The 72,089-nt window shown below is 38.8% G+C and overlaps 1 pseudogene; it reads left to right on the forward strand.

Moving 5' to 3' along the window:
* Positions 1–8,615: 8,615 nt before the first annotated feature.
* LOC101438152 (DCN1-like protein 3 pseudogene) lies at positions 8,616–41,043 on the forward strand (annotated as a pseudogene).
* The last annotated feature ends 31,046 nt before the right edge of the window (positions 41,044–72,089 follow it).

Consider the following 72,089-nt stretch of genomic DNA (forward strand, 5'->3'; position numbering starts at 1 on the left):
GTGGTTATAGTCAATTATAAAGAGTTTGTAAAACATCTTCCAAACTAAAAACGTTTAAATAGTTATAGTTCTAAAAGTCATTGTTAACTAAAACTTAGATTGGTATTGGTAGCAAAAATAACTTCGTGATAATAAAACCTGTCTGAAGGCCACCGCAAAGTACATATTTAAGTAAATGGTAATAAAAAGTTGTCTTGATTCTATTAGAAATCTTCTGTTTTCATTTTAACAATGACATAAATTTTTTTCCTCTGTTACTAAAGTACTTACTGTTATCTTCATGGTAAAATTGTGTAAGTAAACAGTCATTTGATATATGATGTGTTGTATTAAATTGTTTAAAATATATATATAAAAACAGGGAATAAACTTTAACATTATCAAACTCTTGTGCATTCAAACCAGGCCTTGTATACATTGCATTTTGCCTCTCCATGTGAGTTATTGGCTAGGCTGGTCATTGACCCGTCAATTAAAATATTTACTATATCAACCTCTGGTTCTGCTCCTGAAGTCGATGGAAACTATGTTGCAGTTTCAAGCTCCTGCAGTAGCCAATGATGACTTGGTACAGCCAAGTGTACAATGGATATCACCCGCAGACTGGCACTGTTCCATAGTGCCAGAGAGCACTATGCACCAATCTAGTAGAATACTGAAAAAATCTAAGATCAAAGATGCTGCAACTTGCTCACTGCATTGAAGAACATGCTAAGTGGAGCCATGATATCAGGATACTGTAAGTAAAACTTAAACACAACTGGCATTATGACCTGCTCTCATGGAGAGATAACATGTAAAGTATTACAAACCTGAAACTTAAAACTAATAATTGCAACTCTGAATCCTTATGCATTAAGTAATACATTAGTTAATATTAAGTGCTGTACTTTTATCCTGTACTAAATATATGCCTAATAATTATAATGTTATCTTTTCTATTTTGGATCAAATGCGAGAGTATATTGGACATGTTAAATTCCTAGTAAATTCATTTTCTAAACAGTTAATAAATATGTCTATAGAATAAGGTGGCAGTCTCAGCCAGGCTAAGTCATCTTACTATATTCTGCTGTACTCAACTGTGTAGCAAAGGTGAGGCTTTTGCTTGCTGATGGTGAGTCACCTATTAAGTCAAAATTGCTAGAAATTGTACAATTAAAACCAAGGTGTAAAAAAACCTTTATTCTGTAGTTCTGATCACTCCCACAGCTTGAAAACTAAGAGAATTTCCAATTTAGTGTTCTAATCCTGAATGAAGCCAGTTGCCCAAGGAGTGCCAGTTCACCAGGAGCATCTGATGGAATGAATGAGTGCCAATCATTGAACAGCTTGGAATGTGTCTTCAGACAAAGCTAAGTGTCTGTTGCAATTTCTCTCTAAAGATAAATAACTTAAAAAAGAATATATATGCTGTTCCCACCAGCTTTTAAGAAGGAGTGCCATCTTTATAGGCACCTAACCTTGTCTACCTCTGTAATCCAATGTCCTCTTTTAAAAACGGGTATTCCAAATTTTTAATTAAGTTTGTTTCTTTCAGAGTGAACATCTTATTAACCATATGAAAACTTCATCCAACTTCGTACAGAATGCCAGATCCATCTTCCTCCAGTTAAAATAAAATAAGAAGTTTACACCTTATTAGGCAATGACTACAGCCCATGGCCAGCAGGAAGCAGTTACAGAAAAGAGATCATCTCCCTTCAGCATCCCTTTTAAATTAAAGGTGTAAACTCTTTAAGGGTAAAACAAAATTAATAGATGGATCTGGAACCTGACTAGAAATCCACATGAGCACCAGTGGCCACAGGATGACTGCAGAAGGCCCCTGCCCCAAGATTCTGCTCTCCAGAATAAAAACTTCTAAACTTCTAAAAACAGTCCTGGATGCTACACTAAAGATTGATAAATAATCAATCAAAACAACAAACAGCCATCCACCTCATAGCTCCAACAATAATTATGCCAGAGCTTAGCAAGTTAAACTTTGGCAAAGGGGGGAAATGATGTGGGCTATGCATGGCAGGCTCTTTGTCTCTTCAGAGATTTAACCTAAGCTCTCTGACTTGTGGGAGTGACGGTAAGAGGCTGCAGTCCTGCCCTTGGTAACAATGGCAATGACTCCAGTCCCAGGAAACAGTTTAACAATGCAAGATCTATAAACTTTAAGTATTTAGGGGAAATGCAAACCAAATATGCTAAAAAGCTTATCTAGAATGTTTTAAGTCCATGCTAAAAGCTTACCTAAGATGTGAAAGATATATGCTAATTGAAGCCTATTGAGAACTGAAACAAAAGGACCATTTGGCCTTTCCTCTCTGTATAAAAAGGGATTCAAACTCTTGTTCAGGGCTCAGGATTGAAACAGAAAGCTCCCGAGTCCGGCCGGCCATCAATAAACCATTTTTCCTTCTCAAAATCATTCCTGAGTCCTGGCCTTTCTATAGGCAAATAATTGAACCTCTCTCAAATTCTACAACAACTGGATATTTCATTAGAGCAGACAATTGTCTTTTTATCTATAAAAGGATTAGTACTGGGATTAGGCATAAAGCCAGAAGAGTCTCCTCCACCTTTTGGTTCAGAATTGAGTTCTTTCAAATGGCCCTCTATTTTCTTTTCATTTATGGGTTTTGAAAATAGAATAATTTCTTCTTCCTCATCTTCATCTGATTGTAAAGGATCTAAGGTGGCAACAATTTGCTGGCACAAAGTCCTCGCAGATAAAGGAATGGATTTCCCTTTCTGATATGCTCTTCGTAAAGCCTTTGTTACACATTTCCACTATTTTAAATTTAAGACATTATGTCCCCAAGGCTGAAACCAACCACAATGCTTTTGTATTAAAGCAAACAGTTCTTTTAACTCACAACTTTTTACAGGCACCCCGCTAGCTTTCAATAAGGTTTTTAACACTTGAAAATGTTCTTCCACACATCCAGTTCAATTACCATTACTCTGATGACTTCATGGAAAATGTTACTTACTTAAAAGAAGACTTGAGTCACTCTGCTTTGGACATCACACAACCCTCGAGGAGGTCTTTTCTGTGGTTCCTGATACTGATTTAGAAGACTTGCTAACTTCTTCGGGCCCCACGTTGGGCACCAGATGTTGGAGATTTGGACCCAAAGGGTATCAGGAATGAAAGAAAGAGAAAAGGGAGAAGGAAACAAAGAGAAAGAACGAGAGAGCTGGGATCAGGGGGTCTGTGAGTTATGACTCCTCAGACAACTTTATTGTTCACAAGGGGCACTATATATACCCCAGTTCACATGGGTAGAAGCAGCAACATGCAGTTAACCATCAACATTACTCATAGTCTAAGGAATTTAAAAAATCTTATCTCAAGGTTTAAGTGTTCTATTTACTACACAAATATCTGCTCATCTTTTCTTTCAGCCTTTCGCAGCTTCATCCTGTTTGCCAGGAACTCTTAATTACCACATTCCTTAGATTACAAGCATAGCCATGTAGCCATGGAGACAGCACGTCTCTCCTTGAGAGGCCACTGTGCCTCAGTTTCCAACACACCGATTCCTTGCATTGTCGTGAGATGTTTGTTACATATTATGAAAGAATATTGTCAAAATCTTACTACTAATCATAGTCTTATTTTACATTTGGTGTGTTTTTACTCCAACCCACCCTATTATTATTTTTTAAATATATTTTTTATGACAGAAGTTGTAAACTTACAAAACAATAATGTACATGTGCAGACTTACCAAACAACACCTTTCCATCAACACACCACACTGTGGTGGAACATTTGCTACAGAAAAGATAATATCATCTGATTGCTATCATGTCCATAGTGTACATTTGGCTCACATTTTCCATACTACCTCATTATGAACACAGTACATCTTTTGCATAGATGGAAGAATATTATATTATTATTACTAACCACAGTCCATAGGTCACTCCAGCTGTAGTAGTGATATACATGTGCTGTAGCTTACAAAGGACACTTTTACATCTGTACCATCAACCACAATTCTCATCCACCTCTTGGTTTACTGTGCTATCCAGTTCCTAGATTATTCTCTAGCATTCTGTCAATTGGCATTTACATACCCAGACTACCATTTTCAGTCACATTTATAAACTAGCTGTTACTATGTGTTACCATGTACTCTGTACATTTCCACACTTTTACAGTAAAATTAAAATTTCTACATACATTAAACATCACTAGTCCACTCAGTCCTCCTCTTATATCCTTTAAGAATCCACCACCTACCACCAGGTCTTGAAAATATTTTCCTGCAATTTCTTCTAGAAGTTTTATGATTGTTGCTTTTATTTTTAGGTTTTTGATCCATTTTGAGTTAATTTTTGGATAAGGTGTGAGATAGGCGTCCTCTTTCCTTCTTTTGGCTATGGACATCCAATTCTTTCAGCCCATTTTTTTAATGGATTGTTCTGCCTGAGCTGTGTGAGTTTGACAGGCTAGTCAAAAATCACTTGACCATACCTGTGAGGGTCTGTTTCTGAACCATAAATTTGGTTTCATTGGTCTATTGTGTCTGTCTTTAGGCCAGTACCATGCTGTTTCACCACTATAGCTAGGTAAAGATTTAAAGTCTGGAGATGAGGGTTCAGCTTTCCTTTTTATGATGTTTCTGGCTATTCAGAAACATCTGGTTATTACCCATCCAAATAAATTTGATGATTGTGTTTTCAATTTTTTCTTTAATGCTGGTGGAACTTTTATCAGGATTACATTGAATCTGTATATCAATTTGAGTAGAATTGACATCTTAATGATATTCAGTCTTCCAATCCATGAGCATGGAACGTTCTTCCAGTTATTTAGGTCTTTTTGGATTTAACACTGAGTTGCATTTTTCTGAATACAAGTGCTTTACATCATTGGTTAAGTTTATTCCTGACTATTTGAGTTTTATCTATCATATTTTATTTTCACCACTCTTTTGACACTTTTAGTTACTTTTATTGATAAAAATCTTCAATTCTAGACTCTCTTCCAGGCCTCTCTCTCCTGTCTTTCCTTTTCAGGCTCTAGCACACCCTTTAGTATTTCCTGAAAATCTGGTCTCTTACTTAGAAATTCTCTGTTTCTGTTTATCTGTGAGTATTCTAGTCTCGCCCTCATTTTTGAAAGATGGTTTTGCTGGATATAAGATTATTGGCTGGAAATTTTTCTCTTATAGTATCTTAAATATATCAGACCACTGTCTTCTTGCCTCCATGGTTTCTTGTGAGAAATCAGCACTTAATCTTATTTGATATCCTCTACATGTTATGCATTGCTTTTCTTTTGCTGTTCTCAGAATTCTCTTTGTCTTTGGCATTTGACATTCTGATGAGTATGTTTTTCTGAGTTGGTCTATTCAGATTTTTTTTGGATGGGATAATGTGCTTCTTGGACATGGATATCTATGTCCTTCCATAGGGCTGGGAAATTTTCTAACCTTATTTCTTCAAATATTCCTTCTGTCCTTTTCCCCTTCTCTTCTCCTTCTGGGACACCCATGACACATATGTTTGCATGCTTTTTGCTGTCATTAAGGTCCCTGAGACCTTGTTCAATTTTTTCCATTCTTTACATCATCTGTTCTTTTGCATGTTCACTTTCAGAGGCCATTTCTTCAAGCTCACTAATCCTTTCTTTTGCCTCCTCAAATCTGCTATTATATGATTCCAGTGTTTTTTAAATTTCATTGATTGCACCTTTCATTCCCATAAAGTCTGCTGTTTTTCTATGTATGCTTTCAAATTCTTCTCTGTGCTCATCCAGTGTCTTAATATCCTTAACCTCTTTAGCCATCTCACTGAATTTATTAAGGAAATTTATTTGAACATCTATGATTAGTTGTCTCAACTCCTTGGTGTCATCTGCAGGCTTATCTTGTTCCTTTAACTGGGCCATAGCTTCCTGTTTCTTGGTGTGGATTATAATTTTTTGTTGGTGTCTTCACATCTGGCTTACTAGAGTATTTATTCTGGGTGCAGGTTTCTCTTTAGTTTAGGGCTTTCTGCCCTTTCTCCCTTGCTGGTTGTGCAGTAGCAACCAAGCATGTAGTTGGTGCTGTAACCTGTGGAGGCTCAAGCTTCCTTCATTGTGCCAGGGACTAATGAAGATTCTTCCAACTTTCTCCTTTGCCAGGGGTAGGGACAAAGTCACACCTATGTGGAATAATCCATATGCAGGCCTAGACTGTAGTTGCCCAGAGAGATTGATGAAGCTTCACAGCCCTTTCTCACCTTGGGGAGGGGATGGAGCTGCAGATGTGGGCAGCAATCTATGCAGTGTGGGTCCAAGATGACCACAGTTGCCCCTGTAGGTTTCCAATTTTCAATCTGTGCCAGCCAAAGTTACCTGTAGTTTCCTTGATAGGCTGGTGCAGAGCTCAGCAGACTCCTCCCTGCCAGAGGTGGGGCTGAAGCCTAGGCTAGGGCTGCAGAATTATCTGGATGAAAGAAATTTGTTCCTATTGCCACTGTGATTTTTTTTCAGCCTGGCTTCCCCTCAGGCTGGGAGCACAATCAAAATTGTGGCCACTGCCCTCTTTCTGACTTGGGTGGATTTACATCCCAGCTGTTCCCAGGGTTATATCTTAGCCAGTCAAGTCTACCAATCAGTAGTGGAAATCGGCAGCCAACCATCTCCTCCTCCCAAGTTTTTGGAAAATGAAGCTTCCAATTCCAGCCACAGAATAGCTCCTGAGGCAGTTCATGCTGCCAGAGTAGGATAATCACCAGCCTTCCAGCTTGACTGGTAATTTCCTGGAGAGGCTGGCACAGGTCCCTGCAGCTTCCTCCCTGCTGGAGGTGGCACTGGGGCCTAGGTTAGAGCTGCAATTTGATCTGGATGAATAGAAGCTGGTCCTCTCCAGCACTGTGATTTTCAGTCTGCTCCACTTCCCTTTGTGCCAGGCACAGAGTTGAGATGGCAGCTACTGGTCTCTTTCTGGCTTGGACATGTTCAAAATTTAGCTGTTCTCAGGATGGTGTTTTATTCTGCTAAATTTACTCATCAGTAGCTGAAATTGGTGCACAACCATCCCTTCTTTCCCATTTTTGGTAAGTAGGCTTTCAATTCCATCTGTAGAACAGCTCCTGAGGTGGCTTGTGCCTCCAGTGGAGGATGGGCAACTGGCCTCCAGAGCATATAGCACTCCATAAGTCTTCTCTGCTAATGGGCAGTCTCCCTCTTCCATTCCTTCAAGGATGTTGCAGGATGCTCTTTGGGCCTCCTGGAGCTCCCAAACAGGTGCTTTAGCTAGCTCCAGAGAGCTCTGGGTTTTTACTAACTGCCCTGTAGGAGGAGCTGACCCTAGGAGCTCCTAACTCTACTGCCATCTTGCTTGTTCTCTGAGTGGTTTCTTTTTGGTGAGTTTGGCCAGCTGAACTTTTTCAATCTCAGAGGGTCCCTGACCAGCACTGAGTTGGCTGTGGAGAGAGGAGCAGGGATGTCTGGTCAAGCAGACTATAATACCCAGCCAAAAAGGGAGAGACAGGAACTAAGGTAGAGAGGGGGCAGAGACAGGTCTCTAAACAGCCCGGCTTGGCATAATATTAGAAACCTAATTTGCCTGAGGGATAGGGGGTAGATAGAGCCAGATAAGCTTTCTGAAGCCTGCTTAAGCTGTGCGGCATGTGTAGCTCATTGGAGGAATTCATGTCTTGCATATCTAAGGTCCCTGGTTTGTTTTCTGGGTATCCTTAGAGAGATCCAGAGAGTGATCCACCAGATTATCAGGTACCCAGCTGGTACCTTATGACAGGGAATGTATGGACAGATTTTTCTTATTTTAGGTTTCCTTGGATCTGTTATTTTTAAATTTTTAAAAATTTTAATTGGTTCCTTCCCTTCCCCCTTTATTTTATTAGCCAAATCGCAGTACATCACCTGCAGAAATCATGCTGAAAGGTGAGACTGATAAGAACCAAAGAGAAACCTGAGAAACTCCTTAGGGGCTTAGGATGGAAGGGTCTTTTAACTGGGTTGTTTTCTGTTTGTTGTTTGTTGTCTTTCCCTTTATTTCTTTCCTTTCTTTTTCTTTAACTTATTTTTTTCTACTGACTATTTTCTTTCTTTCCTTCATTTTTATGTCTTCTGTTTCCTAATGTTTTTCTTTTGTTCCACATCTTTTTGTTTGGCCTTCAACTTTAAAAAAAAAACTTTTTTTCCTCCTTTTTTTTTCTTCTCTTCTTATCATTTCAGCCTTTTAATTTATTTTTCCTCCATTTTATTCCTTGTTTCATTTTTTACATTCCACATTTTAAAATTCTTATTCCTTTGTACTTTAAAATTTTATTATACTTGTATTATTTATTTTCCCAGTTCTTGTATGGTTCCTTTTCTATTTTTTATCATTATTATTACTGTTATTAATTTTTCTCATATCTTTCCTTTTTCTCTGGTCCTAACATTATTTTCAAGGGAACACAGACAACTGCAAGTTATAGAATAAGAGGGACTAAGTGTCAAAAAAAAGAACCTTACCACACACATACAAACAAACAAACAGAATAAAACCCTAGAGTAGACAGAGAAGTCAACCAACCAAATAAGCACATCAAGATAAACAGATGCCTAGACACAAACAAAAAGTTACAAGCCACACTGAGAAACAGGAGACATGGACCAGTCTAACAAACAAACCAAAAATGAGAAGAAGATGCAGAATGTGGAACAACTAATCAGGGATGTCCAAACAAATATAATGAATCAACTTAATGAAATGAATGAAGAAATCAAGGATTTTAAGAAGACACTGGAACAGCATACTAAAGCAATTGTAAACATAGTTAAAAATGGATATGGTGGTGATGAATGGCACAATGCAAGAAATCAAAAATACACTTAAAGCACATAATGACAGATTTTAACAGGCAGAGGAAAGAATTAGTGATGTCAAAGACAATACATCTGAAATCAAACAGTAGAACAGATAGATAAAAAGAAAAAATCCAGCAAAGACTTAGCAGTTTGAATGACAACATGAAACACACAAATATATGCATTAAAGTCATCCCAGAGGGAGAAGAGAAGGGAAAGGCAGAAGGAGTGTTGGAGGAAGAATACTTCCCAACTCTTTTGAGGGACATGGTGACATATATGTCCAGGAAGCACAGATTCTACAATTTTAGTTGGGAACTTTAATACACCATTATCACCATTATACAGAACACCTCAAGAGAGGATCAATAAAGAAAAAGACATTGAACAATATGTTAGGGGATCTAGACCTAATAGACATATCCAGAACATTACACCCAAATACAGCAGGGTATATATATATTCTTGAGTGTGCATGGATCATTCTCCAGGATAGACTAAATGCTAGGTCACAGAATAACTCTCAATGACTTTATGAAAGATTTAAATTATACAAAGTAATTACTCTGACCACAATGGAATGAAGATGGAAATCAGTAAGTGGCAGAGAACCAGATTAGTCACTAAGTTATGGAAATTAAACAAAATGCTCTTAGGCAATCAGGGGTCAGGGAGAAAATTGCAAAAGATATCAGTAACTACATTAAATCAAATGAAAATGAGAACACAATGTATCAAAACCTATGGGATGCAGCAAAATCAGTGTATAGAGGGAAATTTATAGCCATAAATGCCTATATTTAAAAAAGGAGAGCTAAAATCAAAGACCAACTGCATGCATGGGGAATTAGAAAAAGAACAACCACTAATCCCAAAGCAGGTAGAAAGAAGGAAATAACAAAGATTAGAGCAGAGCTAAATGAAATTGAAAATAAAAAATCACTAGAAAAAATTAACCCAAAGCTGGTTCTTTGGGAAGATTAATAAAATTGACAAATGCTTAGCTAGACTAACAAAGAAAAAATAGAGAAGATGGAAATAAATAAAATAAGAAATGAGGAAGGGGATACCACCACTAACCCCATAGAAATAAAGAGTATCATAATAGCATCATAATGAAAAATTGTATGCCAACAAGCTTGATAACTTAGATGAAGTGGAAAAATTACTAGAAACACACAAACAGCCTACACTGATGAAAGAGGAAATTGATGAACTCAACAGAACAATCACAAATAACAATATTGAATTAGTCATCAAAAACATCCCATTTAAAGAAGAGCCCAGGGCCAGGTAACTTCACAGGTGAATTCTACCAATCATTCTGGGAAGAACTAACATCAATTCTGCTTAAACTTTTCCAAAAAACAGAAGTGGAGGGAACATTACCTACCTCATTCTATGAAGCCAACATCACCCTAATAACAAAGCCACACAAGGACACCACAAGAAAGGAAAACTCTCAACCAATGTCTCTAATGAAACTAGATGTTAAAATCCCCAACAAAATACTTGCTAATTATATTCAACACACCATGACCAAGTGGGATTCATCCCTGGTGTGCAAGGAAGTTACAACATAAGAAAATAAATCATTGTAATACAATATATTAACAGATCAAAAGAAAAAAAATCACCTGACTATCTCTATAGATGCAGAAAAAGCATTCAACAAAATAGAACACCCTTTCTTTACAAAAACACTTCAAAAGAAAGGAATAGAAAGAAATTTCCTCAACATAATAAAGTGTATATATGAAAAACCCACAGCTAACATCATATTCAATGGCAAAATCATAAAATCTTTCCCTCTAATATCTGGAACAAGACAAGGATGCCCACTATCACCACTCTTATTTAACATTGTGTTAGAAGTACTTGCTTGAGAATTTAGGTAAGAAAAAGATATAAAAGGCATCCAAATAGGATAGGAAGAAGTAAAAATTTCACTATATGCATGTAACATATTCCTATACATAGAAAGCCCTGAGAAATCTATAACAAAGCTTCTAAAGCTAATAAATGAGCAGTAAAATGGCAGAATATACAACAATGTGTAAAAATCAGTAACATTTCTGCACACTAATAATAAGCAATCTGATGAGGAAATTTTTAAAAAATTCATTTACAATAGCAACTAAAAGAATAAAATATTTATGAATAAACTTAATTAGATATGTAAAGGTCTCTGTGCAGAAAACTACATACAACATTGTTAAAAGAAATCAAAGAATATCTAAATAAATAGAAGAATATTCCCTGTTTATGGATAGGAAAATTAAGCATCATTAAAATGCCTATCCTACCCAAACTGATTTATAGGTTTAATGCAATCCTAATTTTCCAATTGAGCATTTTGTGCTGAATTGGAAAAGATAACTAAGAAATTCCTTTGGAAGAGCAAGGGGCCCTGAATGTCCAAAGACATATTGAAAAAGAAAAATGAAATTGGAGGAATTGACTTAAAAACACTACAAAGCTACAGTGGTCAAATCTGCATGGTATTGGCACAAGGATAGACATACAGACCAATGGAACAGAACTGAGTTCTGATATAGATCCTCACATAAATGGTCAACTGATATTTGACAAGGTCACCAAGCCCACTCAATTGGGAGAGAATGGTCTCTTCAATAAATGGTGCTTGAAGAACTGGATATCCATACCCAGAAGAATGAGAGAGTATCACCATCTCATGGCCTATACAAAAATTTACTCAAGATGGATCAAAGATCTAAATATAAGAACCAAGACCATATATCTCCAGAAGATAATGTAGGGAAGCATCTACAAGATCTGGTAGTAGGAAACAGTTCCATAAACTTTACACCCAAAGCACATGCAACAAAAGAAAAAATAGATAAATGGGACCTCCTCAAAATTAAAAAGTTTAATTTTAAAAGGAGTTTGTCAAGAAAGTGAAAAGGCAGCCTCCTCAATGGGAGAAAATACTTGGTAACCATATATATTAGTCAGCCAAAGAGGTACTGATGCAAAGTACTGGAAGTCTGTTGGCTTTTAAAAAGTATATTTATTTGGGGTAGAAAATTACAGTCACAAGACCTTAAAGAGTCCAATGCAAGTTACCACAAATGGTACTTTCTCACCCAAAGTCATTGGCCACCTGTTGGTGCAAGAAGGCAAGTGATGTCTGTGAGGGTTGAGCCTTCCTTCTTCCTCTTAAGGCTTTGTGGTACCAGCTTCTTCCAATCTCAGCCATAGGCTGGTATAAGGCTTTATCTCTCTCCTCAGGGCTCAATTTTTTCTTGGATCAGCTCATCTCTCCTCAAGGTAAGCTGTAGACTATCAGGCTCTCTCTCTTCATGGGGCCTTTGCCGTGTCTATGGAGTCATCTCTATTCCTCTGTGTTCTTCTCCTGTGTGTTTAATTCTTGGAGCTCCAGCATCAAAACTCAAATTCCTCTGCCATGTTGTTTTCTCTGTGAATTCTACCCACCAAGGCCCACATGGCTGAATCAAAACCCTAATCATAATTTAATCAAGTAAGAGTGAAACCTCTGAATCAAATACAATCTAATATGTCCAGGGCAAAAGACCAGTTTACAAACACATTCTAATATCTATCTTTGGAATTCATAAACAATACAAAACTGCCAAATCATCTATCCAATAGGGGCCTAATAGTCAGCATATATAAAGAAATCCTTCATCTTGAAAATAAAGACAATGCATTTTAAAAATGGGCAAGTGATTTGAATAGAAACTTCACAAAGAAGAAATACAAATGGCTGGAAAGCACATAAAAATGATGTTCAACATTACTAGCTATTAGGGAAATGCAAATCAAAACTACAAGGAGACATCATCTTACACCCATTAGAGTGGTGGCTATTAAAAAAAAGAAAAAACAGAAGACTACAAGTGTTGGAGAGAATGTGGAGGAAAGGGAACACTTCTCCACTGCTGGTGGGAATCTAGAATGGTGCAGTCATTGTGGAGGACAGTTTGGCGGTTCCTCAGGAAGCTAACTATAGAACTGCCATATGATCCAGCAATCCCACTTCTGGCTATATGTCCAGAAGAATTGATAACAGGGACATGAATAGGCTGATTCACATGAATATTCAGAGGCATTATTCACCATTGCCAAAAGCTGGAAGTAACCCAAATGTCCAATAAAAGATGGATTAGCAAATTGTGATATATGCATACAATGGAATATTATTTAGCTGTAAAAAGGGATGCAGTATTAATACGTGGGACAACATGAATGAGTCTTGAAGACCTTATGTTGAGTGAAGAAAGCCAGTTGCTGAAAGAGAACTTCTACGTGACCTCACTAATATGATTTAAGCAAACTGAGCAGACTCATAGAGCTAGTCTGGAAGATACATTTACAGGAGACCAAAAGGGAGTGGAGGGTTGTGAGCCAATGCCCATATGAGCAAAATCTATGAGAAGGTGTAAATGTGTAGTCGTGCAGTGGATAGGTAAGACAGTGGTGCAGTGATGCTATTGGGAATGGTGGTGCTGGTCTGTGAAGGGGGTACAATGGGGTGTTTGGGTTGTACTATCCATGGAACTGGGGGGAAGGTCTAGAGAAGGAGCAAGCAGACTCTGGGGATTTGCAGGTCTCTGATTAAAATTACAATATGGGGAATGTTCTTTTGGCAAATATGGCAGGAGAGGATTACTGCTGTAGGTTGTTGGATATGTACAGGGGTGCCTACAGGACAGAGTGTATCTGGGGCAGGTTTCTACTGAATACATAAGTGTTCATCTTGTCATACTGTGCTATGTAAGTGGGTGGAGACCCACACAATAAACAAGAAAATATTCAACTTCCATCCTGAGGAGTTGTGCTATGTTCTCAAATAGAGGAACTAAAGGCTCTTGGGAACATAGGCAGTGCCTAATAGAAGAAAACAGACCAATATGTCAAGTCCTCAATATTATTGCAAGCAACTATGAATCTTATTCTTCAAAAATTGAAACTAAGTGGTTATCAAGGAATCAAGGTCCTGAGGGGAGGGGGAGGGAAGAGTAGAAGAGCATTTTTAGGGCCTTAGAATTGTTCTGCATGATCTCACAGTAATGGCTGCAGGACATTAAATTTTGTCAAAATTTATAAAAGTGTACAGTCCAAAATGTGAATCATAATGTAAACCATCAACCACTGTTAATAGCAATGCTTCAATATTTGTACATCAATTGTAACAAATGTACCATCTGCATGTAAAATGTTTTTAATAGGGGAGAGGGGGAAATGGGGAGGGCATTGGGTATATGAGAATCCCCTATATTCTCTACTTGACTTTTCCATAATCTAAAGTTCAAAGAAAAATGTCAGGATAAAATGAAAAAAAAAGATAAAATAAAAAAAAAACACTGGGGGAATATACAGAAGAAAACGTTACTGTACATACAAGACAACAGATCTTACAGTGATGAAAGATAAAAGAGTATTTTTATTATTAGAAAGAATTTTAAGGTTTTTTTTGTATTTTATATGCTATTTTTAAGACTATCATTATTATTTCACTTAATATTATTTTTATTTGGTTACTTTCTTGGCTTCAACTTTGGAGAGGTTTTGGATCACAGAGGGTTGCAACTGTGAGAGGGGAGGAAAATTGGTGAGGTATGTTGGTGATGGGGTGATGCATGAGGGGGTTCATCTGGGGCATGCCTCCAAGGCATATGAATGTGTTCAAGCACTCATGGAGCATTGTCATGGTGGGTAGAGATCCACACAATGACTGAAAGAATATCAAATTCCCATCCTGGGGAGTTCTGATACATTCTCTAATGGGGCAGCAAGGATCACCCAAGTATAGGGGTAGTGTCTAGTGAAGGAGGATGGACCATTGCACCAAGCCCTTGATATTGATGGTTGTAATTATCAACCTTTTCTTTTGAAATTGAAACTTAACTTAGTACTATATGTTGCCTAAGAGTTACTGCCTTAGGGCATGCTTGTTGCTCAAATGTGGCCTCTCTCTAAGCCAAACTCAGCATATAAATGCATTTCCCTGGCATGGGACATGACTCCCAGGGATGAACCTCCTTGACACTGAGGGATTATTACCAAGTGCCAGCAAGCAATGCACCTGAAAAAATACCTTGACCCTAAGGTAGAAATAGTAAATACAAATGAGTTCTTATAGCAAAGAGATTCCAAAGTGAGTTGGGGAGTCATTCCATAAGTTGTTTATGCAAGTCTCAGTAGGATCCCATTGACTGCCACAGTAAATACTGCCTCAAATATCAGGGTTCCTGAGGGCTCTAGAGATATCCAGGCAGTATAGGCAGGGAAGACAGCTCAGGAGTTTGGCACTCTGCCTGTGGGCATTACCTTGGAATTTATGCCCCACTGTGTGAAAGAGTTGGACTCATTTGTGGTTTCCCTACACATGGATTTTTTGCCCCTTCTATTTGAACATATAGTTAGCACTATACTTGATAGGTGTATATCCAAAAGACATAAATCTTTGGTCCATCTATGTGGCCGTATGGGCCCTGAATCTCAGCAGATTTGCAACACCTACTCTCCAGTTCATTGGACTCATCCAGGACAACTAACAAGGAGATGATGATGGGCAATGCCCATCTAAAAAACAGAGGGAGTCTGCAACTGCAAGCAAGATACTTCCATTTATCTACCCCATGAGATCTAAGCCTTCTCTCATTTAGAGGAATACAGCATCACCATCTCCAAGTTCTCAAGATTGTGGAATGAATAATGGGCTACAGTAAACATTATTATTCTACTGTAGACTTCTTATTCTAGCAGTGGAAGAACTTTTATCATTGATGAGGCAGTGGCCACTGGGGGCCCAGAGGGGAGGGAGAGGGAAAAAATAGGGACATAGAAATTGTTCTGCATGACAATACAATCACAGATACAGGCCAATTTATATTTGGTCTTAACATAAAATTGCATGGGACGGTGGGTAAACTATAATGTAAACTGTAATCCATGGTTAGTAGCATGCTTCAATATGTGTTCATCAATTGTAACAAACGTGCTACACTAATGAAGGATGTCGTTAATCAAGTGTTGGAGAGCATGTGGAGAGATAGGAATACTTATTCACTCTTGGTGGGAATATAGAATAGTGCAGCCACTGCAGAGGACTGTTGGGCAGTTCCTAAGGAATTTGAATACAGACTTGTCATGTGATCCAGAAATGCTGCTACTAGGTATATACCCAGTAAAAATAAGAGCAATGACACCAACAGACGTCTGCACACTGATGTTCATAGTGGCATTATTCAGGATTGCCAAATTATGGGAATAACCAAGTGTCCATCACATGATGAATGTGTATACACTGGAATATTATGCAATGGTAAGAAGAATGTAAAGCATATAACAACATGGATGAACCTGGATGACATTATTTTGAGTGAAGCAAGCCAAACACAAAAGGATAAAGTATGATTGCCTTATTAGGAACTAAATAAATTATGTAATCTCATAGAGTTAATAACTTGGATATGGGTCACTAGAAAATATATGACGTTAGAGAATGGAAAGCTGATGATTAACTTATGCAGAATTGGTTAAAAGGATGTATATTAATCTACAGAAATGAATAGAAAAGTAAAAAACCCAACATAATGTCATTAACTAGCAGTATTATTATGTGGGTATGAAAGTGGTTTAAAGGGAAAGTCTAGGGGAAATGGACTTTGGCCCAGTGGTTAGGGCATCTGTCTACCATATGGGAGGTCTGCGGTTCAAACCCCGGGCCTCCTTGACCCGTGTGGAGCTGGCCATGCGCAGTGCTGATGCGCGCAAGGAGTGCCGTGCCACGCAAGGCTGTCCCCTGCGTGGGGGAGCCCCACACGCAAGGAGTGCGCCCATGAGGAAAGTCGCCCAGTGTGAAAAGAAAGTGCAGCCTGCCCAGGAATGGCGCCACCCACACTTCCCGTGCCGCTGACGACAACAGAAGCGGACAAAGAAACAAGACGCAGCAAATAGACACCAAGAACAGACAACCAAGGGAGGGGAGGGAATTAAATAAATAAATAAATCTTTTAAAAAATAAATAAATAAAAATAAAGGGAAAGTCTAACCTCATGTATATTACTAAAGGAAAGATAAAAAATGTAACATGGAACTGTATAGCATAGTAAAACCACATGTGAAATATGTTTATGGGTAAAATTGCATATATAAGACTTTCTTTGAACTTGAATAAATATGTTAACACTGCAAGATGTTAATATCAGATCAGAAAACCTTTATGCTAAGGGAAAGACACCAGACACAAAGTACCACAAATTGTATGATTCCATTTATATAAAATGTAACAATAAATCAGTTTATAAAGATGGTTATGCATGGCTGGGAAAGGACTGCTAAGGGGTGTGGAGTTTTGCTTTTTGGAGTAATGGAATTGTTAGAAAACTTTTTGTAGTGATGAATGCACAACATTGTGATTATACTAAAAGTCATTGATTATAAACTTTGGATAAATCATATGGTATATGAATATACTTCAATAAAACTGCTTAATAAATAAGTAATTATGCCAAATAGAATTATATTGCTGGTGAATCAATGCTTTTATCATTATGAAATGATCCTCTTTATGAAGTAATGCTTTGCTTCAAGGGGTAACATAGTTACACCAACTTTATTTTATTGTAACATTTGCTTAATAAATCTTTTTCCTGTTTTTTTTTCTGTATGTTTACTTATGTTTTAAATGGTCTTGAGTTAACAATTTAATGTGAAAAGATTTTGGCAATAGGATTCAGACTTCATATGCAAATAATACAAGGGTGGGAAAGATGTAAAAAAACAATTTCAAACAACTGAACTGACTCTGGCTTCCCTAAAATTGTATGAATGTATTAAAATAACAGTGGGTAAAATAATTAGAATAAGAGAAAATAATAATAATAAATTTATGAAAACATTTTTTAAATCATGCAATTGACCCGATTGGGAACTTATGCTATAGAATTAAAATAGTGATAACCACTACTGCTGCTACTCTCAAGTCCTACATGATGCCATTTGCAATACTGCCCTTATGCCTTAATGATTCCACTAGCAATGTTTTCACTTGCTGCTCAAGAAACTCAAAGGTACAACAATACCTATTTTACCTGCAAGGATTCTCCACTGTCCTTGTTTGACACTGCTTGATTTCAATTCTCAGCGTGGATATGTGATGAATAGATTCTTATTCATTGGTCTATGCTCTAGATCCAAGGAATGCTACTAAAGTACATATCTGACCCATTTTTATCTTTTCTAATAGGAGGCAGCCTCTAATTTCTTTATAAAGACTTATAAAAAATGGAAATTATTTAAACATCAAAAGAGTGTTCAGATGCTGAAAAGAAAGAGAATGGCAAATGTTCCACCACAAATATAGTTGAATGAAGCAATAAGCAAATGTATAATGGTGAAAGAAAGAGAATGTCTCATAAACAAAGAAAAATTTTCAAATTGAATGGAAATACACCGTGCCAGTTAGGATTAATTTTAAAAGATCATGAACAAATATACCCTTGTAAAACATCTGAACACCAAATATTGAGTGGAAATCATCTCTTTCAAGGAAAGAAAACAAGGAATTTATAAGGAATAATTAATCATGATAGTATTTGATTTTTCAAATCCAGCAGGACCACTACCACAAAGACACACTTGAGAAAGTATGGATTGTAAATGAATGACTCAATATCCATCCAAAACATGCCTATGGGGAGGAAAAAATGAAGACTTATAAAATGTACTCTAAAAATGTAAACTACTGAGGGCATTTCTGAACAAACTTTCATATAAAATCCAATTAAATTGCATTAAAAACATTAAGATAAAGTAAATAAAAATTGCAAGAGATAATGAATCTAGTAAAAATTATAGCTGAATCTCAAAGCATGTTATTAATATGATTGTATTAGAAATATGTGGGAAGCAGATGTAGCTCAAGTGATTGGGCTTCCCCTACCATATGGGAGAACCTGGGTTCAATCCCTAGGGCTTCCTGGTAAAAAAAAAAAAAAAAGATTGTGTCCATGTGGTGAGCCAGTGCTCACACAGCAAGCCAACTGTCCATGTGGTGAGCCAGTGCCCACACAAGTGAGTCATGTAGCAAGATGATGCAACAAAAGAGAGATGAAGGAGAGAGTCAAGGTAAAGCACAACAGAAACCAGGAACTGAGGTGGTGCAAGTGACAGGGAACCTCTCTCCACATCAGAGGTCCCCAGGATTGAGTTCCAGTGAATTCTAGAGGAGAAAAACAAGAAGAGAAGACGAAAAGAGAAATAGATATGGAAGATCACAGAGCAATGGACACAGACAGCAAAAAATATAGGATGATGGGGAGGCGGAGGGAAGAAATAATCAGTTGGCCATAAAAAAATATGTAAACATATACATAAACATTTATTAGACAGGAATTTTGTTGCATATAACAAAGGCAATTCCTGCTTTATATGAGTTTAGTTTGAAGATATAGGATGTTAGAATGTAATTAGGGGAAACGGACTTGGCCCAGTGGTTAGGGCATCCGTCTACCACATGGGAGGTCCGTGGTTCAAACCCCAGGCCTCCTTGACCCTTGTGGAGCTGGCCCATGTGCAGTGCTAATGCGCACAAGGAGTGCCACCCCACGCAGGGGTGTCCCCCACATAGGGGAGCCCTATGCGCAAGGAGTGCACCCGTAAGGAGAGCCGCCCAGTGCGAAAGAAAGTGCAGCCTGCCCAGGAATGGCACCGCCCACACTTCCCATGCCGCTGAGGACAACAGAAGCGGACAAAGAAACAAGACACAGCAAATAGACACAGAGAACAGACAACTGGGGGAGAGGGGGGGAATTAAATAAATAAATAAATCTTTAAAAAAAAAGAAAAGAATGTAATTAGTATCAGTGTGAATTTATGGTTTTCAATATCAATAAATAAATTGAAAATGTATAGAAAAAGTGTATATGTGGTTGTATACAAACACACATACACATGCATGCCCATGCACACATACACACATTCCCTAGCTGTGTCCACTGAAAGTGGGATGGGAGTAGCAACAAATCAATAGTAATAAGCATAAGAAAAATAAAAGCAATGAAAATTTTAAGAAGAAAATAGTAATAAGCATAGCTAATACCAGATTTTGGTTTCTAAATACCATTCTTCCTTAAGAGAAACCAGGATTCTTGGAGAATTCACTGATATCAAGACTGGGGCAGGGAAAGTACAAGATGAGCTTGGAAAATTTTTTGTACCAGGAAATAAGGAAGAATTCAAAGAATGATGGGACCATGTCAAAAGGACTCAGCTTAAATGCACCAGTGGCCACATTTGAGACTGTGTAAGTATTGAAATAAAAATTGATAGTAATAGCTTATGATAGAGCAAAACAGGAATCCACAAGTCTACACTAATATAAATGAGTAAATGGTAAGAATAGTCTTTCTTATAAAATAACATCAATTAATACATGTAGGAGGACTAATGAACTAAAAAATTACCATTTGGTTTATCATCACTGTAATAATTACAAAACACCAGTGGATACTAAAACTAGTGGAAGGAAGTGGAATAAGGAATGCAATTTAATTAATGAAATTAATAGTCTTAAAGTATCTTCCTATAAAATACTTGTTATTTATAAAGGGTGCAAAACATAACTACTGTGGAAAACATGGCAGACACAATCTTAATGAAGTGATCAATGTTAAGAGCACCAGTAATGGTCTAAATTAACATCATATAACACCAAAGAAGATGCAGTGAGAAGAACTCAACATCATTTCTGTGTTCCAGCTAAAAGTGGATAACCTGGCCCTACCCATGAGGAAACATTGGGCAAAGTAAAATTAAGGTGTATTACACATAGTGACTATCCTATAATCCTAAAATATGTCAAGATAATGAAAGTCCAAGGAACTGAAGAACTGTTCTATATTAAATGAGACTAGAGAGACCTGACAACTGGATAAAAAACACGTGATCCTAGATGGATCCTATTGCTCTAAAGAACATTATTTGAACAACTGACAAAACTTGAATTGGGTCTCAGGATGAAATATGTATGAATTATTTGTATTGCACTTTCAACTTTCCTAAAAGTTTGAAATTGTTTATAAACTAAATGTAAATAAAAAACATATGGGGGGGAAGCGGACTTGGCCCAATGGATTGGGCGTCCGCCTACCACATGGGAGGTCCAAGGTTCAAACCCAGGGCCTCCTGACCCATGTGGAGCTGGCCCATGTGCAGTGCTAATGTGTGCAAGGAGTGAACCCCTAAAGGAGAGCTGCCCAGCACGCAAAACATGCAGCCTGCTCAGGAGTGGCACTGCACTCATGGAGAGCTGATGCATCAAGATGACTCAACAAAAAGAGAAAGATTTCTGGGGCAGCTGACAAGAATACAAGCAGACACAGAAGAACACACAGCAAATGAACACAGAGAGCAGACAACTGGGGGGAGGGGTGTGGGCACGGAAGGGGAGAGAAAAAAAGAAAAATCTTTAAAAAAAAACATATGGGGAAAATTATGGAAAAATGAGTACAGGTATAAACTATATGGAGAAAAGTACATTTGTGAGGGAGGAAAACCAAGAAAAGAGGTCCAAGAGGAGGGTGCTCCAGAATCTGCCAATAAATTCAGCTTATACATCGAGCTAGCACTTGAATCACAAATTCCAAGCAACCCATCTATGGCTGAACAGAGATGTCAGCTGCTGCACACCATAGGGGAGAGAGAGTTTAGAGTTTGAATCCAGACAAATAAACTAACTGCTGAAATTAAACATCATTAAACATCACTGGAACAAAACAGAACCCAAACTCTCTACCACATATCATTTGCAGCATCTAAAATTACTAAACATGAAGAAACGGAAGAACATGAACCACATTTCAGAGAAATGACAAATGACAGAGACTAAATCTGAGATGCCCCAGATTTTGGAATTAGTAGTTAAGTATTTTAAAGTGGCTATTATAACTATGCTCAAAGACATAAAGAAAAATATGCTCATAATGAATGAACAAATAGAAAATCCCCATAGAGAAATAAATTACAGGAAATGAACCAAATAGAATTCCTAGAATGAAAAAATATAATACCTGAAATAAAAATTCACCAGATGGACTTCCAACCAAGATAAAGTAATATGAGTCAGATTTATTCTCATCAGTGAAACAACCAAAAAAAAAAAAAAAAAAGATAGAATATATGTAACAAGGACAAGAAACTGAACACCAGGCAATGAAAGATGGTGATCCTTGAGAAATGGAAACCATATTCCATATTCTTTGTTATAAAACAAGCCTTAATAAAATTAAAATAATTCAAGTTCATGCAAAACATGTTTTCTGACAACAAAGGAATTAATAACAGAATAATCTCCTGAAAATATACAAATATGAAACTAAATAACATACTTCCCAATGGTTCATGTGTGAAGGACATAATAATGGCCCTTCAAGGATGTCCATTTCCTAATCCTTGGAACTGGTGTAAGTATTAGGTTTCATGGCAAAAGGAAATGAAGGTTTTGGATGTAACTAAAGTTGCTTTTCAACTGACATTAAGATAGAGAGATAATCTTGAATTATCCTGGTGGGCTCAATATAACCACAAGAGTTATTATAAGTGTAAGAGAGTGACCAATGAATGAATGAACAAAATGTGGTACATACACACAATAGAATATTATTCAGCCCTATAAAGGAATGAAATTCTGATACATATGACAACATGGATGGAAACTTGAAGACATAATGTTGAGTGCAAAAGTACAAATATTATATGATCTCACTGATATGAAATAATTAGATAAGATAACTCGTAGAGTAATAATCTAGAATATAGGTTAGCAGGGGAGACAGAGTGAAGGTAGGGAATAGGGAATTAAAGCTTAAAATGCACAGAGTTTCTATTTGGGATGATGGAAAAGTTTGGGTAATGGATGGTGATGACTGTGGCACAACATTGTGCAGCACTAAATCATATATTTGAATGTTGTTTAAAGTGTAATTTTTAGGTTGTATATATGTTACCAGACTAAAAAAAAAATCTAAATCCTTGGAACTACACAATATAACCAATGAGCCCTAAGATAAACCAGGAGAGTATGGCTAATAGTACAATTATAAAAATATGCTTTCAAAAATTCTAACAAATGTACCATCCCAATTCAAGGTGTTAATAGGGTGGTATGACAGGTCAAGGTTCTTTTATGAATCTCAAAAACTAAAAAAGATTATGATTTTGAACTAATCCATGCCTGTGGGTGTGGACCCCTTTTGATTGGACTATGTCATTAAGACATGACACAGGTTGGGTTTCTGCTTTCTTGCTGGGCCTTGTATAAATGGAATCACAGAGGAAGAGACACACAGGTAAAGTGGATCTGCAATTTTCACCTGGCCATGTGAAAGAGAGAACTCCAGGTTCGCCTTCAGCTGCAAGAAGGCAGAGAAGCCCAAAGAGGCTGAGAGAGGTCCAAAGTCTGGAATCAGCTGAGCAGAGTCACAGAAAGAGGCCCCTGAGGGGCTGAGCCCAAGAAGCAGATCCAGGTTGAGGAGATGAGCCCTGCCATATGCCTGATTGCCACATGGCAGGACACCAGGATCACCAGTAGCTCACTTTAGTGAGAAAGCATCTCTGGTGATACCTTGATTTGGATAATTCACAATCCTGATCAGAAATGTAAGTTTTTACCCTAAATAAAATTTCCCTAATAAAAGGCATCCTATTTCTTGTGCTTTGCATTGGCAGCCTTGTGGTAAACCAAAGTGGTTTGTGGGGACCTTGTATTTTATGCATGATTTTTCTGTAAATCCACAACTTCTCTAATAAAAAAGAGGCTGTGAGGTGGCAGGTTGAGGTATGGGATCCCATATGATGTTATGCATGTTTATTTTGTAAGTTCACAACATTTACTATACATTTATTGTTTTTGTATGTTCATATATGAACAATATACTTCAATAAAATAAAAAAAGAGGGTGTGAGACTAGATAATTGGAAGGATGTAACTTCATGTGGCAGTTAAATATCCAAGTAGAATGTCAGGACTTGCATTAGAGAGGATCTGTGATCAGGTGCTAGCATCTTATAGCATGGGAAGACAGATGTGACTGGGGAGTCAACAAATGTCAGTAGGAAGTAGGATAAAGGTTAGTAGAACCTGAGAATATAAACCTCAAAGGAGCCTTGGTTCTGTATAGCCAGATTAGAGATAGTATCTTCCTTGCAGGGGCTCCCACAACCACTTGAACTTCCCTTTGAGAAGCCCCCAGTGATCATTTCTCTGATTAAACCTGCACTCAGCAAGGGAGGAATTGGGTTTGGCCCATCCTGTTGTACCTAGAATAGAAGCCATCTTGGTAAATTCTTGTTGAATGACTTTGAGGAGGAGGGAGGACAGGAGTCTACCTCTTCATCTGGATTTAACCTCAGCTTTGTTCCATTTATGTCTACATTCAATTTTTAATGGCCTAATACTTTTCAAAAACTAATTCAATTTAAACATTTCCAGAGGCCACCACACATGCTATTCCATCTAACTAGAATACCCTTGCCCACTCTACAACCCAAAGACTTCCTATTCCTTAATCAAGAATGAACAGAAATTAATCATCAGGTAGATGAACAAAACACATACTGGGAGTAGATGTGGCTCAAGTGGTTGAGTGCCTGCTTCCCACATGGGAAGTCCCATGTTCAGTTCCCAGTGCCTACTAAAAACAAAAAAGGAAACAAAAAAAGAAAAAACAACTAAGGGGAGCTGTGGGGCTCAGTAGTTGAGCACTGGCTTTTCACATACAAGGTTCTGGGTTCAATCCCCAGCCCTGGTACATTAAAAAAAAACACACACACAACACACATATACCACCACACAGCCATCAGAATGTGAAAATTAAAGAGGCCAAAAACACTCAATGTTGGCAGTGATATAAAGCAAAAATAACTCTTATTCAGTGATATAGGGAGAGTAAATTGGTACAACATCTTCAGATAGTTTGGTAGTATCTACTAAAGCTGAACATGTCCAGCATTTTCATTTCTAGGTATGTTCCAAAACAAATGTATATATTTTTTTCACCAAAAAGAAAAAAAAAACAAAACAAAAAACAAAACATAGCAGCAGAACAAATCTGTTCATAGCAACAGATTTGTAATAGCTGCAAGCTGGAAACAACCTAAATATCCATCAACAGCATAATGCATAAACTTAAAAAAAAACAGTATAAGAGAAGCAGAAGAGGAGATGTGACTACAGAAAAATGATCAGAGAGATGCAGCACTGCTGGCTTTGAAGACAGAGGAAAATGTCCATAAGCAAGCAACACAAGCAGACTGATGAAGCTGAGAAAGGCTAAGAAACAGATTCTCCTCTAGAGCTTCCAGAAAAGGATGCAGCCCTGCCAACACCTAACTTAACTCCATGATCCAATGCCATATTTCTATCCTACATTACTGTAAAATAATAAATTTATGTTGCTTTAAGCTATCAACTTTTTGGGGATTTTTTATTACAAGCATAAATAAAAAATATTGTAATATTGGTCAAGAAATAAATTAAAATTTAAATGAGAAAGTTTTTTGAATTAGATGAAAATGAAAACCCAACATTACAAAATTTGTGGGATTCCACAAAAGCAACATTGAGGGAAAAGTTTATGGCCCTAAATGCCTACATTAGAACATTTAAAAATAAGAAATTATTTGAAATAATTTGAATTTAAAAATTCATAAAGTCAGATACTAGAATACAGGTTACCAGGGGCTGGAGAGGAGTTAGGGAATGGGAAGTTAAAGCTTAAGTGGTACAGAATTTCTGTTGGGGTTGATGAAAAAGTTTTAGTAATAAGTGGTAGTGATGGTAGCACAACATTGTGAATGCAATTAACACCACTGAGTTATACATCTGAATGTGGTTAAAAGGGGAAATTTTAGGTTATATAAATATTACTAAAATAAATTTTTAAAAAATCTTCCAACCAGAAAAAAAAGATATTATTGTGAGAACTGTGAAAAATATATTATGTGCTGGCTTTATAGCAATGTTGAATTCCTTGAACTTGTTAGCTATACTTAAGATGGTTAGAAGTGAGTTTCCTTGTTCTCAGGAAATGTTAGAGGAGCACGATGTATGCAACATACACTCATATTTTTAAATACATAGATGATAGATCTATAGATATAGACAGATTATAGAAAGAATTATATAATAAATATTACAAAATGCTAAAAGTGGATAAAAATGTGTTTTTGGATTATTTGGATGAGGGGTGTATTGGAGTTCTATGTATTGTTTTGTATTATCTTTGTACATTTCCTGTGACTTTGAAATTATTTCAGAAAGAAGCCTTAAAAAAGTCTCAAATCTCCGTGTGGAGCTGGCCCACATGCAGTGCTGATGCACACAAGGAGTACCGTGCCATGCAGGGGTGTCCCCCACATAGGGGAGCCCCATGTGCAAGGAGTGTGCCCCGTAAGGAGAGCCGCCCAGCGTGAAAGAAAGCGCAGCCTGCCCAAGAATGGCACCACACACACGGAGAGCTGACACAACAAAATGACACAACAAAAAGAAATACAGATTCCCAGTGCCACATGTGATAAGGATAGAAGCGGTCACAGAAGAACACACAGCAAATGGACACAGAGAGCAAGACAACTGGGGGGGAAGGGGAGAGAAATAAATAAAAATAACTCTAAAAAAATAAATAAATAATAAAAAGTCTCAAACCAATGGTCTTAGCCTCTATCATAAAAAAGAGAACAATAACCCCAAAGTAATTAGAAGATAATTAAAATAAAGAACAGAATGGATAACAATGAAATAAGAAAAATAAAAAAGTCAATGAGGAAAACCAAAGGGACCAAGAACTGACTCTTAGAGAAAAGCAATAAACTGGCAAACTTCTAGCTAAACTGTTCAGGAAAACAAGAGTGAAATTATCACTATAAATAATGAGAGAGGTAGTGATGCTACATATTCTATGGATATTAAAAGGAAAATAAGTGGATAATATGAAAAACTTTAGGCCAATAAATTTGACAACTTAGATGAAATGCCAAGTTCCTCACTCAATAAGAAATAGAGGCAGCGGACTTGGCCCAGTGGTTAGGGCATCCATCTACCACATGGGAGGTCCGCGGTTCAAACCCCGGGCCTCCTTGACCCATGTGCAGCTGGCCCATGCGCAGTGCTGATGCGCACAAGGAGTGCCCTGCCACGCAGGGGTGTCCCCCGCATAGGGGTGTCCCCCGCATAGGGGAGCCCCACGCGCAAGGAGTGCGCCCCGTAAGGAGAGCTGCCCAGCACGAAACAAAGTGCAACCTGCCCAGGAATGGTGCTGCACACACGGAGAGCTGACACAACAAGATGACGCGGCCAAAAGAAACTACAGATTCCTGTGCTGCTGACGACAACAGAAGCAGACAAAGAAGATGCAGCAAATAGACACAGAGAACAGACAACCGGGGTGGGTGGGGGAGAAAATTAAATAAATAAGTAAATCTCTAAAAAAAAAAAAGGAATAGATAACCAGAACAGTCTTATTCCTATTAAATAAATTTTAGCCTTTCCAGGTTAAGAGACTCCAGGCCCAGAGACTTCATTGGTGAATTACCCCAAATAGTTAAGGAATAAATATTATCAATTCTACGCAAACTCTTCCAGAACATCAAGGAGAAGGTATACTTTGCAAATCATTCTATGAGTCCACAATTAATGTGATACCAAAATCAAAGACATAAAAGGAAAGAATACTAAAGATCAATAACTCTCATGAATGAGATAAAAAAATTCTTTAAAAATGTTAGTACACTGAGCCGAGCAGTGTGTAAAACGGCTGGTATATCAGGACATCTTGAGAGTATATGTGAGGTTGGCTGAAACTTTGCAAATACATTAATGTAATCCATGATATTAATAAAAACTCCAGGGAAATGATTTAATCATCTCACCATTCCTGATAATAATTATCAGCAGACTATAAGTAGAGGGTAGTTATCTCAATCTGGTAAATGGCACCTACAGTTAATATCATATTGGTGATGGAAGATTAGTGAGTTCCAAAACTCTGACCCTTCACTAAAATGGGGGCAAAAAAAGCCCTGTCAGAATCAACATTTTCATAGCCCTGAATTCTAATAAAAAATGTAAAACAACAGGGTTGAAAAATAAACTGCTTATTTTTGGAAGGGAATGTTGTGGCATTTTAACTTAGCCATCTACCATTCCCCACTACCAGTTCAGCAGGGGCTATAGAAATGGTGACCTACATTCCTGGTGCAGTTTGCTGGTGTCAGAGAGGGCATATGGACCTGTTCTAAGAGAATTGTCACTGTGTGTTTTGACCTGTCAGGTGGCTCCCTGAGGGATCAGTTTAGGGCTTATCTTTGTTTCACCTGCCTTGGAACATCCTCAGGGCTGGAATGACCTCTTGGATGGCATTTACTAAAAGCAATTCAAAGGCAAATACACTAACTGCACTTATATGAGGCAAGAGATAACAGACAGGGCAAGAAGCAGATTTTTTTTAAAGTTTGGAAAGGACTCTACTCCAATCAAGATGGTGGAGTGAGATGTTTCAGGGCTCGGATCCATACAGAAAGCTTTGAACAACCAGCAAGAACTGACAGAAACATCTTTCTTGGGACTGCAGAAAACAGTAAATGAATTGCAGTAAGAGGGTGAGTGCTGAATCATGAAAAGGTCTTCTTAAAAGTGATAGAGGTGGTGATGTCTGTAAGTTGGCAATGTAAGACATCCCTTGAAAAAACCTCTGCAGAGATTTAGTAAATAAAAGGACAAATGCAACTTGCCTAGGTTTATGGAGGATGGCAGAGACTAGAGAAAGACCCCACAAACACTGAATTGAAGAAAAAGAAAAATATCAGGCAGGAAATTTCCACTGCAGATCCACAGGTCTGTGCCCATTCCCCTTCCCTCCATTCAGTCTTGTGCAGCTTGAAAGTCAGTCAGAGGCAATAGTCTGGGTCCCTCCCTCTGTGGACAAAGACTATAAACCCAATCACAGTAGTGAGTTAGAACTCTGCTCATGTCCATGCACAGGGACCAAAGTTAGCAGAGACCCAGGGCAAAACACAAGCCACTGAGGAGTGCTGCATACAAAAGGGTTCCATGGGGACAGAGAGGTCAGGGAGGGAGGCCACAGTAGATCTGCTGGCAAGAAATGTGATCTCACTCAATCCAGTTTCTGTTGTCTGGACAACCTAAATCAAAATGGACTCTGCTGGAGTGACCCACCTTTCTAGATTGACCCCATATGGCTCCTTGGGACTGGATACCCTAATAAGGAAGAAACTGGGGTTGAAAACCCTCACAGGAAAAAAGGGGTAGGGGAGGTGAAACTGAATGCCTTTAAGATAGCATGGGTCCCAGAAATGAAAAGTGGAAGGAAAATGGGGCACTGAGTGAGGGAGAGAATTTAAACAAATCAAAGGAGCTGGGGAGAAAAGTCTTCACACACAAAAAACAAACAGAATGGCTAAAGATACCTGGAGAAGGAACAGAGGAAAGGAAGCTTTCACCTAGAGGGGCAAAACAATTGCACAAAAGGTACAATCTTAAAAACTGCACCTCTAGGGAGGTTAATGTTAATTGAAGGACAGCTAGAAGATAATCTAGGGACAGTATAACATAGTGATTTTGGTGGTACATGAGGACTGTGGATAATAAAACAAATACAAGAATGTTCCTTTATTACAAGGTGTTGAGAATATGGTGATGCATGGGAAAAATACAACTAATCTAACTTATAGACTATGAAAATATGGTAATGTTTTTGTAGCAAAGGCAAAGAATGTACTATATCAATATTACAGTCAAAAAAGAATATGGGATTTAGTTTTAGGAGACATGAATATGGTAAATCATTTTCCCTCATTTTCTTCATTAACAAGGAGATCTTGGAAATGTCATTTAAAAAATCTGTGCTCATTTACTTATAGTTCTGAACATTGGAGAGGCAATTCAGTTTGTTTTTAGGATTAAATATGATAAATGTGCCTGGAAAGAACCAGTTAAAGTAATGCCTCCATAATATGTTGTGCTGACTTTTGTCTGTTATTTTATTTTACTGGAGTTTAAATAAAGTTTACTTGAAAAAAAGTGCAATGCATCTCCAGAGCAAGAATCAGATGAAGAAGAGCTAAGAAAATCTGAATGGTTAAACACAGGCTGTTCTAAAGGTCTAGAATAAATGGACCAAGTGTCAAAGAAGAGACTTAACACAAAGCCCATCAAATGTAAAATCCTAGAAAGGAAGGAGAAATGGACCTTCAGAGTTACCTAATCAAGATATTCAGATACTTACACACCAGCAAAAATTTACAAACCATACTAATAAACAGGAAAATATGGCTCAGTCAAGGAAATGAATTAAAACTTCAGAGGAGACTTCCAGGGAGACGGCAGACTAGAAAGACATGGGGCATTCTCCTCTCCCAGAAAAACAGCTAGAGGAAAGGCGGAAACAGCCTGGAAGAAAAAAGGGTTCTAGAGTTTAGGACACCAGGGGAAAGCTGGACACCTTCCAGAAGAGAGGGGGACAAAGAAAATAATCTCAATGGCAAAACTGTTAGCTAAACTGCAGCTTGCACTGTTGGTGCCTTCCCCCACCTTATAGACAATTTTGAATTCTCAAGCCTTGGGCTGGCTGCTACAGACAAAGGGGGCCTACAGAGATATACCTTCCCAGGGAACAGGAAAGAGAGGGACATAGCCTAAGGCTGACTCAGGTTTTGACCCACAGATTTGGTCTGCTGTGTCCCAGGAGCCCTTTTGGTATGGAGGGGCCACCATATTGTGTTGGGAGCCAACATGGGACTAAAGAGATCTGACCCTCTCAAACACCCTCACTACTGACTGGAACTTGTTGATGAAGATGCAGAAAAATGAAATTATTACCTACTGGGGAAATGAGGGGGCTGCCAGCAAAGGTTGGAAGACAAACTCTGAGAAAGTTTGAATTACTAGGCTTTTAGCCTCCAGGAAAGATTTTCTATCACATTGATGCATGTTGCAGCAAACACATGCTGACCAGGCTTTGAACTGAGAGGGCTGCCAAAGATGGTACATCTGCCGGCCAATCAAGAAAGTGAAAATGAGGAAATTAAAAGTGTAATAAATAAGAAAGGCTTTTTCTGGTTTTTACCATCTTCTTCCCCAAGGTCTTAGGAAGTGGGTCTGCAACACATTACACATTTGAGCAACTAAGAGGGACAATCTTAAATACCCAGAACAGGGTGAACCAAGAATCAAAGAACAGCAGTAATACACAGCATCCTGCCACAAAATCCTTACAAAAGAGAGAAAAATTGAGCATCTGAGTAAACTCACTATCATAATCAGATGCCTAGACATCAGCAAAAAATTACAAGCCATACAAAGGAAATGGAAGAAATGGTTCAAGCAAAGAAGTATATCAAAGCCCCAGATGAGACATAGGATTTGATATAACTAATCAACACAGTGTACACACATTTCCAAAATCAAATTAAAGAGTTGAAAGACAATATAGCTAAAGAGATACAAGACATCAAGGAGTGTGGATATGGATCAAGCAGTTGTGTGTCTGCCTCCCACATGGGAGGTCCCAGGTTTGGTTCCTGGTGTCTCCTGGGACAAAAAATAGGATGTAGATGTGGATCAAGCTGTTGAACACTTACCTACTATATGGGAGGTCTTGGGTTCAGTTCCCCATACTCCTGAGAAAAACAAACAACAAAGAACAAGCAAAAGAAATTATAAAACCAAACCAAGGTAGCTGATCTGGCTCAGTGGTTGAGTGCTGGCTACCCACTCACAAGGTTCCAGGTTCAATCTCTGACCCCAGGTACCTTAAAAAAAAAAAAAACACTGAGCAAGCACAAAGAAGAACTTGAAAACCTGAATAGAAAAGTAACAGAGCTTTGTCATGAGAATGAAAGACACAATAGATGAGAACAAAAACACATTAGAGGCATGTAACAGCAGACTCAGAATGATAGAAGAAAGAACAAGTGATCCAGAGAATAGAATTGCTGAAATTGAAGAGAGAAAAGAATGGAAAAAAATTAGTAGGGGCTCAGGAACTTGAATGGTAACATGAAATGCAACAACATATGTGTCATGGGAGCTCCAGAAGAAGAAGAGAAGGGAAAAGGGGCAGAAAGAATATTTGAAAAATAATAGCTGAAAATTTCCCAACTCTCAAAAAAGAAATGAAACTACATGTCCAAGAAGCACAGCATACCCCAATCAGGATAAACACAAATAAAACTACTCCAAGACACATACTACTCAGAATTTAAAATGTCAAAGATAGAGAAACATCTGAGAACAGCAAGGGAGAAACAAACCATCACTACAAGGGATGCCCACTAAGATTTAATGCAAATTTCAAATCATAAACCATGGAGGCAAGAAGACAGTGGTATGATGAAATTACAATAATGAAGAAAATTATTTGCCAGCTGAGAATTCTTTATCCAGCAAAACTGTCCTTCAAATATGAAGGTGAATGTAAAATATTCACAAACAGTAACTAAGAGAGTTTAAAAAGGAATCCACCTTTACAGGCAATATTAAAGGGAGCCTTTTAAAGCCTGAAAGAAAAAACAAAAACAAAAACAGGAAAGAGAGGTTTGGAGGAGAGTGTAGAAGTCAATAATAGCACAAAGAATAACCAAAAAAGTAAAATGACAGGTGAAAATAAAATGTGACATATGAAAGCCAAAGAATTAAATAGTGGAAAGAAATAATGTATTTACAGTATTACCTTTGAATGTAAAAGGAATAAAGAACCTAATCAATAGATATAGGATGACAGAATGGATAAAAAAACATGAGCCACTCATATGCTGCCTTTAAGAGACTTACCTTAGACCCACAGATACAAACTGGCTAAAAGTGAAAGGTTGAAAAAAGATGCTCCACACAAACAGTAACTGTTGCAATTTGATATGGTTTATGAATTCCAAAAATAGCTATTGGATTATGTTTGTAAACTGGTCTGTACCTGGGCATGATTAAATTATGATTAGGCCTTTGACTGGGTTATTTTAGTAGGGTGTTGAGTCCCCACCCACAGGTTGAAAATTTGATGTTGGAGTTTTGATGTTGGAGCTTTGATGCTGGAGTCTTGAGCTAGAGCCCTGGGAAGTAAGCACACAGAGGAGTTTGGTAGTGAGGAAAGAGTAAAGACACTGGGAAGAGAAACAAGTGATTTGACTAATGATCTACAGCTGGCCTTGTATAGAGAGGCAAAGCCTAGAGAGCCTCATACTCTACAGCTGACCTTGTTATTAGAACAGAGGAACTGAGCTCAGAGAGAAATGAACCCCAGGAAGAGAGGAACCCAGGAAACCTGAACCCTGGCAGATGTCAGCAGCTGTCTTGCTCCAACGCATGGTAAAAGACTTTGGTGAGGGAAGTAACTTATGCTTTATGGCCTGGTAACTGTAAGCTTCTACCCCAAATAAATACCCTTTATAAAAGCCAGCAGATTTCTGCTATTTTGCATCAGCACCCCTTTGGCTGACTAATACAGTAACCAAAAAAGAACAGGGCTAAACTAATAATGGACAAAACACACTTTAAACAGAAAAAAGTTATAAGAGACACAGAGGACCATTATTTATTAATAAAAGGGATGATCCACTGGGTAGAAATAGCAATCATAATCTCTATGCACCTAACCAGGGTGACCCAAAATACATGAGGAAAACTCTGGCAAAACTTAAGGGAGAAATAAACTTCTCCACAATGATAGTTGGAGACTTTAAGATACCACTCACACCATTAGATAGAACAACTAGACAGAAGATCAACAAGGAATCAGAGAACTTGCACAATATGATAAATGTATAGAATGTTGAATCATGTCTCATAATGGTTTAATATCCATGATCTATAAAGAGATGCTACAACTCAATAATAAAAAGACAAATGACCCAATTTAAAAGTTGGCAAAATACTTAGACATGTGTCCAAAGAAGAAATACATATGGCAAAAAAACACATGAAAAGATGTTCAACATCACTGTTATTATGGAAATGCAAATCAAAGCTACAATGATATATCATTTCATACCTATTAGAATGGCCACTATTAAAAAGACAGAGAACTACAAGTGTTTGAGAGGATGTGGAGAGATAGAAACACTTATTCACTCTTGGTGGGAATGTAGAAGTGTACAGCCACTGTGAAGGACTGCTGGGCAGTTCCTAAAGAAGCTGAATATAGATTTGCCACATGACCCAGCAATACCACTACTGTGCATATACCCAGAGGAACTGGAGCAGTGACACTAACAGACATCTGCACACCCGTGCTCATTGCAGCATCTTATTCATGGTTGTCAAAAGATGGAAATGACCCAGGTGTCCATCAACTGATGAATGAATAAACAAACTGATGTATATGTGCAGCGGCTTGCTCGGTCGGTAGAGGTGGGGTCTGGCTGCAGACGAGGGGTCAGTCCAGCTCTGGACGAGGGGTCGGTCCAACTCTGGACGAGGGGTCGGTCCAGCTCTGGACGAGGGGTCGGTCCGGCAGCAGACGAGGGATCGGTCTCACAAGGGGTTGCGTGGTTCGGCTGACGGGGTCGCCCGGCGAAGCCGGCGATGAAGGGGTCGCCCGGAGAAGCCGGCGACGAAGGGGTCGCCCGGAGAAGCCGGCGACGAACTGGGGACAAGGGAGGCCAGGCCCTTGTCGGGGGCTCTCAGGACTGGAGGGCGCACGGCAGAAAAACTACCGCAGAGACAAGGTAAACACGCAAGTCCACTTTATTGAGGGAGAGGCAACAGTTTTATAGGGGCTGGGGAAGGCTGATTGGTCGAAGCCATGCCCTGTTCTGATTGGTTGCTGGCAAAAGGTCAGTGGGCGGTACTGGGCGGGGGAGGGGTGGTGGTTAGGGATTGGCTGTCGCTGTTGCTGGGGGAAGGGGCAGGGTTTAGGGATTGGTGGCTGCTGTTGCTGGGGTGGAGGGCAGACTGGAGTTTCCCGCCCATGCCTGGCTGTTGCTGCTGTCGGGGGAGGGGAAAAGGGCAGACTGGATTTTTCCGCCCACGCCTGGCTGTTGCTGCTGTTGGGGGAGGGGAAAAGGGCAGACTGGAATTTTCCGCCCTGCGCCTGCGCAGGGAGAAAGAAGAAGAAGGGTGCCGCCCCACAGGCATCGTGTGGCGCCATCCGGGAGGAGGGGCGGCCGTGGAAGCATGGCTGCCGAGAAGGGGAGACCCGAGGGCACTCTGCGCCCATGCCGAGCTCCCTTCAGGGGTGGTGGTGAGTCCGACCAGCCACCCTATTATGGGGGCAGCGGCTTGGCCTGCCACGGCTGCTCCCCCGCCAGGCCAGCAAACCACACTTCAGCCCGAGGGGTGACCGCATTTCCCCCTTCTTTTCAAATAAGGGCCAGGATGGCAGCAGCAACAAGTAGCTGAGGCCCAAGAGGCAGTAAGCAATGAGGGAAGCGGGGCTGAAGAGGGAGGTGAGTATGACGGGGATATAAATGTACAATTTAGGGGGTGGTATCTTGCCGTTGCAAGCAAGGGTGGCCAATGTCCAATTCTTGTTGATCTCGGCGGCTATAAGATCCATCTGCTGTTAAAAGTCCAGGATGACAGCGCGTTGCAGGTAGTTGATCTCTCCTTGGCAGCGAAGACATTGTAGGAGAAGATTACTTTTTCCTGCCAGAGGCTTACTGTCCAATTAAAAGGCTGATGGCTGGGGTTGGTGAGTGCAATGGGGAGTGTGAGGAAAAGAAGGGGTGACAGTTTTGGACAAGAGGAGGCTTGGTGAAGTCATTATGGGAGGAAGATAAGGAGTAAAGCATAAAAGAGGATAATAAACAGAAAGGCGATGGAGAGTAGAATTCGTTGGCCGAGGTTCCAATCTTCTGGGGCGGTAGCGGCTAGACAGATGGCGGAAAATATTATCAAGAAAGCAAAGGTTATGAGGAAGAAATAAAGTATTAAAGGCTGTGGGGGAAGTGAGAAGATCATTTAGAGGATAGGGTTGAGAATGGTATGTTTAAGACAGAAGCTTTGTGGTTTGTAGGAGACTGCTTTATAAACGAAGGAGAATGAGGGCAGTAAATATAATAACGATAGATAGGAAGATGACAGTGAGGAGGAGTCTTTGTTTAAGGTTCCAATCGTCCAGTGCAACAGTGGCTAGGCCAATAGCAAGGGGTGTTGCTAAATAGACAATGGCTGCAAAGACAAAATCATCTTCTGTTTCCTTAAGAATAACTTTTCTTTAAATACTTAGTAGCATGCAATATTAGAAACCGTTTCCTAAAAGCAAGTTGGCAGGGGAGCTTGGTTGCTGTTAATCTTTCCTGTTATAAAATTACCTTTTATTATTATCATCAATTCAGTTTTATATATATATATTTAAGAATGACATTTTGGAATTAGCCATTTAATACCTTAATGTAAACAATGCTTTATTAAACCTTTTATTATTATTTATAACCATATAGACTATTGAAGGTAAATTTTATCTTTACAGAACACATTCCCTTACGTAAAGTTATCACAATACCTTTTACACTTGCCGCATGCAAATTAAATTTCAAGAGTTTATGAAAAATTAGCCATCCTACTTTAGGACAAAATACGTCTTTTTGCAAAACTTATTACATTTCAGTTAGCATTTTTACAAACTTTTAACCTTTTTAATATTCATATAAGTTTTACATTCTTCATATTATCCTGTGAAGAAAAATAAGTTATTAATTTTAATCTAGGCAAGAACAACTTTTTATGAAGACGTACAGTTAATTTTGTTAATTAAGACTTACAATTTTTTTTAATTGTAGATATCTTATTAACATTTAAACTTATGTATTAATATAATAAACTTAAGTATTAATATAAGCGCTTATTTAATTTTTGGCCATTTGAATAGAGCTCTTTTAAAGATTTCTAGTAATTTATATTTACCATCCGGAGGTATCACAATATATGTTGACATTGAACGAACAGACAGACAAACACAGAACAATTACAACACATTAACAGAAATATATAATTTATTTACAGTTGACTCATAACTCTTACTTTCTTGGTATAGCTGCTTTTAAATCCTTTTTTATATAGCATATCATAGATTATACCCTTCAAGATTTCTTCTGGACTTCATGTTGCCTGTAATAAGCCAGGAGGGAATCTTTTACCTTCCTGCTCCACAGCAAAAGTGACCCTATCTATAAGGCGAGTATAGGTGTCCGGGTCCCAAAGCTGACACGTGGTAAGCCACGGATTAAAGGGGAGAAGAAGGTCCCAATATACTTGGAGCTGTTTCAAAGAGATCTTACACTGGTGAGTGTCTAGGAGACCGGCAAGAGCCCGAACTTGCAGGGCTTGCTTAGCAGATAGGATGTTACCCATTGCTAATGGCCTTTTGGAGCCGATAAGAAAAGGGGCCCTTACCTTGAGAGCGCAGCGATGGGAGCCGAGGTGCACGGTGAGACGAGGGGTCGGAGCCGATGGGACTCTGACGGTGGTCGCGGGCCAAGAGAAGGCCCGGACGAGGGGAGGGCGGGACAACGAGCAGTGGAGCAAGGCAAAGGGGAGCAAGCATGGAGGGGAGGAGGCAGAGGTGAAGGCAGGGGTGGAGGTGCTCAGGCACGCGCTCCTGAGAGTTTTATTGGTGCCTCTTAATCATAGCGGGTCGGTATAAGCCCCCGACATGGAAGGAGAAAGCCATCCAGCGATTCTCCCAGACCGCCGTGGATCGTATGAGGTCACCAAGGTTCAGGAGCAGCAATGCAGAGCGAAAAGATAGGGGTGAGAAGAGAGGAGAGTGTAGGACTATGGTAGGGTTACTTCAGACGTGCAAGCGCGTGCTCCCGAGAAATCCAAGGCTCCTCTTAATCATAGCGGGTCGGTATAAGCCCCCGACATGGAAGGAGAAAGCCATCCAGCAATTCTCCCAGACCGCCGTGGATCGTATGAGGTAGCCAAGGCTCAGGTAGCAGCAATGTTGCACAAGAGAAGTCCCAAGGTGAGAAGAGAGGAGGGCGTAGGGCTGTGGTAGGATTACTTCAGACGTGCAAGCGCGCGCTCCCGAGAAATCCAAGGCTCCTCTTAATCATAGCGGGTCGGTATAAGCCCCTGACATGGAAGGAGAAAGCCATCCAGCGATTCTCCCAGACTGCCGTGGATCATATGAGGTAGCCAAGGCTCAGGTAGCAGCAATGTTGCATGAGAGAAGTCCCACGGTGAGAAGAGAGGAGGGGGGGGTGGCGACAGGTTATGGAGTGAGGCTGTGGTGGAGTTGCCTTGCCCCACATTGGGCGCCAGCTGCGGCGGCTTGCTCGGTCGGTAGAGGTGGGGTCTGGCTGCAGACGAGGGGTCGGTCCAGCTCTGGACGAGGGGTCGGTCCAGCTCTGGACAAGGGGTCGGTCCGGCAGCAGACGAGGGATCGGTCTCACAAGGGCTTGTGCGGTTCGGCTGACGGGGTCGCCCGGCGAAGCTGGCGACGAAGGGGTCGCCCGGAGAAGCCAGCGACGAAGGGGTCACCCGGAGAAGCAGGCGACGAACTGGGGACAAGGGAGGCCAGGCCCTTGTCGGGGGCTCTCAGGACTGGAGGGCGCACGGCAGAAAAACTACCGCGGAGACAAGGTAAACACGCAAGTCCACTTTATTGAGGGAGAGGCAACAGTTTTATAGGGGCTGGGGAAGGCTGATTGGTCGAAGCCACGCCCTGTTCTGATTGGTTGCCAGCAAAAGGTCAGTGGGCGGTACTGGATGGGGGAGGGGTGGTGGTTAGGGATTGGCTGTCGCTGTTGCTGGGGGAAGGGGCAGGGTTTAGGGATTGGTGGCTGCTGTTGCTGAGGTGGAGGGCAGACTGGAGTTTCCCGCCCATGCCTGGCTGTTGCTGCTGTCGGGGGAGGGGAAAAGGGCAGACTGGATTTTTCCGCCCACGCCTGGCTGTTGCTGCTGTTGGGGGAGGGGAAAAGGGCAGACTGGAATTTTCCGCCCTGCGCCTGCGCAGGGAGAAAGAAGAAGAAGGGTGCCGCCCCACAGGCATCGTGTGGCGCCATCCGGAAGGAGGTGCGGCTGCGGAAGCATGGCTGCCGAGAAGGGGAGACCCGAGGGCACTCTGCGCCCATGCCGAGCTCCCTTCAGGGGTGGCGGTGAGTCCGACCAGCCACCCTATTATGGGGGCAGCGGCTTGGCCTGCCGCGGCTGCTCCCCCGCCAGGCCAGCAAACCACACTTCAGCCCGAGGGGTGACCGCATATATGCATGATGGAATATTATGCAGCTATAAGAAGAAATGAAGTTGTAAACCATATGACAACATGGATGACCTTGGAAGACATTATGTTCAATGAAGCAAGCCAGACACAAAATGCAAATATGGTATGATTGCGCTATTATGAACTAAATATATCGTGTAATCTCATGGAGTTAATAACTTCAATATGGGTCACCAGAAAATAGAATGAGGTTAGAGAATGGAATACTGAGGGTTAACTTGTGCAGAATTGGTAAAAAGCATGTGTGTTAATCTGTGGAAATAAATAGAAAAGTTGAAAGCCCAGTATAATTTCTTTAATTAACAGTGCTATTATAGGGATGTGACAGTTGTTTAAAGGAAATGTCTAAGGTCATGTATATTACTAAAAGGAATATGTAAATGGGACTGTATAACATAGTAAAAGCTCATGTGAAATTTGAATACGGGTAATATTGCATATATAAGACTATTTTTCTTTGAAACTGAACAAAAGTTTGTGAATGTTACAAGATGCTAAATATCAGACCACAAAACCCTACATTATGCTAAGGGAAAGAAACCAGACATAAAGTATGACATTTTGTATTATACCTTTTATATAAAATGAAAATACAAATCAATTTATAAAGATGAAATTAGATTAGTAGTTATGTAGGACTGGGGAAGGATAGAGAGATTGAAAGGTGACTACTAAGAGGTATGGATTTTTTATTTTGGGGTAACGGAATTGTTCTAAGATTTTTTATGGTGATGAATGCATGTTGTTTACTAAAAGCCATTGATTATATACTTTGGATAGAATATATCCCAATAAAACTGGCTTTAAAAACATAAAAAAAAAAACCCAACAACTTCTGAGCAGACTTGGAAATTGCAACAAATAAAGATTTTCAAACAAATACCCTAAATCAATTCAAGGAGATAAAGGAAAATATGGATAAAGAGCTAGAGTATATTAAGAAAATAATATGAGAGCATAAAGACAAATTCGAAAGTATAGAAAGAAACTTAATAGAAATTTTGAGGACAAAAGGCCCAATAGTAGAGCTTCAAAATAGAATGGAGACATACAACAGCAGGTTTGAACATGGAGAAGAAAAATCAGGGAACTGGAAGACATCACAATTGAAATCATATAGTTGGAAGAACAGATAGAGAAAAGAAGAGAAAAAAATTGAGCAGTCTTAGGGATTTGAGGGGCAGCATGAAGTGCACAAAAATTGTGCCATAGGTGTCCCAAAAGTAGAAGAGAAGGGAAAAGGGACAGAAAGAATATTTGGGGAAATAATGGCCTAAAATTTCCCAACTTCTATGAAAGACATAAATATGTATGTCCAGGAAGTGCAACATACTGCAAACAAATATATCCTAATGTACCTACTCCAACACACATACTGATCAGAATGGCAAATGGCAAAGACAAAAAGAGAATTCTGAAAGCAGAAAGGAGTGTTTTGATGGCTGCAAAGCAGTAAGTGCAGACAGCATTGATAGGATCTGTGCATGGTTCCCTTGCTTCTTAATGGAAGGCAAAGAAGAAGATAAATTCAAGGATCTCTACCAGTTTACATTTCAGTTTGGCCTGAACTCCAAAGAAGGGCAGCGTTCACTGCATGGGGAAATAGCCATTGCCCTGTGGAAATTAGTCTTTACTCAGAACAGTCCTCCGATAGGGAACCGGTGGCTAAACTTCCTAACAGAAAACCCCTCAGGGATTAAGGGTATCTCCCAGGACACTCAGAACATGTTCCTTAACTTCACTCAGGTGATTGGCCCTGAACTCAGCAGCTATAGTGAAGAAGACATCTCTTTGATGCCTTCGTGTTGGGAGATGGAGTAAAGGAAAGGAGAAGGGGAAGGGAGAGGTGCACTCAGCTCAGGGCCCAAGGGCTTATGTCCCATGCAGCAGCCCCTGCCCTGCAGCCAACCAAGGAATTGGACCTTTCTGAAAATTACTGAAGATCTGGATATTTTCTACTTTACACCTTTCTCTGCCTTTTATCTGAAAGGGCTCTAAAATGCTGTATCATGTTTTAGGTACTTTCTTCATTTTTTGGTTATTTTGGTTATTTCCCCTTTTGAGGAGGGTCCCCCACAACATTGAACCTGGATTCATGTTGTGTATCTCATCTCAGTTTTGCATATTTTGTTTTTCAGGGCAGGTCTGTACTGTGGGTAGTGCTCTTTATATGATTGAATTTAGGTTGTAATAATTATTTTTATAGATTCACACAGAGTTAAATAGCAGTGTTAACTGTTAACCACAATGCATTAATTCCCAGAGGATTTAAAGCTCTTGGAGAGCCATGGCCAGCTGAGAGCCTTTGTACACTGGTGACAAACTTTTAAACTAATTTATGTGAGACCCTTTTTCCCCCTTATTTTTTGCTCATTCCTTCTTTGACCTATTGCATTTCATGTTGTTTATTCATTAACACGCTGCACCTGTCAGTCAAGAGAGCAAGTTTGATTTTTCTTAAACACATTGTGCTGAAAACCAATTGAGCATTGAATGCAGAGAAAACAGTGCTACCTCAGTTTTGTTGAAAGTAAACTTCTTTGACAGTTTTGTTTCTTTGAAAAATTTCTGTATTTTCATGTTGTAAGTAGAAATATCTTTTTTTTCTATTTGCCTTGGAGCCAAATTTCTGTTCCTGGTGGCCGGAAAAACTGTGTACCAGTCAACTAACTTGAAGGAAAGCTGTGGTATGGAGCCCTGCTCGAGTTTTTAAAACAAATTTTGTCTTTGGGATCATCAGCTAACTTGTCTGGCAAGTGCAGAAGACTTGGACTGGCCTGAACTCTGCCAAACAATACAGAAGTGTATTTACTATTAAACTTTGTGCCCTTTCCCTTCTTGCAGCACCCACCTTGTCACTTAAACTCCAGGAGTTATTTATTATTTTTTTGTTGTTAACAGTCTCATTTGGGGTAATGTGATGGCAGTTTAGGTTTGCATGACCCTCCTGCCCCATCCCTAAATATGTATATGTACATATATAAAATAGGTATATATTTTACTTATATAAAATATATGTATGCACATATATGTATCTATATTCTTTTTTTTTCCTACTAAAACTGACCATAAAGAGGAAGCTACCTCCAGTATATAAAGTACAAGAAGAGTGCCAAGGAACATCAGAATGGAGAAGGCTTTGGAATCTGAATTTTGACCATTTTTCACTAAAGATGAATTTTTCAGCCCTTCTCTCATAAGGAGGGTCCAGTTCCCCCAGACTCCTACACACACACACAGAGCTCTGTTAAGGCCAGCTTTGACCAAACTGTTACACAGGGACTAGAGGTGACTCTTGTTCTACAAGCTTTTTTCAGTAGAGGGTAGTGTTACTTTTCCATTTAAGAAAATATGGTCTCAAACTTGTACTGAAAGAGCCAGACTTGTACAGTTCAGCTTTCAATACTTTGGGACAGATTGAAAAGGGAATCTTTTACATAAAAAACTTAAAAAAATATTTTTTAAAAATGATGAAGAGTTTCACACAAAGTGTCACGGAGAGCTGTAAATCTGTCTGGGCACCAAATGCAAGTCACACTGCCTCATGAAATCAACACCCCCATGGTGTTATATTTCCCCAATATAACATAGTTTTATGCCTGTTAAGTATATTTCTCAGAGAATTAAATCTTTGGATTGTTCATATGTCAATTTGCCCTGAAACCCAGCAGAGTTGTGACCAACTTGTACTTTCCAGTTCTTCAGGTTTACCCTGGAGAACTACCAGACTGACAATGATGCACAAGTCCTATCCCCCAAACAAGGAGTACCTTCAACTGCAAGCAAAACAATTCCTTTCCTCTGCCCCATAATATCTACATCCCTTCTCAGCCTGGAACAGTCAGTGTGGACATCATTCCAAATCCCTCAAGATTGAAGAATGAACAAAAATAAGGGGACTATAACCAGACCAAAGCAGATTTATTGTTATTGTAGTTATTATCTTGTGTTAACAGAGTAACTTGTAATGTTGATATAAAATTTTTAAAATAAAGTTAAAATTAAAAAACATTAAAAATGATGGAGAGTGTAAAATATTCATAGATAAATAGAAATGAGAGTTCATCAACAAGAGACCTGCCCTACAAGAATCACTAAAAATGGATGTGCCAGGGCCCACTGGATGGAACGGGGGAGAGTGTGGGCTATGATGTGGATCATTGACTACGGGGTGCAGTGATGTTCAGAGATGTACTTACTGGGTGCAATGGATGTCTCACGATGATGGGAGAGAGTGTTGCTGTGGGGGAAGTGGGGGGTGGGGGCGGTGGGGTTGATTGGGACCTCGTATTTTTTGAATGTAATTCATAAAAATAAATAATTTTAATTAAAAAAAAATGGATGTGGCTCCAGCAATTGGGCTCCTGTTTACCATATAGAAGGTCCAGGGTTCTTGGTGAAGGCAGGCTGGTGAAGGCAGGCTGACCAACACAGTGAGCTGGGCCACACAGAGTGCCAGCCCATGCAGGAGTGCCACCATGTGCACGAATGCCACCCCACATGGGAGTGAACCCCATGCAAGAGTGCCGGCTGACACAAAGAGCTGGCACAGCAAGATAACACAACAAGAGACACAGAGGACTATAAAAAACATAGCAGAAAAGGGAGCTGTGGTGGCACAAGAGAATGATCACTTCTCTCACATTTTGGAAGGTCCCAGGATTGATTGCCAGAGATGCCTAATGAGAAAACAAGCAGACACTGAAGAACAGATATCAAATGGACACAGAGAGAAGATGATGGGGGGGGGGAGAAAAATAAATAACACTAAATCTTTAAAAAAAAAAGACTTACTAAAAGGAGTTCTGCAGGTTGAAAGGAAGACAGGAAAGAATGACTTTGAGTAATGTGAAGATATAAAGATCATCAGTAAGGGTAACTAAAAGGGTAAATGCAAAATCCAATAGTAATGCATTCTTAATATAGAACTCTAGGGCCTGTAAGAACAAGAATATGATTGAACAAGAAAAGGTATGTATTCTAATAATGAATGTACAAAATATAAAGTGGTAAAATGGGATAAAAACAACATGAAGAGGGGGAAAGAGGGCTATGGGAGCAGAGAACATATATGCTATTGAAGTTAAGTAGATATCTTTATAAATTATTAGTTTATAGATGTAGTTTGTGTAGTATAAACCCCAGAGTAGCCACAAAGAAAGTATTTTAAAAACATAGAGAAAGAGGAATGAGAAAGGGATCACAAAAAAGTGACTATACAGAAAAGGAGTTTGCGATAAAAGAAAAGAGGAAAAAATATATGACATTTAAAAACTAAAGGACAAAATGGCTGAAGTAAGTACTGCCTTTACAGTAATAACACTGAATGTTAATGGGTTAAACTGCCCAAAGACAAATTGGCAGAGTGGATATAAAAGCATGATCCAGCTATGTGATGTTTACAACCTAAGCTGACTCAAAAAGAAATAAAAGACCTCAACAGACAGATTATAACAAAGAAGATTGAATCACTCATCAAACCACCCCTCTCCCCCAAAAAGAACTCCCCAAAAAGAAAAACTTAAGACTAGATGGCTTCACAGGTGAATTAATACCAATCCTACTCAACTTCTTCTAAAAAACCAAAGAGAAGGGAACACAACCTAACTTATTCTATGAGGCAAACATCACCCTAATATCAAAGCCAGATAAAGACACTACAAGAAAAGAAAACTACAAACCAATTACTCTTATGAATGTAGAATTAAAAATCCTCAACAACATATTAGCAAACCAAATCCAACACCATATCAAAATAATTATACACTATGACCACGTGGGATTTATTCCTGGTATGCAAGGGTGGTTCAACATAAGAAAATCCATTAATGCAATATGCTACTTTAACAAATTGAAGGAAAAGAAATACATGATCAACTTGATTGGAACAGAAAAGGCATTTGACAAAACCCAGCATCCTTTCTTGATAAAAACACTTCAAAATATAAGAATAGGGGGAAATTTTCTCAATATGATAAAGGGCATGCATGAAAAACCCACAGCTAGCATCATACTCAGCAGTGAGAGATTGAAAGATTTCACAGTGATTCCAGGAAGAGGTGAAGGATGCCTATTGTCACCACTGTTTTCCAACATTGTACTGGAAGTTCTAGCTAGAGCAATTAGGCAAGAAAAAGAAATAAAAAGCATCCAAAGTGGAATAGAAGAAGTAAAACTTTCACTATTTGCAGATGACATGATCCAATATATAGAAAATCCTCAAAAACTTTAACAAAACTACCTGAACTAATAAACAAATACAGGAAAGTGAGTGGTACAAGATCAAACAGAAAAATCAGTAGTGTTTCTATACACTAGTAATAAGCAAGCTGAGGAGGAAATCAATAAAAAATTCCATTTACAAAAGCAACTAAAAAAATCAAATAGGGGAGCAGATGTGGCTCAAGTGGTTGAGGACCTGCTTCCCACATGGGAGGTCCTGGGTTTGGTTCCTTGTGCTGCCTTAAAAACAAAGCAAGTAACAGGCAAACAAATAAAAAAAAAAACAACTCAGGGAAGCTGATATGCCTCAGTGGTTGAGCACTGGCCTCATACGTGGTCCTGGGTTTAATCTCTGGCCCTCAAGAAAAAAAATGAAATATCTAGGAATAATTTTAGCCATGGATGCCAGGACTTGTACACAGAAATCTACAAAACATTGCTAAAAGTAATCAAAGACCTAAATAAATGGAAGGACACTCTGTGTTCATGGATTGGAAGACCAAATACCATTGAAATGTCAGTTCTACACAAAATGATTTATAGATTCAATGAAATCCCAATAAAAATTCGAATGCCTTCTCTGCAGAAGGGGAAAAGGCAATTACCAAATTTATTTGGAAGAGTAGGGAGCCCTGGGTAGCATAAAACAGAAGAGCAAAGTTGAAGGACTCACTCTTTCTTGCTTTAAAGCATATTACAAAGCTACAGTGGTCAAAATAGCATAGCATTGGCACAGGGTAGACATATTGATCAATGAAATAGAATTGAAAGTTCAGGACTAGATAGTCATACCTATGGTTAATTGATATTTGACAAGGCTGCAAAGCCCACTCAACTGGAAAATAATACTCTTCAACATATTGTGCTGGGGAACTGAACGTCCATATGCAGAAGAATGAATGAGGACCCTTATCTCAGACCATACACAAATATTAACACAAATTGGATCAAATACCTAAATATATGAACCAGAACTATAAAATTCTTAGAAGAAAATGTAGGCAAACATATTAAGGATCTTGTGTTGGACAATGATTTCTTGGATTTTATACCCACAGGGCACAAACAATGAAAGAAAAACAGATAAATGAGACCTCTTCAAAATTAAAAACTTCTGACATCAAAAGATTTCATCACACAGAGTTGAGACTCAGTTGTGGTTTCCCTACGCATGCCTCTTTTGTCCTATTTGAACCTATAATTAGTACTAGAGTTGGTAAGTGTACGTCCAAGAGACTTAAATCTTTGGGCTGTCCACATGCCAGCTGGGTCCTAAAACTCAACGGAGTTGCAACAACTACTTTCTAGTACTTTGGCCTCACCCAGGACATTTAACAAGTAGGTACTGATGGACAACTTCCATGCCAAGGAACCAAAAGAATCTACAACTGCAAGTAAGAGAGTCCCTTTCATCAACCTCATGGGATCAAAATCCCCTCTCAATTAGGATTGCAGGGGATATCACCATCCCAGAATCCTCAGGATTGAGGAATGATTCATAGACTTACTGGTATTCTACTATCGACTCATTGTGATGCTAGCAATGGAAAAAAACTATATCATTGATGTGGAGGCAGTGGCCACTGTAGGTTAAGAGGGCAGTGAGAGGGAAAACCAGGTATAATGTGGGGGCATTTTTGGGACTTGGGAATTATCCTAAATGACACTGCAATGACTGATACCGGCCATTATATATCGTGTCATAACTTACAAAATGGTGTGGGAAAGAGTGTAAACTATAATGTAAACTGACTGCAGTCCATATTTAGTGGCAATATTCCAAAATATGTTCATCAATTGGAATGAATGTACCACATTAATGAGGGATGTTGTTAACATGGGAAAGAAATGTGGGGAGCATGGCATGTGGGATTCCTCTTTATTTTTTATGTAACATTTATGTAATCTAAGTATCTTTAAAAAAATAAAAATTTACAAAAGACTTCATCACAAAAGTGAAAAGACAACCTATGCAATTGGATAAAATATTTGGAAACCACATATCTGATAATATTTTAATATACATAACATATAAAGAAATCCTTCAACTCAACAATGAAAAGACAAACATCCCATTTAAAAATGACAAAAGACTTGAATAGACATTTCTCCAAAAAGGACAAATGGCTAAAAAGCACATGAAAGATACTCAATATCACTAGCTTTTAGGGAAATGCAAATCAAAACCATAATGAGATATTATTTCATGCCCACTAGAATGGCTACTATTTTTTAAAAACAGAAAATTAAAAATTTTGGAGGAAATGTGAGAAATAGAAACATGTGTTCATTGCTTGTGGTATTGTAAATTGGTTCAGCTGCTGTGGAAAACAGTTTTTCATTTCCCCAGAAAGCTAAATGTAGAATTACCATAAGACTCAACAATCCCACTACTAGGTATATACCCAGAAAAATTGAAAGGAAGTGAGTGCATACACAGAAGACTTGAAAGCAGGGACATGACCAGATATATGCACACCAAATGTTCATAGCAGCATTATTTGCTATTGCAATAATGCTGGAAGCAACCCAAGTGTCCATCAACAGAGGAATAGATGAGCAAATTGTGGTATATATATACAAAGGAATATTACTCAGTTGTAGGAAGGAATGCACTATTAACACATGGGACAACATGGATGAATCTTGAAGACTTTATGTTGAGTGAAGTAAGTCAGTCACTGAAGGACAAATATTACATGACCTCACTGATATGAACTAAGCAAATTGAGCAGACTCACAGAGCTAGAGTATGGAAAACAGGTAATCAGGAGACAGAAAAGCAGTAGAGCATGGTGAGCCAATGCTCAATATGGGCAAGACATATTATAATGTGGAAGAGGGTTGTTGGGCAGTAGATGGGGGTGATGTTGGTACAAGGATGTGAGGGGTAGTGGGGGTGGGCTGAAGGAAGGGACAGGTGAATTCTGGAAATTTGTATGTCTGTGGTTAAAACTACAATGATGGGAATGTTCTTTTGGCAAATCTGACAAGAGAGGGTTACTTGTGCAGGGGTGGGGGACATGTGGGATAGGGTGCACCTGGGGCATGCTTCTATGGAATATGAAAGTGTTCATAGTGTGTTATTTCATGGTGGAAACCCACACAATAAACAAAAAATATTAAACTTCCATCCTGGGGAGTCCTGCTATGTTCTTAATTAGAGGGGCAAGAATCTCTCAAACCATAGGTAATGCCTAATAAAATAAAACAGACCAATATGTCAAATGTTCAATATTAATGCATGTAACTATGAACCTTATTTTTTAAAAACTGAAACTTAGTAGTTACCCTAGGTCCCAAGGAGAAGGGAAGGGAAGAAGAGGATAGATGAAACATAGGGCATTTTTAGAGCATTGAAATTGTTTTGTAGGATCTTGCAATAATAGATACAGGTCATTATAAATTTTGTTAAAGCCTATAAAAGTGTATGGTGCAAAATGTAATCCATAATGTAAACCATTGTCCACGGTTAGTAGCAATGCTTCAATATTTGCTCATCAGTTGTAACAAATGTACCTTATTCATGTATGATGTTATGAATAGGGGAAAATGTGAGAAGAGGAGGGGTGGAGTCTAGGGGAATCCCCTATATTTTCTATGTGACTTTTCTGTAACCTGAAGCTTCTTTGCAAATTAAGAAAAAAAAAGACACTGGGGAACATACAGAAGAAATTATCACTGTACATAAAAGATAACATATCTTATGATGATGAAAGATGCAAACAAAAAAATTTAATTTTTTGCTTTTTATATTTTATGTTTTTTAAATTATTATTTTAAATTATTTTCAGTCATTTTTTGGCTTTGTTTTGGGGGAGGTTTTGGATTTCAGAAGGCTTGCAACTGTGGCAGGAGAGGATCACTGGCGCATGGTGCTGGTGATGGGGTATATGTGGGGAGGGATGCAAATGGGGCATAACTTTATGGAATATAAATATGCTTAAGTGGTCAAGGGGTATTGCCCTGGTTGGTGGAGACCCACACAACAACCAAAAGAATATTGAATTCCCATCCTGGGAAGTCCTGCTATATTCTCTAATAGAGTGGCAAGAATCCCTAGAGTACATGTACAGTGCCTAACAAAGGAGGAGAGGCCAATATGTCAGGCCCTTGACACTGATAGTTGTGCTTATGAACCTTGTTCTTGTGAAATTGAAACTTAGCCTGCTATTTATATTGTCTAAGAGTTACCTCCTGAAAACCACCTTGTTGCTTAAATGTGGCCTCTGTCTAAGCCAAACTCAGCATATAAACTCACTCCCTTCCACCTGTCATGAGACATGATTCCAAGGAACAAGCCTTCTTGGCATCGAGGGATTATTACCAAGCACCAACTAGCATTACATTTGGAAAAAGACCTTGAGCAAAAGGGGGAAATATTAAATATAAATGAGTTTTTAAGGCTAAGACTTCAAAGTGAGTTGGGAAGTCATTCTAGAGGTTACGCTTATGCACATCTCAGCAGGATCTCATTGACTGCCACAGCAAACAGTGCCTCAAGTAGGGGTGCTCCTGAGGGTTCTAAAGACATCCACATACTACAGGTAGGGCAGACAATCTCAGGAATTCAGCATCCTTTCAGTGGGCTTTACCTTGGAATATATGTTCTTCCAATGGAATAGAAATAGACTCATTTATACTTTCACTATAAATGACTTTTCTGCCCCTTTTATTTGAACCTGTATTTTGCACTACATTCATTAAATATATGTACCAGAGACTTAAATCTTCAGTCTGTTCATATGCCAGTTGAAACCTGAATCTCATCAGTATCACAACACCTACTCTCCAGTTCATCAGACTTGCCTAGACAACTAACAAAAGAATGATGATAGACAGTGCCCATCCCAAAGAACAGAGAGTGTCTATAACTGCAAGCAAGACAGTTCCATCCATCTGACCCATGGGATCTAAGCCCCCTGTCAGTGAGAAACCATGGGCATCACCATTCTAAAATCCTCAACATTGAGGAATGAAGAAACTTAATGGGGGAATACAACCATGGACTAAAGTAGATATTATTATTTTAGCAACAGAAGATCTTGCAACACTGATATAAAGGCTGTGGTCATCAGAGATTCTGAGGAGAGGGAGAGGAAAGAACAGGTATAAAATAGGGGCATTTTGGGGACATTCTAATTGTTCTGAATGACATTGCAATTACAGATACATACCATTATACATTTTGTCAAGACCTATAAAAACGTGTGGTGCAAAGTAAACTAGAATGTAAACTATCAACCATGGTTAGTAGCAATGCTTCAATTTATGTTCATCAATCGTAACAAATGTACCACACTAATGAAAGATGTTAATGGGGAAAAATATGGGAGGGGGAGGGAGGGGGGTATATAGGAATCACCCAATATTTTTGATGTAACATTTATGGAGTCTAAAGCTTCTTTAAAAATGAAATAAAAAATTCTTGAAAAAAAATTGAAAGCAAGGACTCAAACAGATATTTGCACACCAATATTCACAGTGGCATCATTTACAATTGCCCAAAAGTGTCCTTCATCCAATGAATGGATAAACAAAAGGTGGTATATACATACAATGGAGTATTATTCAGTTTTATTTTTTTTTAATTTTTTTATTTTTTTATTGACTTTGTAATAATATTACATTAAAAATATATATATATGAGGACCCATTGAACCCTACCACCCCCACCCCACCTCTCCCCCCCCAGCAACACTCCCTTCCATCATCATGACACATCCATTGCATTTGGTAAGTACATCTCTGGGCACCCCCGCACCCCACGGTCAACGGTCCACACCATGGCCCACACTCTCCCCCATTCCATCCAGTGGGCCCTGTGAGGATTTACAATGTCCGGTGATTGCCCCTGAAGCACCATCCAGGGCAGCTCCATGTCCCAAAGACGCCTCCACCTCTCATCTCTTCCTGCCTTTCCCCATACCCATCAGCCATCATGTCCACTTTTCTCAATCCACTGCCACCTTTTCTATGTGGACATTGGATTGGTTGTGTCCATTGCACCTCTATGTCAAGAGGAGGCTCAGATTCCACATGGATGCTGGATGCAATCCTCCCACTTTCAGTTGTAATCACTCTAGGCTCCATGGTGTGGTGGTTGTCCTTCTTCAACTCCATCTTAGCTGAGTGTGGTGAGCCCAATAAGTCAGATTGTAGGTGCTGGAGTCTGTTGAGGCTCAGGACCTGGCTATCACATTGTCAGTCCAGAGATTCAAATCCCCTAAATATATCTTAAACCCCGACACTAACTGCACCTCCAGCACATTAGCATGAAAATCTTACGAAGAGAGATCCCATCTGAGTCCAGATTCGTCACACATAAACACCAGTTCCAAAGAGGGGCCATCTGACCTGGTAGTTAACCCCATCGGCCATGACCATAACTCCCATGGGTCTCTTTAGCCCTCGAAGGAACCGATATCTGGGGGTTGTATCTGCTTTATCTGTCTCTCAGACTCTGCTCAGTTGTGCATAAGGGCAATCCTTCTGACAGCCTCCAGACTCTTTTTTAGAGACTCGTAGCCATATAAACTCATTTCTCCTTTCCATTTCCCCCTTACATTAGGTCTAACAGCATTTTAAAGTCATGTTATTTTATGTAGACAGGGATATTCCGCTGATCCACGTTGAACCTTCTGTATGAGGTCATTTTCCAGTTGCATCATCAGTTGGTAGTTGATAGTGGTCCCTCGGTGCCAGGGAGGCTCATCCCCGGGTGTCATGTCCCACGCTGGGGGGAAGGCATTGCATTTACATGCTGAGTTTGGCTTCGAGACTGGCCACATTTGAGTAACATGAAGGCTGACAGGAGGAAATTCCCAGGCACAATGCTGCTCTAGGCCTTGTTCTTATTTGAGGCTTATCAGCTCACAAGCATAGTCATTAGCATCATGGGCTCACTGTTGAACCCTCACTCCCTCCCAGTCCCCGCCGCTGCACCTGGGAGACTGTCGCTGTTCCCCTAGGGACCACGACAGAGCACCACTGGCCAGGAACCCAGTACCCCCCCTGCTGTGGTTTTTAATTGTTGCCACTATGAGTATATCCAAACATTGCCATGCACCCTGGACATATGTTCTGTACAGCTCCCTGTCAGCCATATATCCCCTTTCAATGGTATCCCATACCAGTATTCCTCCATTGCCATTGTTGAACCACTCTGTGATCCAGAACTCCCTGAAACTTGAAGCCCAATATAATGTCAGGGTCCCTTACTAGGAAATGGCATATACCGATGGGTTTAAAGGTTATATAAAGAATACGTGTTGACTTGGAAAAAATTCTACATCCTATCTTCCCCCCCCCCCTAATTATTGAGCTTCTCTTCACAGGAGCCCTAGACCACAGCAATGCATATATATAGTATACAGCACTCCCATACATCCACCACAAAACCTTTCCCTTCCACAGCGATACTCTTACACCCTATTCACATCATATTTACTTAACGTAATGTACAGAGTCTGAGACAATAGCTTTCAAACAAGGTGACATTTGTGCTTACATTGTGGTGCATACTTTAGGATACACAGTTTTTTACATTCTTAGTTATCCTATGTTTTACATTATGGTTTACATTATCATTCTGTCGTCCCCTATATGTTTATGATGTAATATTACATGTTTTATATCCATCCTTGTGTACTCTCACGAAACTCCTCTCTTATCCCCCATTTACCTTGGTTACACACATTTAACGTCCATTTTCCCTTCCACCTTGGTGCCCACAGTGACAGCCAACCTCTGTTTCCCGAGGAGCCACTTCCAGAGATAGATGGAATAGTGTTCAGGGCCTAACTTGCTCAACTGCCCCAATGCCCTGGGAGCCACCCTTTCTTTCGAGGGATACAGTTCCCTCTATTTGATGGCATTAGTCCTCCCCAGGATGTGGGTCCACCCCCACTCTCACTACTTGGGTTTGACCCCATGGTGTCACCCACTCTGGCAGAATGAGCATTTAGACATTCCCCAGGAGCCCGTCCTGCATCAGACCTCCCCTCCAAGCATTCTAAACAGGTAACCCTCTTTATTATATTTTGATATGATTTTCTCGGCATTTTACTCTCCACCAACACCTGACCCTCTCCTGTGTTCGAATGCTACCCCTCCCTCCCCCCACTTTTGGGCAATGTTACCCATCCACCCATCCCCAGCCTCCCTCAATCCCGCAAAGCCCCAACCAAAGGCAACCCCTGCCCCCCTTTTATCTCTTCTTTGTGTTCATACTTACCACCATCTCATCTTAAATTCCACCCCTGCAGACATCGGCTCACATCCTTCCTCCACCCTCTGATTTCCTGTAAGACTATGGTTCAGTCTCTTGCTATCTAGGGCATCTTGGTTATTTCAAGTCATTGAGGTCATGTAGTATTTGTCCTTTAATGTCTGGGTTGCTTCACTCAACATAAGGTTCTCAAGATTCATCCATGCTATCACATGTGTTTGTAGTGTTTTTGTTCTTACAGCCGAGTAGTATTCCATTGTGTGTATATACCACATTTTATTGATCCACTCATCTGTTGATGGGCATTTGGGTTGATTCCAACTTTTGGCAATAGTGAACAATGCTGCTATGAATATTGGTGTACATATATCAGTTTGCGTCCTTGTTTTCAGTTCTGCTGGGTATATACCCAGCAGTGGTATTGCTGGGTCATATGGCAAATCTATGGCTAGTTTTTTGAGAAACCGCCATACTGTCCTCCAGAATGGTTGGATCCTTCAGCATTCCCTCCAGCAGTGGATGAGTGTTCCCCTTTCTTCACATCCTCTCCAGCACTTGTATTCTTCTGTTTTTTTCATAGCTGCCAATCTTATGGGTGTAAGATGGTATCTCATTGTGCTTTTGATTTGCATTTCCCTGATAGCTAGAGATTTGGAACATTTTTTCATGTGCTTTTTTGCCATTTGTATTTCTTCTTTGGAGAAGTGCCTGTTTAAGTCTTTTTTCCATTTTTTAAATGGGTTGTTTATCTTTTTATTTTCAAGATATAGGAGTTCTTTATATATGCAAGTTATAAGTTTCTTATCAGATATATGGCTGCCAAATATTTTCTCCCACTGTGTGGGCTCCCTTTTTACTTTTTTGACAAACTCCTTTGAGGTGAAAAAGGCTTTAATTTTGAGGAAGTCCCATTTATCTATTAGTTCTTTTGCTGGTCATGCTTCTGGTGAGATATTCATAAATCCATTACCTATTACAAGGTCCTGTAGATGTTTCCCTACACTGCTTTCTAAGGTTTTTATGGTCTTGGCTCTTATATTTAGGTCTTTGATCCATCTTGAATTGATCTTTGTATAAGGTGTGAGATGGTAATCCTCTTTCATTCTTCTACATATGGCTATCCAGTTCTCCAGACACCATTTGTTGAATAGGCCACTCTCTCCCAGTTGAGAGGGTTTGGTGGCTTTATCGAATATTATGTGGCTATATATATGAGGTTCTATATCAGAGCTTTCAATTCGATTCCATTGGTCTATGTGTCTCTCCTTATGCCAATACCATGCTGTTTTCACCACCGTAGCTTTGTAGTATGTTTTGAAGTCTGGTAGTGTGATTCCTCCAATTTCGTTTTTCTTTTTCAGTAAGTCTTTGGCTATTCGGGGTCTCTTTCCTTTCCAAATAAATTTCATAGTTAGTTTTTCTAGTTCCTTAAAGAAGGCTGTGTTGATTTTTATTGGGATTGCATTGAATGTGTATATCAGTTTTGGTAGGATAGACATCTTAATAATGTTCAGTCTTCCTATCCTTGAACAAGGAATAGTCTTCCATTTATTTAGGTCTTCTTTGATTTCCTTGAACAATCTTGTATAGTTCTCGGTGTATAAGTTCTTTACTTCTTTAGTTAAATTTATTCCTAAGTATTTGATTTTTTTATTTACTATTGTGAAAGGTATTTGTTTCTTGATTTCCTCCTGATCTTGCTCATTATTGGTGTACAGAAATGCTACAGATTTTTGCGCATTGATCTTATAACCTGCAACATTACTAAACTCATTTATGAGTTCTAGAATCTTTGTTGTAGATCTCTCAGGGTTTTCTATGTATAGGATCATGTCATCTGCAAATAATGATATTTTGACTTCTTCCTTTCCAATTTGAATGCCTTTTATTTCTGGCTCTTGCCTCAGTGCTTGTGCAAGTACTTCTAAGACAATGTTAAACAGAGTGGAGACAGTGGGCATCCTTGTCTTGTTCCTAAGTTTAGAGGGAAGGAGTCTAGAATTTCTCCATTATACACAATATTGGCTTTAGGTTTTTCATATATACTCTTAATCATGTTCAAATAATTTCCTTGTATTCCAATCTTTTGGAGTGTTTTTATCAAGAAAGGGTGCTGTATTTTGTCAAATGCTTTTTCTGCATCAATAGATATAATCATGTGATTTTTTTCCTTCAATCTGTTTATATGGTGTATTACGTTGATTGATTTTCTTATGTTGAACCATCCTTGCATTCCTGGGATGAATCCCACTTGGTCGTGGTGTATAATTCATTTAATGTGTTGTTGAATACGATTAGCAAGTATTTTGTTAAGTATTTTTGCGTCTAGGTTCATTAGAGAAATTGGTCTGTAATTTTCCTTTCTTGTGATGTCTTTGTTTGGCTTTGGTACTAGGGTAATGTTGGCATCATAGAAGGAGTTGGGTAATGTTCTTTCTGTTTCGATGTTTTGGAATAGTTTCAGCAGGATTGGTGTCAGTTCTTTCTGGAATGTTTTGTAGAATTCACCTGTGAAGCCATCTGGCCCTGGGCTCTTCTTAGTTGGGAGATTTTTAATAACTGATTCTATCTCTCTGCTTGTGATTGGTTTGTTAAGATCATCAATTTCTTCTTTTGTCAATATGGGCTGCTTATGTGTTTCTAGGAATTTGTCCATTTCCTCTAGATTGTCATTTTTGTTGGAATATAGTTTTTCAAAATATCCTCTTATGATAGTCTTTATTTCTGTGGGGTCAGTGGTGATATCGCCTTTCTCATTTCTTATTTTGTGTATTTGCATCTTCTCTCTTTTTTTCTTTGTTAGTGTCACTAAAGGTTTGTCAATTTTGTTAATCTTCTCAAAAAACCATCTCTTGGTCTTGTTTATCTGTTCAAGTGCTTTCTTATTTTCTATTTCATTTAGTTCTGCTCTTATCTTTGTTATTTCCTTCCTTCTTCTTCCTGTTGGGTTACTTTGTTGTTGTTTTTCTAATTCCTTCAAATGTGCAGTTAGTTCTTCAATTTTTGCTCTTTCTTCTTTTTTAATATATGAATTTATGGCTATAAACTTCCCTCTCAGTACTGCTTTTGCTGCATCCCATAAATTTTGGTATGTTGTGTTATCATTATCATTTATTTCAAGATAGTCATTGATTTCTTTTGAGATTTCCTCTTTGACCCACTGTTTTTCTAAGAGTGTGCTGTTTAATTTCCAAATCGTGGTGTGAAATCTGGGCTTCTGTCCCTTGCAAATCTCCAGCTTGACTCCACTGTGGTCAGATATAATGTTTTGTATGATTTCAATCTTTCTGAATTCATTCAGCCTTTCTTTGTGGCCTAGCATATGATCTATCTTTGAGAATGATCCATGTGCGCTTGAGAAAAATGTATATCCTGCTGTGTTTGGGTGTAGCGATCTATATATGTCTATTAGATCCAGCTCCTCTAATATACTGTTCAGATGTTTTGTTTCTTTGGTGATTCTCTTTTGAGATGTTCTTTCCAGAGTTGATAGTGGTGTATTAAAATCCCCCACTATAATTGTAGATGTATCTATTGTTTCACTTAGTTTTTCCAGCATTTGCCTGACATATTTAGAGGCACCCTTGTTAGGGGCATAAATATTTATGATTGTTTGATCTTCTTGACAGATTTTCCCTTTCACTAAAATGTAGTATCCTTCTTTGTCTCTCACAATTGTTTCACATTTAAAGTCTATTTTGTCTGATATTAATATAGCTACTCCTGCCTTTTTTTGGTTATTGTTAGCTTGTATGATTGTTTTCCAGCCATTCACTTTCAATCTCCATGCGTCTCTGGGTCTAAGATGTGTCTCTTGTAGACAGCATACGGATGGGTCATATTTCCTTATCCAATGTCCTAATCTGAATCTTTTGATAGGTGAGTTTAATCCGTTGACATTCAGTGTTATTACTATCAAGGAATTATTTGTGTTAGCCATATTTTGATTAGATTTGTGTTTGTCATATTTTGTTTGCATATATTTTTTTGTCTCTTTTGTTGTTGTTGTTGGTCTTATACTCTCCTCCAACTCTACCTTTCCTGTTTTTTCCTTTCTTCCTGCAGAACTCCCTTTAGAATTTCTTGAAGGGGAGGTTTCTTGTTAGTATACTCTTTCAGTTTCTGTTTGTCTGTGAATATTTTGAACTCTCCATCATGTTTGAATGCTAGTTTAGCTCGATAGAGTATTCTTGGTTGGAAATTTTTTTCCTTTAGTACCTTGACTATATCATACCACTGCCTTCTTGCCTCCATGGTTTCAGATGAGAAATCAGCACTTAATCTAATTGAGCTTCCCTTGTATGTGATGGTTTTCTTTTCTCTTGCTGCTTTTAGGATTTTCTCTTTGTCTTGAGCATTGGATAATTTGACAAGTATATGTCTTGGGGTGGGCCTGTTGGGGTTTATGACTAGTGGAGTGCGCTGTGCTTCTTGGATATGTATATCTGTCTCTTTCAGTAGATTTGGGAAGTTTTCAGCCATTATTTCCTGCAACACTCCTTCTGACCCCTTTCCCTTCTCTTCACCTTCTGGAGTGCCTATAATACGTATGTTTGAGTGTTTTGCATTGTCATTCAGGTCCCTGAGTCCTAATTGGATTTTTTCTATCTTCTTATTAACCCCTTCTACTATCTGTTTGATTTCTGATGTACTGTCTTCCAAATAACTAATTCTCTGCTCTGTCTCTTCTAGTCTGCTGATATTTGCTGCAAGTGTATTTTTGATTTCTTGAACTGTGGTGTTCATTCCCATCATATCTGTTATGTTTTTTCATATGTCTGCAATTTCCCCTCCAAGTGATGTCTTCATGTTGTTAGCCTCTTTCATTACTTCATCAAATTTGTCGGTGATAAATGATCTGAGATCTTTCATTGCCTGTGCCAAGTTTTGTTCCCCTTCGTGATTATTGGTTTGTTGATTGGATTCAGCCATGTTTTCCTGATTACTGGTTTGGTTTGTAGATTTTTGTTGCTTTCTGGTCATCTCTTTATCTTGACGGATTTAATCAGTTCCTTAGCTTTTTTGTCTGCTCTTGGAGGTTAATTAGCTGTTATTTTTGCATAGGTGTTATATCTTCTCTTTGTCACTTTTTTCTTCTTATTCTAGTTTCTTGTTGTTGGTTAAGTTCACTTTAAAGGAAAGTGTTAGTGTTGGGGAAAGGCAATTGTGTAAGCAAGGGAAAAGTGTAAAGTAGTATTGGTGATATATGTTAACAAAGCAAGAATATGAGATCTGGGAGAATGGAGGCTAGATTCATGTAAATTGTGTAGAGTTATAGCAGTAGGTAGAGTACCTATTATGAGGTAGATGATTGAATATGGGAGGAATATGGTATGAGCTAAAAAGCTATTGATTTCATGAGAGAGGGAAAGAGAAAAAAAGGTAATAGTTTCAAGAGTGGATAACAGACAGAAAACAAAACATAGGTATTAGAAATTAAGACTTAGACCCTTCGTGGATTGAAGAAAGGGAGGTGGGAGGTGGAATATAGGAGAGCCAGTAGATGGTGGTGGATATCAAGATGTAGGGGAAAGAGGATAGTGTAGGTAGCCTAAATCAGTTCACACAGAAATGAGGCAGTGGAGGATGAGAAAACCCCAGCGAATGTGAGGTGTTTCCTGCCGCACCTATTTTATAATTGAGTTAAAATAAACTAAGTAGAATATGAGGGACAAGAGGGAGAGAGACAACAGAAAAAAAGAAAGAAAGAGAAAAAAAAGAAAGTGGGGGAAGGGACGAGAGGAAGAAAGTAGAAGGGGATGGGCAAAGGGTAGGGAACAGGTAGGGGAAAGAAAAAAAAAAAACAGATATGCACGACCCAGAATTAAAACACCCACTACACAGCACCTACCATGAAAAAAAGCCTTAAATAACTGAGTAAAAGAAAGACTTTGGGGGATACGCTGTGAGAGAAGACTAGGGGATAATGCGGTGTTAGCAATCAGGAAATTGAAAAAAGTAAAGAATAAGTCAAAATGAAAATAAAAACAAAACAAAATGAAACAATAAGGAAAGAACGCCAATGTTGAAGGCTAGGGCATTTAAGGACCTCAGATGGACCTCAGTGCGTGATGGATTCAGGGATGGAAAGTCTGAGATATTGAGGTCTCAAGAGATGTGAGTCTCTGTGGTGTGGGCCACCAGATTTTAGGGAATTCAGACCTGGCAACCTCCAATCTGGTCTACAGGAAGCCTGGGAGCCCCGCAGTGTAACACAGCCCTCAGGGATCCCCATAGCTGGGTGCCAGCCTTAAGGGGGAAGTCAGATCCGCAAACTCTATATTATGACTGAACCCTGCAATTCATTTACTTAGCTGGGCTCATTAGTATATCTCACTTCAGCTTTTGGACAGCTCCCATCCTGTGATTCCAAACCTCTGCCACTAGAGGGCGCCTCTACACTGCAGCCACTTTGCTAGTACAGATCTGAAGCCCGGCCTGTGACGCGGAAAACAGATTCGAAAATCGGATTTCCCAAGCTTCGCAAAATATTCCCTAATCGGCTTCCAGACGTGTCCCCCTCCCTTGCCGCAGCCTAAAACACCTTTCCAATTACGTCTCTTTATTGCCTACAGCCTATTTGGGTCGGAGACCGGCTGCCGGGCTTTTGGGGGCAGGGCTTCAGGCGGAAGCACTATTGTTTATGTTTGCAATCACAAGTTTCTCCCGCTTCACAACAAAACACCGTCTATCTTCCCAAATTGCTCTGCAAAGGTGACCCGTCGCATCAACCCGTGCACAGCTCGCCCAGAACTCGCGAACTCCTTAACAGCTCAGAGCCTTCTAAAAGCGGTGCTGCCGGGCTGGACCATGATTCCCCCCACCCCCAATAGGGAGGAGCCCGTGCGTGGGTCTCACCTACAGGCAATAGAACCCAAATTATATCTACTAGACCAATCCTCTCTGTTACCTTTCCACCCAATCGATGTCCAGGCACTTCTGCCCTGCAAAAATCCCGAAAAAGCCTGGCCTTGGAGAGCCTGTAGCTGCGCCCAACTGTCTCCTCCCAGGACCTACCGCAAAGGCAAGTTCACTCAGCGACCATCTTGCCTTATTCAGTTTTAAAAAGAAATGAAGTCCTGATGAATGCAACAACATGGATGAAACTTGAGGACATTAAGTTAAGTGAAATAAGCCAGACACAAAAAAACAAATATTGTATTATTTCCCACTTATATTTAATGATAAAAAGCAGGCTCATAGATTTAGAATCTAGAATATAGATTACCAGGGGATAGGTTGGGATAGAGAATAGGGAGCTGATACATCATTTATACAGAATTTCTATTTAGCTTTGTAAAAGTTTGGCAATGGATGGTGGTGACAGTAGCATATTATTGTAAGTGTAATTAAAATCACTGAATTATGTATGTGAATGCAGTTGAAATTGGAAGTTTTAGGTCATGTGTGTTACTACAATTAAAGTTGAAAGATAAAACATGGGACTGTATAACACAGTGGACCGTTGTGGTCTATGGCCTTGGGTTAATATTGCAATTTAAGAATGTTCCTTCATGAATTATAGCAATATCTGACATTAATTCAAGGTGTTAATAATAGGGAAATATATGAGTTAAATGCACCTAATGTAAACTATGAACTACAGTTAATAGTACTGTTGTAATATTCTTTCATCAATTGTAACAAAGGTACCACACTAATGCAAACTATCAACAATTAGGGGCTATATAAGAACACTGTATTTTTTATATGAATTTTCTGTAATTCTACAACTTCTCTAATTAAAATAATAATTAAATTTTTAAAATGTTTTGCTCTTCAAAGGACACACTCTTGTGCAAATCACATATCCAGCAATGGATATGTATCCAGAATATATTCAGCAATCTTACAACTCAACAAGAAGGAAACAATAACCCAATTAAACATAGGTAAAAGATTCAAATAGAATCTTAACTGAAGAGGATAAAAGGATAGCAAATAAACACAAAAAAGATGTTCAACCTAATTAGTCATTAGGGAAATTCAAATAAAAGGATGATGATGAGACAACACTACCTTCTATTAGAATGGCTAAAATTAAAAATCCTAAAAATACAAATTAAAGGCAAGGGTGCCTAACAAATAGAACACTCAGCACATTGCTGGTAGTAATGCAGAATGGTACAGTCATTATGGAAAATGTTTTGGCAGTTTCTTATAAAGGTATAAGCATAATTATCATTAGACCAGCAATTGTATTCCTGGGTATTTTCCATAAAGATTTATAAACTTAGGTTCATATGAAAATCTGAACACAAATGTTTATAGAACCTTTTTGTGATTGAAAAAAAAACTTGAAATAACCCAAATGTTTCAACATGTGAATGGATTTAAAAAACTGCTGCAGGGAAGCAGCTGTGGCTCAATCAGTTGGACTCCTGTCTACCATATGAGAAGCCCTGGGTTTGCATCCCAGGGCCTCCTTGTGATGGTAAGCTCACCCACAAGCTGTGGAGTGCCACCAGCCCACAAGTGCCATGGAGAGCCAACTCAGCAAGGGAGACAAGCAAAAAAACACAGAGGAGCACACAATGAATGGACACAGAAAGCAGACAACCAGCAAGCTGCAAAGGGGGAGGGGGGATAAATTAAAAAATAAATACAGACACAGAAGAATGCACAGTGAATGGACACAGAGAGCACACAGCAAGCAAACCCCCCGGGGGGGGGTGATAAACAAAACAAGACAAACAAAACAAAAAACTCCTGCATTCATACAAGGTAATACTACTCATCAATAAAAAGGAATGAACTATTGATATCTGAAGCAACTTCGATGAATTTCAAACACATTAGGCTGAGTGAAAGAATTCCATCTCAAAATTATATGTATTGTATGATTCCATTTATATGGTGTTCTTGAAAAGATAAAACTGTAATGAAGGAGGGAAGATTAGTAGTTGTCAAGGATTATGTGTGATGGAAGATTGTGAGTATCCAGACATAACATGAGTGTGTTTTGGGGTATGGCTATGGTGATTATGATTATGGTGGTGGTTTTAAAAATCTATACATATTTTAAAATTCAAAGAACTATGCAATAAAAAAAAATCAACCCAATAAAAATTAACAAAAGATTAGAAGAGAAGCTTCACCAAAGAAGATATACAGATGGCAAATAGGCACATGAAAAGATGTCCAACATCATTACTCATTATGAAAAAGTAAATTAAAGTCACAATGAGATACATTAAACACTTACTAGAATTGCTGCCTTAAAAAACAACAACAACAATTCCAAGTATTAGTGAAGGTATGCAGAAGATAGACCCCTCATACACTACTGGTGAAAATGAAATAGGATGCACTACTTTTTTATTTTTTAAAAAGATAATGAGATTACATAAATGTTACATAGAAAAATATGGGGGATTCCCATATGCTCTGTTCCCTATACCTCCAACATTTCCCCACATTAGCAACATCCTTTATTAGTGTGGTACATTTGTTATCACTGGTAAACACATTTTGGAGTATTGCCACTAAGTGTGGATTATACATTACACTGTAGTCTACACTCTCTCCTGTACAATTTTGTAAGTTATGAAAAGATATATAATGGTCTGTATCTGTATTGCAATGTCATTCAGGACAATTCCCAAGTCCTGAAAATGTCCCCACACTACACGTTTTTCTCTCTCACTCCCCTCAGAACCTCCAGTGGCCACTGCCTCCACATCAATGATAAAAGTTCTTCCATGGCTAGAATCACAATAAACCTATAGTAGAATACCAGTAAGTCTGCTTTAGTCCATCATTCATCCCCAAATCCTGAGGGTTCTGGGATTGTGATACCTACTCCACCTCTAATTGAAAGGGGGCTTAGACCCAATGGGGCAGATGGATGGGACTATCTTGCTTGCAGTTGCGGACTCTCTCTTTTCCTTGGGATGGTAGTTGTCCATCATAATCTCCGTATTGGTTGTCCTGGGTGGATCTGATGAATTGGTGAGTAGGTGGAGGATGCAATACATTTGAAAACATTTTGGCAGTCTCTAAAAAAATTAAACATACACCTATCATCTGATCTAGACAATCCATATTTATGTATTTACCCAACAGAAATGAAAGCATATGTCCATACAAAGACTTGTACACAAATGTTCACTGTAACTTTATTTCTAATAGTGAAGAACTTGATATAATCCAAATGTGTATAAATAGAAAAGGAAATGGAATAGTAACAGGAATGGGTAATGAAAATGTGGTATACTCATACATTGGAATACTACTCAGCAATAAAAAGAAACGAAATATTGATACACCCAACAACATGGATGAATCTCAAAATGATTATGTTGAGTGGAAGAAATCCATAATATTTTTATTCCATTTACATAAAATTTAGAAAATAACAATTAATCTATAGTGACATAATCTGATCAGTGGTTACCTGGGGATAGGGCATGTGGAGGGGCAGAAAGGAAAGATTACAGAAGATCAGGAGGGAAGTTTTTGATTTGATGAATATTTTCATTATTTTAATTGTGGTTATATTGTATACATACATCAAAACTTTTCAAATTGTAAACTTTAATTATGTGCTATTTATTATATGTATATTAAAGTTCAATGAAAATGAAAAAATGCACCAGATAGCTTTTAATGCATATAGGAAGATAACCTAGAAAGTGTTAAATAACTTGAAGATGCATGAATAATTTCTGTTTCTAAGAACAGAAACTAAATGAACAGTCTCAAGAACCAGTGAAACTCATAGAACAATATGAAAAGAGTAAAATATATATAATTGGAATTACAGGAGGATAAGAGAGTGAATGGGGCAGAGAAATGTTTTAAAAATCAGTAGCTGAAATTTTCCACAATTTTGTGGAAGACATGTATTTTCAGATTCTAGAATAAGGATAAATTAAAAAATCCTCACCTAGGAACATCATATCAGGCTGCTAAATGTTGTATCCAGCCTGAAGGGTATTGGGAATGCATAACAAGAGAGAAGAGATTGGGGGATCTCCAAGTTATTGCCCACAGACAAGTTTATTTCCATTCAGCTACATATTTATAGAGAAAGCTTGCATACTAAAAGCCCAAAAAGCAGAGACAGATTTGCTGTTGTTATCTTATCATTAGAAACAGGGACAGGCCATTTTTATTTTAACTTTTTAAGGTAAATTTGTTCTCTCTTCTAATCTGGCCTGTTGACCTGACAGATCTTAACCAGAGACATTCCTGTCCTGTTGACTAAGGGAGTCTCAACAAAGAACTTTCTTTTCTTGTTCTGTTTCCTAGGTGACACCATGTCTTATTTTCTTCAGCCAACAAGTCATTACTTCCTTCAGCTGAAAACCAAAAATAAATAGAAAATCTTGAAATCAGATATAGGGGGGAAAAAAGTGGCACATTCCATACAGGGAACAAAGATAGGAAGAACAATATGAACAACAGTTGACTATTCATCAGAAATGATGAGATCAGAAAACAGTGGAAAGACATCTTCAAAGTTCCAAAAGAAAAAACTGTCAACCCAGAATTTATATCCTGTGAAAATGCCCTTCAAGAATGAAGTTGAAATGCATATATTCAAATTAACAGAAACTAAGAAAATTCTTTGCCAAGAGACCTACATTACAAAATACTAATGAAAGAATGTGATAGTGAATGGAAACTTGGATATTGAGAAAGAAATGAAGCACACAAGAATATATAAATATGCAAATAATTATTTTTAAATAGTCTTTTACTTAATTTCTTTTAAATATATATGAAGAGGATTTAACTTTCAGAAAGATGGAATAGTCATAATATTCCTCCTGTAAGTATGGCTAAAAATCCTAACTATCAAGTATAAGAGTGGGATAAGAGGTCTTTGGAAGGTAGGGAGAAGAAGGCAGACCAACTAATGCCCTCAGGACCTGATTAACAACATGGCAGTGAGTTCATTGGTATCTTACTTTTGTAGGGCTGTCATAATGAAGTATTTCAAATTAAAAATAACAGAAATTGATTGTCTCACAGTTCTGGAGGCTAGAAGTCTTATAGTGGCTTGCAGTAATCCATGGTACTTATGAGCCTGTACCATAACTCAGTCTCTACCCCATCACATAACTTTCCCCTCCTCCACCTTTCTCTCTCTCTCCCTCTCTCTCTGAGTGTATGTGTGTAGGGCATGTCCATATGTTCTCTCCTTATGAAGATGCCAGTAATATTGGATTAGGGTCTACCTTAATCCATTTTGGCCTCATCTTAAGGAGTGACACCTTCAAAGTTATTATTTCCAAATAGAAAGAGATCCCATGAGACTGGGGTTTAGGATTTCAACATATCTTTTGTGGTGAAACAATTCAATCCATATCATCTGGGCTTTCCTTTTGCCTCATGTATCTAACATTGGTTGCTAGAGAAACCAATAATCCAGAAACAGCATAGATGTGAACAAAAAAGCCCCCTGAAAAGTATGTTTTCTCTATCCAATGGACCAAGTCAGGAGAAACCTAGCAAGATAGAAAATGCTTAGACAGTAATCCTTTTCCTCCAGTTAAACACCATGGAAATAACTGCAGCTACACCCTCACTCCCACTAGCAAAGGCTGTAACAAAGTGTTTACAGATTCCCTCCCTCACTACAATGGTCTCATAGAAGGACAAAGATGCAGCCTCAGGACTCTCATTCCCCAGAGAAGTAAAAAAAAAACAAACTTCACGTGGTACCAGTGGAGACAAAATGAGAGACTGGACTTTGATACCCACCCAACAGTAATGACATGCTCGTCCTTACTTCCTTCCTGTGGTGGTATTAAAGGAGGTTTAGTGGTAAGCCATAATGTCCACTCTGCCCAGTGGTAACAAGATTCATTTCCTCCCCTGTATTAGTCAGCAAAAGGAGTGCTGATGCAAAATACCAGAAAATGGTTGGTTTTTATAAAGAGTATTTATTTGGGGTAGGAGGTTACAGATACCAGGCCATAAAGCATAAGTTACTTCCCTCACCAAAGCATATTTTCATGTGGTGGAGCAAGATGGCTGCCAACATCTGTGAGGGTTCAGGCTTCCTGAGTTCTTCCCTTCCAGGGTCTTGCTTCTCTCTGGGTTCAGGGTTGCTCTCTTCCCAGGGCTTGCTTCTCCTTGAGTTCAGTGTTACTCTCTTCCTGTGGCTTGCTTCTCTTTCCTCTGGAGCTTACTTCCCAGGACTCCAGTTCAAGGCTTCAGCATCAAATTCCAATATCAAAACTCCAACATCAAAAAACCCTCAGCTCTGTCCTTTGCCATACCTTTTATCTGTGAGTCTCCACCCACAAGGGGGGTACTCAATGCCCTAATGATGTGGCCCAATCAAAGCCCTCATCATAACTTAATCATGCCCAGGTACAGACCAGATCACGAACATAATCCAATGTCTATTTTTGTAATTCATAACAATAACAAACTGCTACATCCCCCAAGGTGTCTGTGGACATTGAGTGGGGAACTTGGACTTCCACCTTCATCTGGCAATAATAAGATGATGCCTCTCCTTCCTCCACTGCAGTGATATTAGAAGTAACCAACTAAAGTAAAACATTTAGATAAAATCCAAAATCTTATAACAAACGTATGTACCCCAGAAAAGCATGTTCTCAAAAAGTTAATCCATTCCTGTGTGTATAAACCTAATGCAAGTAGGACTTTTTTATTTATTAGGTTACTTTAGTCAAAGCATGGCCCAGGGTGGGTCTTAATCATCTTACTGAGGTCCTTTATAAGAGAATGATAGACATATAGAGAGAGATTAAGCCACAGAAGCTTGAAAAAAAAGAAACCCAGAAGAAAGGGGAGAGACCAGCAGGTGCCACCATGTGCCTTGCAATGTGAGAGCCCATGATCAGTAGTAGCCAGTCTTCAGGAGAAAACATTGCCTGATGATGCCTTGATATGTACATTTTTCTCAGTCTCCAAACTGTAAACTTGTAAGCTAATACATTCTCACTGTTAAAAGCCAATCCAGGGTAGCAGATCCCACATGGGAGTTCCTGAGTTTGGTCTCTTTTGCCTCCTAACAGCAAGCAAACAAACACAAAAGCCAAATCAGGGTTGCCAATGAGGCTCAGTGGTTGAAAGCCAGCATCCCACATACAAGGTCCTGATACCCCCCACAAAAAAAGACCAGCCTATTGCAGGGTGGGTGTAGCTTAGTGATTGAGCACCTGCTTCACATGTGCAAGATCCTGGATTCAATCCCTGGTACCTTATAATAAAAAAGCCAACTCATTTTATGGTATCAGCTTTGAGTGGCTTAGCAAACTGAAACAAGTCCCTAGACCATCCACAGACTCCCTAGGACCACCAGATCAATGGAATAATGGAGGTGACATAGGAAAGAATTGGTGACATTGAATATAGAACAACAGAAATTACCCAATATAAATAATATAGAAAATAGACTGAAAAAATAAACAACTTCAGGAACATGTAGGGCTACGAAAAAAAAATGACATTCATGCCATTAAAGTCACAAAAGAGAATAGAAGTAGGTGGTCCTGAATATTTTTTATGAAATAATGGCTGAAAACTTATTAAATTTGACAAATGACATAAACTTACCAATTCAAGAAGGTAAACAAATAACAAATAGGATAAACATAAAGAAATTCAAAGAAAAGACATCACAGTCAAACTTTTGCAAACTAAAGAAAAATAAAATTAAAAGAGTAAAAAACAAATGACAACTTACCTAAAAGGGAAAAAATTTAGAATGAAAATGGATTTCTCATCAGAAGCCATGATGGCCAGAGGAAGTGGCATAACATTTTCATAATAATTGAGGAAAGTAACTTCTAGCTGGCAAAAATATCCTTTAGGAATGAAGAACAAATGCAGACATTCTTAGATAAAGGTAAACTAAGAATTTAATGCTAGCAAACTGATGATTAGTAATGGCTAAAGCAAGTTCTCTATACTAAAAGGAAATGATAATAGAAGGCTTAGCACTTCTTGATGGAAAGAAGAACATCAGAATTGGTAACAAAATGGTTAAATATAGTAGAGCATCTTCTCTGTAATTCTTAAATCATATTTGACAGTTGCAGCAAAAAATTATAACACTATCTGGTGGTGTGCTCAAAGTATGCAGAGGAAATCCTTAAAGTAGATATATTTTTTTTAAAAGGGAGAGTAAAGAAATTTAAGTGGAAGTAAGTTTTTTCCACTTCACTAATGAGGAAAAATATTGATGCCAGTGGATTCTGGTAAGTTACAAATGTATATTGTAATAGAGAGTGCAACCACTATACACATTATACAAAGTGAGTACTAAAACTGATTATAATCAAGATGCAATTCTTTAAAATGTTTAATAATGGTCAGGATCACAAAAGTGTCTATTTGTTAGGAAGCCATTACAATTATAAATGTATATATGTCTAGTATAGAGTTTCAACACTTAAAGCAAAATTAAACAAAAATTAAGGGAGATTATTATATCTATGATAATAGCTGCATATTTAAACATCCCTCTCTCAAAATTTGATGGAACAACTAGACAGAAAATAAGTAAACACATAGAAGACCTGAAAAAATTATCAATCACCTTGACTTAATTTACATTCATGGAACACTATACCCAACAAGAGCAGATAGTATGTTCACTGAAATAGTCCATATGAAAATCCCTCAAATGTTTGAAGAAATTAAAAGCACATTTCAAAATAATGGAGGGTGTTTTAGTTTCCTAGGATGCCTAAGCAAATACCATGGCATGGGTCACGTTAAAAATGGGAATTTATTTGCTTACAGTTTGAGGTTAAAAGAAAATCCAACTCAAGGCATCATTAAGGTGATTCTTTCTCCCCAAACACTGTGATATTCTGGAGCTGGCTGTGGGCTGTCCTTGGCTCCTCTGTCATGTGCCAAGGCATATGGCAGCATCTTGTGGCATCTCCCTTCTCTTCTGGTTTCCATTGATGTCCAGCCTCTTGCTTCTTGTCACTTTATCTCTACTGTCTGCATTTCGCTCTGCTTATAAAGGACTCAACAGGATAAAAACCTGTCCTGATTGGGCTAGATTATACCTTAACTGAAGTTACCTCCTCATCAAAAGGTACTACTTATAATGGGTTTACACCCACAGGAATGGATTAAATTTAAGAAGATGTTTTTCTGAGGTATATACAGCAAAACAAAACAAAACCACTACACAGAGTAAAAGAAAAAATCACAGGGGAAAATGGAAAATATTTCAAAGTGAAAAATAATGCAAATACAACATATCAAATATTGTGAAATGCAACTAAAGTAGAGCTAAGAGGGAAATTTATGGCTTTGCATGTTTATGTTAGAAGGAAAAAGTCTACATTAATGACTCAAGTTCTACTTAAGGAGTTTAAAAAACAAAAGAACTAAGAACAAGGCAAGGTTGCCCACTTTTAAACTGGTAATGACTATTGTACTCGAAATTTTAGCCAGGACAACTTGTCAAGAAAAAGAAATAAAATATAACCAAATCTGAAAGCAAGAAGTAAAACTATCTCTATTTGCTAATTACACAATCTTATATACAGAAAATCCAAAGAAATCCACAAGTAAACTATTAAAGCTGATAAATGAGATCAGCAAAGTGGTGGAGTACATGATCAGCACACAAAAATAGTGTTCCTTTAAAAACTAGCAATGAGCAATCAGAGGAGGAAATTTATAATCAATTACATCTATAATAACATCTAAAAAAATATCTGGGAATAAATTTAACCAAGGATACAAAAGATTTATACACTGAAAACTACAAAACACCACTGAAAGAAGTTAAAGAAAACTAAAATAAATGGCAAGACAGCCTATCTTCATAGATTAGAACAGTTAATATTGATAAATGTCCATATTACCTAAAACAATATATAAATTCAATGCAATTCCTATCAAAATCCAGCAGACTGTTTTGTAGAAAGGAAAGAACTGAACCTCAGATTTATATGGAACAGTAAGGGCCAAAAAGTCAAAAAATTTTTGAAAAAGAACAAAGTGAGTGGTGGACTTGGCCCAGTGGTTAGGGCATCCGTCTGCCACATGGGAGGTCTGTGGTTCAAACCCTGGGCCTCCTTGACCCATGTGGAGCTGGCCCATGTGCAGTGCTGATGCACGCAAGGAGTGCTGTGCCATGCAGGGGTGTCCCCCACGTAGGGGAGCCCCATGTGCAAGGAGTGCACCCCGTAAGGAGAGCTGCCCAGTGTGATAGAAAGTGCAGCCTGCCCAGTAATGGTGCCGCACACACGGAGAACTGACACAAGATGACAGAGCAAAAAGAAACACAGATTCCCGTGCTGCTGACAACAACAGAAGTGGACAAAGAAGAAGATGCAGCAAATAGACACAGAGAACAGACAACCAGGGTAGGGGGTCGGGCAAGGGGAGAGAAATAAATAAATAAATAAATAAATCTTTTTTTAAAAAAAAGAACAAATTGGAGGACTCATACTTCCTGATTTCAACACCTACTGCAAAGCTATAGTGATCACAACATAAAGATAACATCATAGATCAATGTTGCTGGCATAAAGATAAACTAATAGATCAATGGAATAGAACAGAATCCCAGAAATAGAACCACATATCTACAACCAATTGATTTTTTTTAAAGGATTCTAAATACATGCAGTGAGGAAAGAATAGTGTCTTCAACAAATGGTGCCAGGACATTGGATATCCACAAGCAAAAGGATGAGGTTAAATCCCTAACTCACCTACATACTAAAATCAACTCCAAATGGACCTAATACTTAAATAAAAGAGCTAAAACTAAAAACTCTTAGAAGATAACAAAGGGAAAAATCTTTGTGACCTGGTGTGGTGGTTAGGCTATTGTATAAACTTGACCAGGTGATTGTGCCCAGTTGTTTGGTCATCACTGGATTTCCCTATTTCCATACTTATGAGAAGCAAGGATCTGGGTGAAAGTGTTTTCAACACCTTTACAGAGTTTTGTGGAGTCAAATGGTATAATGATGTTGGGTGGCTCCTCCTAGAAACTCTGGGTACTGTTACAAAAGAAGGAGACAAGTTAAAGGCTTCAAATTTGAAACTTAACACCGAATGGATGATGTAAAAGTTTCTATGTGTGCTCTGAAAGAAAATCTCATCTCCTGCAGCCACAGGCTCAAAATATTTGAGAACCAAACTCAGGCTCTCATTGTACGAGTAGGGGAGTTAAAAAGAACACTAAAATTTCATCCCTGCAGGGTTTCAGCAGTTAAAGTGAAGGCATTGATTGGAAAAGAGTGGAATCTAGAGAATTGGGATGGAGATGTATGGGATATTGATGGAGACATTGGAACCCTGAATTCTGCTGAGACTTAACCAGATAAGCCTGACATAGCCTGCCCTGTCCAGGCCGCACTGTGTCAACCTTGTATCATCCAGATTCCAGCCTGCCCCAGGGAGTCTGAAACAGCTTTCAACCCTGAGGTGGGTACCAGCCAAACTGAAGCCTGCTCTCCCCAGGCTCTGGCCTGCCCCAGGGAGTCTGGACCTCCTCCCAACCCTGAGGCATGTACCAGCCAAACTCCAGCATGCACTGCCTAGCCTCCACTCTGCCCTGAGGAAACTGCCTTCCAACCTCTGCCTGAAGAGATTAATCCTGTCTCACCATAAGAAAATGCAAGGG

Source organism: Dasypus novemcinctus, chromosome 6, assembly GCF_030445035.2.
Source record: "Dasypus novemcinctus isolate mDasNov1 chromosome 6, mDasNov1.1.hap2, whole genome shotgun sequence".
Lineage (NCBI taxonomy): Eukaryota > Metazoa > Chordata > Mammalia > Cingulata > Dasypodidae > Dasypus > Dasypus novemcinctus.